Here is a 72,089-nt window from a genome sequence, read left to right as displayed (position 1 = left end):
AATTTGAAGGCAACTATCATAAATGTAAGAAACATGGACATGAGGCATTAGAATGAAAAACAAAGACATTGAATCCTATAAAAAAAATTGTGAAAGCAATATTTGGTTGAGACTATAATACCTAGTGTAGATGTCATCACTATGGAGAATTTGGATACATTGGTATGGATTGTGTTAAACATCATATGAGGAAAAGAGATACCACTAAAAGATGTTTCATTTGTACAAAACTTGGTCATCTTGCTAATAATTGTATGAATACTAGTAAAACTAGAGATGACAAGAAGGTAAAGGCTAATAACATCCAGAAGTAGATGAGATAACAATGGATTCCTAAGTCTACTGAGGATATTGAATGGAGTAATGATGGTTAAGTCACTCTAGAATTGGGTGACTCTACCATTCCTAATTAAGTTCTTAAGGAAGAATTGGAACTAGGCTATCAAAGAAGACATCTAAATCAATTCTAGTTAAAAAGGTAACAAAGATCCAAATCTATATACAAGATACAAAGGGATCACTAAGCAAGAATGATATGAATTATTATTGAGTTACCTTCTCTACTGAGTAAGGTTGGGTCATAGACTCTATCATGCAAGGTTGAGAGTAACTAAGGCACTTATGGTTACCAAATCATGAGGGCATCACTGAGTGATCATTGGCAAAGTGGATGACAAACTATCAAGAATAATGGTAACTTATCTACCTTTGTACCAAGCATTAATGGTGAAGTTTTGACAAAAGGCATGAAATCAAATTCATTTCTCACCATGAATTTTTTGAGTGCTATTGTAAAGAGCTATTTTCTATGTGATCAAACAACTTGGGCAAATTTCTTGCAAAAGTTTTCAAAGCTCTCTCAAGATACCAAGTGAAAATGGCATCCAGTAGCACCAAGGTCAAGAAAGGTTCTGACATGTTGATTTGAGGTGTTGAATGGAAAGTACCAGATTTCAAGCTCATGCCCATAGTTGCTAAAACCCTAGATCCTAGTGAAGCTCAATCTCAAATCCCTTCCAAGGTACTTCTTATTAATGACATTTTTACTCATTTTAAATGTACAATTCAAAAAATTGGTACTCTATATATGGATGACGTCTTAGGATAGTTATGTGTTCATATAACCCTAAAACCCAAACATCAACATTTGGAAACAAAAGGATTAACACATATTCCCCACATGGCCTGAGAGTTTCAAATAAAAAGGATTAGGTATATTCTTAATTAGGTGCATAACAAAGAACTATGGTTAGAGTAGCTAATTCTAATAACCAAGAAAATGATTCATCAAAATACTAGCCTTCCCATGCTCACCAAAGCCAAAACAACTAAAACCCTAGGTCGAGCAGAGTTGGAGAAGAAAACCCTAGCTGAGTGAGATGGTAGAGGCATGAAAGTAAGCAGTGTTATTGATGTAGAGCTGAAATTTGGAATTCATGTTATAGCTCATAAGATATACAATTCAAGCTATCTTAACAGTGTATCATGTGAAGTGATGGATTTGGCATATAAAGTGGTTAAGAACAACTTATCTTATGACCTTGCTGAGTTGTTATTGAGGTAATTCAATAAGATTACAAAAAGTATTAGAAATTCCAAGAATAACCCTTGCAAATTTGGTTCTCTATTAACCTGTTTATTCTTTTATGTTCAAAAGTTCTTCCCTTCCAAAGGCATAGTAGTCTAGAGAAAAGGTGTGCCTGTACTATACCAAATAAATGAATATATTACAGAAATGGGAGAGAACTATATCAATATCATGGACAACTACTTCAATTTGTTCAAAGATAAAATGAACAATAGGTTCAAAATTCCTAAGAAGTTAGTTGAAGATTAAAAGGATGATGTGTGCTTTATGGTTGATTTTGATAAGGTATATATCTAGGTACTTAAACCTAGAGTTGTATGGGTAAAACCTATTGGCTATGAGATGAATATTGATGAGACCAAGGATATCATTGAAGCTCCCTTAGGCAGTTAACAAAGGGAAGAGGAGGATAGCCAAATTGAAATCTAGTGCACCTCTCATGTTAACCAAGGGCAAAGGTGAGGATGAGGAAGAAGTAGAGGATAAGGAGGAATCTGAGAAAGAGGAATACACTTTGAATAAAAAGGGCAAGGTGATCATCACCAAGCCTACAAAGGCATCCACTGTAGTCTTCACAAGAAGGTCACAAAAGAAAGGAAGTGACATTGTATTTAGTAGACCTCTAGCCACCTTTCAAAAAATTGAAGAAAATGGAAGAAGGATCTCTAATAACAAAGTTTAAATCTTTGAAATATGAAACTAGGATAGAGGCAGAGCAGAAGCAAGTTGAAGAATTAGTGTTGAGAAAAATGGGTAAATGGAAGTACTCACCAAACTAGATTTCTTCTCAAATCTTTGATGAATTGCTAGAGAAAATAGAGCCAAGATGGGATTTTGCCATGCAAATAGTAAAAGACATATATGCACAAACCCTAAGGTAGTTACTACAAAGCATGTTAGATGCTGAGGTTAAAGTGTCCTTAAAGAAAAATGAAGAAAAATTGACTTCAAGCTACCTATTTAATTTTGACTAAGAATATAGAGCATGTTGTTAAGAATGCTACAAATATTTGGAAGAACATTTATCATCTTCATAAACCAAGTGAATTTCCAATTGAAGTAAAGGATGTTGATGAAGAAGAAGATAAGGAGAAAGATGAGGAGGAAAATGTTGAATAAGTAACTCATTTTGATAATAAAGAAGATGAAAAGGATCAAGGTGAAGAAGTTACCGAGGAAGAGAAGAAAAATGATGAGGAGACTAACCTAGTTAAGATAGTTGCTGCAATCATTTCCTTACTTCCTCACTCCCCATGTAATGCCCTGCCAAGGGATCCAAAGAATTAACCTAGAATTTCACTAAGTTTGGTAACGTTTTTTTTTTTTTTTAATAACATGAAAGTAAATACCACATATAACTTGTACATAATAACGGAAGCAATAGCAATGTCCATCTAAAAGTAAACATAACATACATAACCAATTTCATTCTTTAAGAATCCCTTAAAGTTGAGTTACATCTAAACTAACTAACATACATGAATCCATCTAGTACAACATCCACATGAATAATAATGATAAGTCCAATGTTCATACATTGCATTTCCAAATGCTCAATCATCCATTGTACATGTCACAGGGTATGAAGGCTTAAAAGAATATACATATGTGAAATAAGGTACATCATCCTATTCCAATCCATGATACATCAAAGTAGAGATAATCACATGATACATCATCATAGAAGACATATACATCCATCATAAAGATCAAACAAAATAAACTAAGTGCATGGTTCCTCCCAACCATTAATAGCATCATTAGACCATCATGGGCCCTAGCCATCCCTCCATGCATAACATCTCAAATCACCAAAGAGATCGTCGGTATTAACATAGTAGGAATGTCACTCTTAACATATACAACATCATATGTAGAAAGTAATCTAACATGCAAATATAAGCATAAGATAACACCATCTAACATATGCTAATCATCAATTAAAGGATACATATCCACCATCACAAAGGATGCATCAGCCACGATGTCTCAATGAATCTCAAATGATAAGAGTGGAAAATACACTACCACCTGACCGCGTGGTACCTAAGTGGTCCACTCCCACCATGCTGAGGAGATAATCTCAAGTCCCAAATAAGCTATCCATAACACATAGCACAAATCTCTATAGTCCAAAAATCTTAAAAGTATACTAACTCAAAGGTTCCAATCACACACAAAATCGACATCTAATTCCTAGAGGCACACAAAGACATGTAAGAAACCTACTATGCAAGTGGGAAAGTGTCATCGCATTTATCACGTACAAGTTACCCTGACAGTTAGCTAAACTCTATAGGTCCATACTGATCTCATGTGGCCACTAGTATCTTCTCATACTGACGAGGCATACTACAGAATGCATGGTCGCAACCATGCGTTCTCACTGCTCCCATCCTAGCCTGTACAAGCACTCAAGGCATGGGCGAGAACATCAAAACAATTATCTTTTTAGGTTCATTTAATCTCCATTTAGTGTGTAAATGTTATCACTTATTAACCAAACTTACAATGAGTTACCCTGGCAGCCACCTAGGGCCCCGGCTCCCATTGCAAGCCACTTTCTGACACTACAAGTAGATTACCTACCCTAAGCTCATGGAATCATAAATTTTAAAATCACAAAAGATAATCCATAATAAAATCATCAAATATGTATAAAAGCATCAAATATCCATAATAAGAATCATCAAATCTCCAAGATACGAATCATCAAATCTCCATGAGCATCTAAAAAAGCATCCATAAAAAATCATGATCACAACAGTTCTCTATTGGCAACTGAAGGCATCATTGATAATCATAAGTATCCATTGGTTCTCAATAACCAAAATATATCTCAAAATAAATCACAATATCCATTGGTTCTCAATAAGCAACCAAGAATATCTCAAAATCATACTGATCGAAGACTCAGAAATGGTTGAGTCAAACATGTCACAACATGACATCATCAAAAAATAAATCCACATTTCAGTCCCATCATGGCGACTAGAAAACAACCAAGGATAACTAATTGATGACTCAAAAATGATTAGCTTAGGTATCTCATACACATACATCTCAGCTTCACAAATGAAGACTGATGAACAAATACAAACATTTCATAGAGCATACGATCACATTACCATGGTTGGGCTTATAAAGATCGAGACCAAATAAAATCAACATGTCAACATATCTCATAACCTCTGAGCCTTTGGTAACAACTTAGGACTGGTCAACACTAGTTAACCCAAAACCCAAAACAAGAAGCATTTAAAATACACGATGCAGACACATGTTTTGGTTTTGCTATCTTACATAGTTGAATCAAGTGTAGAGATTTCTAGTTTTCTATTTGCAAGTATACTTTCAAGTGTCTAAGTTTCATCATTTGACCTACAAGTCAACCCAATTGTTCCCCGATAGCATTATCCGTCCATTATTAAGAATTACATTTTAAGAATAGCTTAAGGGTAAATATTCACTAAACTGATCATCATTGACCTTTAATTGTTCTCTTGTTTTAACTATGATCTATATTCTAATTGATTAACTCTTCTTTAAGGTTACTTCAACTTTTTGAGATAATCAAAGATCATTATTCGTTCATAAAAGAACCAATTATCAATCTTCGAATAAGAATATTATAACTTAATTAAAATGATCAATCTAATCTACTAATTAACTTAGGTGCACAATTCCATGATCCATTAACATTTTAATGGTTAAAACTCAATTAAGTATCTCTAACACTTAAGCCTCTTAATTCTAATCATTATTAAATTGTCACTAATAACCATTAAAATATCTAAGTCATTATTCAAGTTATTAGAATAAGACTTATCAAATTTGATATCAATATTTTTTTTACAATCTTGTTAAAAGAATTATATCAATTAAATCTCTATTACATAACTTAATTATTAATTAAATCTAATTAACTCTCATTAATTGATTTAATTAATAATTGCATAACCATAGCAAAGTTCCAATTAATATCAGTTGACTAACTAACTAACTAGAATTCTATAAGTTAAAAGTCAACTATAATTCAATATTCAAATGATCATATTAATAATTCAATAATAATTATTGAAAATCTTAAATGACCATATTTGTCATCTTTCAAAGAATACCAACATTCTCTCAACAAATTCGTATTATCATTAATCTTTTCGAATAAGACTCTATCGCACAACTTAATTATTAATATCATAGTTATATTATCAACTCAATGAATATCAGTTGATTAAAAATCAATTATAATCCAAATCCAAAAATTAATATCTTTTACCAAACTTTAATCATCAAATAATCTCCTCTAGATTAACTCTAATCGAATTTATTGATAATTATTTAAACCATTATTTTATTAATAGTTTGTTAGACTCAACAAACATTAATAAATAATAAACTCATCAAACTATTATTTTCATAAATCCCATTAGTTAATATTTGACTAACTCTTAACACCATAAGGTATTCAAACGTATTAACATAACAATTCAATCTTAATCCAATATCATTTAGAGTTTCTAAATTTTAAATCAACATAATATAAATTATCATCTTACAATTATTTAGTCAATATTAAAATCAACCATTAAACTCCATTTTCTAATTGTTCTAATAATATTTTGTCTATATAAAGACCCCTATCACAAACCGATAAGACTCATTGTAGATTTTAACATGAATAATCTCCAAATTCTTAACATTATCATCTTCATTAAACAACTCTAAAATTGTTTTATATATATTAAATAGTATTTAATATACATTATAAAAAGTCCACTATATAAACTATATTAGAATTTCTTTTCTTTTAATTTTCTCTCATTTAAAAATTCATTTACTTAGATTGACTAATAATTAATTACACTTCTTCTACTATTAACTAATCTTAATTAAATTTGATTTAATTAGATTAGATAATAAATCATATAAAATTAATGCATATTAATAAGATTCTAATAAGGAAAGATTACAATAATATCTTTAATTCATTTCATGCTTTGATATATATTATTTTTGTGAAGTTTAAGCATAAAGAACTCTTGGTTACGGGAAATGGAGAAATATCTGTCTTTGAATAAAACAATCCTAGTACAATGGCCATATCTGCCTAATGAACCGTTGGATCGGGCTGAAATTAAAATATGTTGGAGAGGGCCAAGTTGTGCCACTTCTGACTGGAGCGATCGAATAAATTCGGTCACAATAAAAAGTTATGAATGACTGAGTTCGGGTCTATCCAAGGGGCAGCGACAGGACAATTTGTGATGAATTAAGAATTTCCTCTTAAAATGTAATTGTTCTCTAAATTTATCCAATAATTTCACAAATGGATTTGGCCATAAATCTTGAATCCATTTTCAAATCTATTTCAATTTGATTCTAATTCGAACCCAATCCCGTTTAGATCTAATTATTTCTCCTTAATTGGATCTAAGATTTTTCTATTGTTTTCTTCTCAACTAAATAGCATATCTAGATTCCTATTTCAATTATAGATTTAATCACAGAGAGTATTCAGATACATATAACAAACATGATGAAGACAGGAAGAGAAATAGTGCAAAGAGAATATGCGAATACCATGAGTGCACCTGGACACTGATGCTAATCCGTCATGCCTCAGAAGTCCATAGAAAATCCCTTCCTTCTCCACCATTCACAATTCCTCCAAGATCCAAGACAACCGAAAACCTCCAAATGACTAGAAGTGCTAGAAGAAGCATAGAAGCATGTAGAAAATATATGAGCATATGAACTTCTCCCATCCATGTAAGCTTTGAAGCTTCTATTTTAGCTTGTAGCTCGTGGCTTCCATTAAGCTTGTAGCTTCCATTCAGCTTTTCATTTAAGCTTCTATGAATGCCTGAATATTAAAAGCTCTCAAGAAACCTTTGGAATGCTTCTTGAAACAGTTGGAAGGTGTCACCAACTAAGCATGAGTCTTTTCCAACCTTTTTGATGAGTCATAGAGTTGTAGACATTTTGTGCTTAATTGATGCACTAACTCCCATGTTGTTGACACATGTTAATTCCCATGTAAGCTTATAACTCCAATTTACTTTTTAAATAATTTCTATTTAAATTTTATAACTTTCATTTTAATTTTTATAAATTTTATTATTATTATTTTATTTATTACTTTATTAAGTCTCATGCACTAACTTTAATATCTCCACTTTTCAATCTTAATATATTTATATTTTAATCATATGAGATTTATAATCTTTTAATAATTTAAAATATATTTTCCACTTTTAAACTTTATTGCTAAAATATTTATTAGCTTTAATAATAATATTATTTAGTCATTTATTTAAAAATGAGCTCCAAATATATTATAAATATTGTCACATTCCAACTTTAATATTATAATTTTATCTTCCAATTTAATTATTTTATTTTCAAATTTAATTATTTTATTTAATTAATTTTCTAATTAATTAAATAAAATAAATATTAAAATATTATATTAATTTTTTATTTAATTAAACTATTAATTAAATATTTTAATTAGGCTTAATTAATAGAAAATACTCCAAAGACTCACAAAGGTAAAAATACGAAAAACCCATCATAGCCAAAATACATACAAATCAAACCAAGGGGTTTATATCACGAATTACATCATCTGACGCATTCAGAGGGTACTCAACTTAGATACTTGTACTAATTTTCAATTAGAACAAATGGCTTAAAGGGTTGGGATTTGGACTTGAGAATTTATCTCCCTTCTCTTATCATTGAGATAATGTGATAGGGTACGCTCATCCTGGCAATTTAGGAAAGCCGATACCTGGTACCTGCAACCTGCATAAAAACTATGCATGTACAAGCACAATATATACTAAACTAAATAGACAATGGCAAGAAGTGGTGCATCGTATAGATCCTGACTAGCAGGGGACTATGACTCCCTTCTTTAACCACATCAGACACACCATACAAAAGCAAACACACAAAGCAAACACACACACTATACACATGCAAGTATGGGGCAAGTATCCATAAGAAAACACATATGATAATAAATCATCTTACTAATCATCATTAATAACTGCAAACACTGAAAATAATTATCATACATACATGAAATGTAGAGTCTAAGTAATCTCATCACATATCAACTGAATCCATAGCACAATATCTGATAATCTCATAATAATGTTACTAACCATCAACATGAAACTAGCTCTAAAAGAGTTCAGCAATGATAACAAAATGCGAACCAGGGGCAAGCACTACACCCCAAGAACACCATTGATTGCATCAAGGATGGAGACAACTTAAACAAGTTTGGTTGTGACTACTACTGACACATCAAATGTCCAATCACTCTTTTCCCCAACTCAACTCAACATATCATTAACAGAAGTGACTTACACTTCATTGACCAAGCTATAGACTCCCTCTTCATCTGTTGAGTTGAGTTATTCAGTCATCACCTCTCCAATTTTGACTTCTTTAGTTTTGAATACATCCATGGTAAGCACTCTAGCTTTGTCTACTTCAGTTTTAGATTCTACAAATGTGACTTCATCAATTTTAGATTTTCAAGCATTTCTATAAGTATTCCATTAGTTAGTACATTATCAGTTTTTACTACAAGCCTGAGTATGTCCACTATCATTTCCATTCTGGGTACAAAGGCAATAAATGCAAGGATAGTTGAGCCTAAGGCTCAACCAAGTACAAAATTTTGAAAGGAAAGGAGATAGAAGAAGATATAGATTTGGATGAGGAAATAGAAATTCCCAATTGGGATATCTATAATCTTTCTACAGACAAACTGCACTTATTTGGTGAACTCCTCCAGAAAAAGGCCAAACAATAAAGATTGAGAGAGGAGAGAGACATAGAGTACAAAATAATAAATGATGCCAAGAATATTTTGGTTGAGGCAATAGTAATTGAGGTTGATTCTTCTCAACCTATTTTGTTTTAGCTTGGAGAGGCAGTCCAAAAGTTCAATGAGGACATCGAAGGCCAATAAAAATTGGTTTAAAAGGCTAAAAAGAAATTCAATAATAAAACGCTAGAGCACATTGATCAGCACATATCCATTCATCTATAAGGCCCACATTAATACCCTATTATAGATATTGATGAAATAAATACGATTAAGGGCTAATTAGGCTATGATTGAGATTTTTTTTACTAAAAATAATCTATGAGATCCTATTAGAGATTAAAGTAGATTCTAGTTATTATAAGTGTAATACCATTCAATAATATTAGGTTGAATAATTCAAATTACATGAAAATAAAACTTTATATGTTCAAGCTAAGGACTCGATCAAGGGATTCACAGAATGATTCTCAGCCAAATTAGGAAAGATGAAGTAACACTTCCTCTTGTAAGAAATAACAATGCATGTAGGTTATAACAACAACAAAACATAAATGATTTCATTCATAAATTATTTTTGAATCATGATGACATAATTTTGGAACAATCTAATGGCTTGAGAGATTAACCCTAGAACACATGCACCCTCGCATTGTAATACAGGGGTATTGCTAAGAATGTTGTGATGTTTAACTTGACTAAAAAGATATTAGTTACTTGTTCCCATATTAGTGTTCTCCATTTAATACATATACTAGGATCCATTTATTTGTTTCAATGATGTAATAGATAAGACCTCAGTGTTTCATGGTTGTGATAGAAAAGTATTGTGATAATGTTAGAATGGTAATTTTGCCATGATAAGAAAGATAAATGTTGATACACATATTTTGATATTGCAATGTTTTGAATATTTTATGGAAATGATTAGATGGAAGTTAACTGAATACGTTAATGTGAATTGAGTGATATTTGATTATTTTACACTTATCTACATGTATTTCTATATTATTTCATTGGGCTACTAATGTTGAGTTGAGTGTGTAGGAAAGTGGAACCATGGAAATTATTCGAGGAAACAAGGTTCAAACCTATGTGAACACAGTAAAGCCAAGGTGAATCTTTGAAAGATTCAAAACCTCATTGTATTGTGTTTGTTTCATAATGTGATTGTGTATGGGTGTTATAAGTTTAAAGATCATGATTATTTAGAGACATGTCATTGTAGTGTGAAAGTGTTTTAATGTGTTGTGTGTCATTTAAAACTTGTGTTGTCTATGTGTAAATGACATGTCATATATGGTTTTTAGGCATGAAGTCACTTAACCCAAATTTAATCCCCATTGTGAATTAAGTTAACCCACCTTGGAGAGAGTTGGATGAGTCACCTTCATGATGGAATTCAAATTAAAAATTTGGTAGGAACTTTAGAGAGCCTAAAAGTGGTTCCCAAGTGTTATTTTGGTGAAAATAAGTCTCCCACATGGTAGTAGTACAGGTTGGGGGTCTAAATATACCCATAAGTTGGTCTAGGGGACTTAGGGGACCCTCTAAACTAGTCATTTTCAAACCAATTCGAAAATTAGAGTGTCACATGACTTCTTTCCTCATTCCACCACTTGGTTAAGTTCCTACTAGTAGAAAAGTACAAGGGTGTAAGAGGGGTAGGTGGGAATGGAAGTGGAGGGTTTTTTAGGGAGCTTGTTCCAAACTTAGTTTTTGTTCACCCACTCTCTAATTATAAAGACACTTAGGGTTTGGAGGAAGAAACTTGGAAGCAAAGAAGGGAAGCTCTTCATCACCATTTTTCATAACCCTAGCTTGGAAGGAGGTTAGTGCTTCATGCCATGTTTTCTCTCATCTCATGAAAGTTGAAAGATGGAAATTGGAAGAATGTTCTTGTAAGATGTATGTGTTTTCATTTGGTGTATGTAGTAGTAGTTGTGTATGTAAATGAGCATGTTGGATTTACTTGCACTTGATTTTTTTTCTTGATTTTGTTGTGGTGGATTGAATATTGTGTTGGGTGTGAAGGCTTCACTCACCCTTGGGAGGGAAGAGAAGCCTTGGGGTGAAGGGGTTAGTTGGGCTTTATATTGGAGTTGAAAAATCCTTCTCTTGGAGAAGGGATAGTTTTCATGGAGTATGGGCTCCAATGAAGCCATATGCCTTGCTATTGTTCTATGGGAGGCATAAGAGAGGATATGTGAAAGGAGCAAGTATGGATAGCCTTGTTGAGGCATGTGATTACTGATAGCCTTGGATGACATGTGTTCTTGGAATACTTATTGGAATATTGCAATTGCAAGATTTTTTGTTTCATAAGGATATGACATTCTCCTCCTTGAAGAGCCCACCTTCACCCAATGATTATGATTCCATTTGTGAATCATTGTATAAACCTTGGTCAAGGTTGTGATTGTGTTGGTTAAGATGTTGAAGTTATGTTAGTTCATGTCTTGTGATGTTGCTTGAATATATCCTGGTTGAGCCTTGTTTCCCCTAGCTTGGTGGGTGGCCTCCTTGAGGCCTAGGTTGGGAGGTGAGCCTCCATGGTTGTTCATTTTTATCTCTCATTTGTAGGTTCTTATTGAAAAATCTTGGAAAATTTGGAATCCTTGTTATCTTCCATGTGCATAGGAGGAGAAGAAAATATTGCATTGGGATAAGATAAAGAGAAAACTTCCATCTTGTTATGCGAGTCTAAATGTATTGTAAGAGGATGATATTGTCTTAGTTCAACAATCAAATGGAGAGGTTATGAGTATTCATGTGTAGTAAAGAATTTTTCCATCATGTATATTTGATACGTTGATTTCACCACCTTTTGTGTATCATGAGAGTATCATGGAAGAAAAATTCATTGTAATAATATTGTTGTTTTATTGTCTTGGTTAGGAACACCAATCAGAGATTCAAAATACTTGATGGTCTTGAGTGGAATGCAAAAGAAATTTGATATCATAGGAGAGTTGTATTGATAGGAAGGTTATCCTTGTTGAATGTTATTTTCATCTTAGTTCTATTGCATATTAGTTGTGTATACATATTTGAGTTGAATTTTGCATGAGAATACGATGTTAATCCTTGAGAAATGTTTTCTAAACTTCATAATTCATAGATAAAAACAATTTAGATAGTCATATGTAACTTTGTCATGAAATGCATATCTAATGCATTAAGTTAATGTCTAAATGCTAAATCAATCATCAATCTAGACTATATCTAGCCTAATGAGTAACTCTAAATCATCATTGTAGTAACCTAAGAAGGATATTGTAGAACTTTGAGGGAGAAATTTAATATATCACATAGAATGTATAAGTTCATAGAAAACAAATTTGTTGTAGGTGCTCACTAACTCTTTGGAATTTGTATGGGGAAAGTTAAAATCATATCCAACTAATACAAACTATTAAATTATTCAAGAGAATATGCCATGGAATCTTTACAATGTGAAATTAATAGAAAAATCTTAGATAATTAAGTGTGTTGTCAATATAATATATACCCTATGATAAAACATCCAAAGTACAATTCATTATGCTTTAAATGGGGAAGTCAGCAAATCTAAAAAAAAATCCCTATGTAGGGGTCAACTAGATAGTTGATAGGGACATATAACAATAAAATAATTAACAAAAAAAATATCATTTAAATCAAAATATACTACCCATCAAAGACTAGGTGACATGATTGTGCAAATATTAAAAAAGCATTGTATGGGAAAGAGGGAGGAAGGGGTCCCACCTATCCAACTCTATAAGTGCATTTAGCATTGACCAAGCCTGACATATGTTAGGAATTAAATCAGCAACTTTACCCTTTAAGCCTCCTACCTTGGGAAAAGGTCCTAGGTTGGCTAGGAAGTCTCATCATTGGTGGGGCACGTACTTAGTAAGTATAGCAAGAGCATTAAAAAAATGTTTTATATGATGACATGTTAAGAGGTAAAACTCGCATAGGGTAGAGTGGTAGGGAAAAACTCAAGTGGGTAGGGAATCACATGGTTCAAGTTGGATTTCTAATTGGAAATAAGGTGTGGTAAGGATAAAGTAGTATGTAGTGTTAGTATAAGGTATAGTGCATAATTAGTAGTAATGAGTGGTTAGAAGTAGAAGTTTAGGGGTTAGGGTTATATTTTATGAAGTGTAAAATTTAATGTACTTTTTTTTAAATTTAGAAATAGTATTAAAATAAGTAAGTATAAAAATTTTAGAAGTCATGGAATGATGTGAATAGATAACTTAAGTTAGTAGTTAGTGTGATTAAAGTGAATTAATTAGGAAATTATGTATTTAGTGTAGGGTAAACATTGAATAATCAATTAAATGTTATACTTTATAATTGACATAAATGTTCAAGTGTAAAGAGTTAAGTAACTCATTCTATCATTGACACACATTTTTATACATGAGATTATGATGGATTTAGAGGTCCTTTGAATAGTCAAGAGTTCAGAGTTAAGGTGGTTAGAATATCATATAGGTTCATGTGTTAAAGAGTGTTAGAATTAAGAGGTTAGCATCATCTAGTTAAATTAAATTAGTAAGGGTAGATTTGTAAATGCTAATAATTTTAGATAGATTGTTGTTTGGTGTTAGAATAATTGAATATTTCTAGATGTAAAGTTAGTTAGTGAAAGTTACATTCTCTTTTAGGGGTAGTTAGTATGATAAGTGAGATTTTAGTTTCTAGTTAGTGGTTGGGTATCAATTTTTTTTATTGTAGAAAGCATTATTAATGAAACATTTATTAATATGGTTTATTTAGAATGATTTTACTAATCTAAGAAGTAAATGTGATAGTATGTAAGTTTAGTTATATATTAGTAATATTATTATATAAAAAAAAAACATTTATTTGTCTAATGATAGGATATTTGTATTAAATAATAGATATATGTATAATCCATGCATCTAGTATATATTCATATGTGAATATGTATGCATAGAAACCCTAATTCTTCCTATAATTTTAGCAAATCTCTTTTCATGCAAGGCGTTTGAAAGTCCATCATTGACATTAATAACGAGTGATCATTGTATGTTTAATATTTACTATCTATTATGTGATGGATGTCACATCATGAATAATTATCAAAATTATCTATAATTTATAGCATGACATCCAATGGAATGGTTTAGAAAAATCATATTGTTTAGTAGTATGATATTTAGCCCACCTGATACATATACTAGGCTCAACATATTATATATATTAAGAATATCAAGTTGTTACATTTGCAATATATATGATATACTAGAATATGAAATTTAATAGGTATATACTATCTCAATCTCAAATGGAATGGGTAGCGGTGAGTGGCTTCTTACATAACCTTCTAGTTTTCAAAATGCACCTTTCATTTGATTTTTTAAAACTAAATATGAATACCTAGGAAATCTTAACTCATTGTATAGACATCTGGACCTAAATTATTTTTATCGATGGCTTCCAAGGCTTAGTTGATTTAGTGGATGTAAGTATGACATCAACTTTACTAAGTGTGTTGAACTCCTTTAATGCGTCTATTCTATGTAATGTCAACTCAATAATTCTTCATAATAATGTTTTGTTTAGCTAAGTAGTTAAAAAAAAAAAATTGGTTGTGTTTTTTCTTTTTTTAAAACTAGGGCATGACATCATCAAGTTGAGCTTTCAACAATTTTCATTAATCTTGAAGCATCTTGTTCAAATGTGTCATCACTTTTTGTCACTAAGTATACCAAGGAAGTTAAGGAAAAATTGTCCAAAATTGATATAGATCTTAAAGCAAGTGCTCAACAGTTGCAACTTGACCCTAGTTCAAGCTCTGCACATTTCAAAAAGATCATATTTTTGTGATAAATGTAAGCATAATTATTAAGAGAAGAAGCAAGGATTGGTTCAACATTGATTGACATCCAAAATATGATCCTTCCAGTTATGGATTCTATGCAAAAAATAATTGTTTATTCAAAGACTCTAATTCATGATAACAACTTCTTTGTTGCTGACCACATGATTGAATTATCAACAAAAGTGCAAATTGCCATTCATATATGCAAGGTATTACAAGAAAACTAGGATAAAACCATGGTAATTACCCTCAAGGTAAAATTTGAACTTTGATCTCATTTTGGTGTCTCCAAGTAAATATGTTGAATAAATCTTTGGCATTACTATAAAAAAGGGGGAGATGAGATATGGGAGAAAGGTTAAAGAGGGAGAAGAGAAGAATTATAGGGGGAGATATGTATATAAGAGAAAAGTTACATGTACATAGTGGATCACATAGTATGGGGGAGAAATATGCTATGGTGCAGAATTACTCGGTATATACCTTAGAAAGATCAAATTTTGAAAAAATCTCAAAAATAGACTGAGCTAGTATCACATGGTGATGAATACAAGGTATTCAGTTTTGGGCTAATAAATATTTTTGTCACTAATGCCAAAGGGGGAGATTGTTGACATATCAGTCAAATTTTTTATTAGTGACACACACTTATTCAAAATCTATACAACTACAAAGCTCATTGAATATTTTATAGTATTTTCCATGAAATTTAGTAGCCACTGAGTTTTATAGTTTCTATCAAGTCTTCTTGAATATTCTAGCAGTTATTGAGAAAATTTAGTCAGTGTGAAGATCAGTAGTTTAAACCATGTATTTCAATATATACCAAGTTTATCAGTGACTACTGAGTTCGTAGTTCATGTGATGCGAAGCCAATGGTTACCAAGTATTGCAATATCTACTGAGTACTCAATTCATGTGATGTGAAGCTAGTGTTAACTAAGCCACTTCATGGTAACCAAGTAATTCAGTGTTTGTAGAGTTGTACAATATCTAATGAGTCACTAGTGTAGACTGAGTTCAAGACTACTTGAAAGTGATTAGTATAGATTGAGATTCTACATCTACCAAGAGCATGATGATGCCAAGTAGTGACAGTGGATGTCGTGCATCAGAACCTCACCAAGTCAGTCTTCAGAACCTGAGTATCCTCATGTGGGCTAACTTTGTAATATTTGTGTTAACTTGTGTCATGGCCAACTTTGTAATTTTTTAATTTGGATTGATATATATATATATATATATATATATATATATATATATATATATATATATATATATATATATATATATATATATATATATATATATATAATATTTCATCATTTCAAATGCATGTAATATGAAAGAAAGAATGAAAATGTGAGCATATGTATTGTGAATGCAAAAAAGTTCAAGTTATAATAGCAACAGATAAAGATTTATGAAAGCCATATCAATATAAGGAGCAACAGTGACAAATCTATCACAGAAAGGTGATTAGTGCACTTAGAATCTCTATTAGCAAACTTAGTTGCAAGTCAAAGATCTACTACTTCATCCTAATAGGTGAACTAGTTAAAATGCTTTAACAAGGTAGACCTAACAGTCTTCTATAAATCTCTTTACTGAGTGCATACTTCATTGTGTGTTTGTAAACCTCTCACAAGGTGGACCTAGCAGTCCTATTTGCTCCAAAAAGGGTAGATCATTAGAAGTGATCAATGTAAGCCTTAACTGACCAACTTTATACTATAGTACTAAAGTTTGTGGGTATCATCCCCACCCTAGTTTTACTTTCTATTTGTAAGGTTTCTGGGTCACTAAATCATTGTGTTCAAGTGCTGTGTTTGCTTTCATGTTTTCAGTTTCTCATGCATGCAATTAGATTAGATGTGATGAATAAAGTGCTAACTAATTTATTGGATTAAGAGTTGATATTGTTAAAGTTTTAGAAGTTATTGATTCACCCCTCCCCTCTCAGTAACTTAGCATAGTCTTGAATATTTTCAACAAGTTTGGTCCAATAGTTGACTCATTGACTGACCTCCATTAACATCTCCATCACTTATTTTCTTAGCATCCCTCAAGAAATCACTCTTCACCTCAACACTTCAATATTAATCTTTCTACTCAAGTTTTCCAATAAAAAAAAATCAATTGCTCCAACCTTGTTAAGGTCTTCACTATGTCTGCTAACCTTGTGTAGTGGGTTGTACAAAGCACACATGGTTTTCTTTCCATGACCTATGCATACATAATTTTTAGCAGAATTTTACATTCCAAAAAACAAAAGACTACTGAGAAAATAAGTTTAGACCAATAAGACAGCTACAAATTTGAGAATAAAACTAATATTTAATAGAAAATAAAAAATGATGCTTATTTGATGGGATTACTTTCCTTTTTGAATGATTCCCAAGGCATGATTAAATGGAAAAGTTAGGTGAAAACATTAGTCCCTGCCTATGGGCAGTAGGGACTAACAAATTGATAATTCAATTGTCAGTAGCATACATTAATCTTCTTAAGAACCAATGATTAATGATTAATATGTGATGATTACAATTGAAAGTTGAATTTTCTAGTAATATAATAATGATAGTATACCTTGTGTCTATCCTCCATTGTCTTCTTTAAGATGTATAGCAGCTCATTAGGCCCACCATGGTATAAAAAGAGCTCTCTTTTACATTGTATGCTTTCTTCTCATGCCTTTCTTCTTTTCCTATGTTTCTCCCACAACCAAAATTAGTGTTTCAAAAAGTACTAACATTGAAACAAATAAATAAATAATGAATAGACAAGAAATAATTAAGATAGAGAATAATAGTACATTTACATGATGTGTAAAATATAGGTAGCATATGGACATCATTTCTCAACAAAATAATAATAATAAAAGGATGGAATTTGGTGTAGTGATTTTTTGTTTCAAGAGTGAGAATCTTTATTTCAGACTTGGTTGCTAAAATTTTCATAGATAGATCTTACATTAGGTTAAAAATGTAGCAACTTCATGGTCCTATATTAATTTTATTTAAACTGAGTAGAGCCATAACTCAGTAGTGATAAAATTAATTTACATTTGGCAAATAAAATAGCAACACTTGTTCTAAAGCATATCCTAATATCTAAATAGAAAGAGGGTCACAACTCAACAAATTGTATCTTAAAACCTTGAGATGTCAATCTCATTTAAATTGTTAACTATTTATTCCAAAAAAAAATTCTTTTCAATGTTTAACTGTAGAAGTCTAAGTTGAAAAGCAATGATAAGCCTTTTGAAATTAATCCAAATACCTGAATAGAAAGAAATCAAAGAGCAACTTATAAAAATCCCAATAAGAGATCAACACAAAAAAAAATTCTACAAGATGAAAACCCCATCTAATACCTTTGACACATTTAGGAATCCTTTTGGTCTGATGGTTCCAAGCTTCACATCCGATCAGGCCTCCACATGATCGCATGGACATGACACCGAGAAGCTGACCAACAAAGTGCCCAAACTTCTGGTTGGCACTTTAAGAACTTGATGTGGCTTAAGTCCTTCCTTCCTGCCAAATCCTCTTTCTTTCATTTCTTACCCTTGTAGGCAACATCCTTTTTTGTTGTCCTTTGAATCTTGCTGATTAGGGCTAGATTCTACTCCTCCTTGTTAAGCTCAACAAAAATGAAAGCACCCACAAACCTTTCAACATCATTTTTATTTTTTTAAATCTCAACACTCAAAACAAGGTCATACAAGAAAATAACATAGGAAGAGAAATTGAAGAACCTAAAGCAATGGAATTCTGGCTTAGCTCCATGCCTAGGACTTAGCATATGTGGGCTGATCTATGCAAAGCCAAAATGGGAAAAGCCCCAATACACAGGCAAATTTGTCCTAGTATTACCTGATGTGGGAATGAAGTCCCAATTTTTCTATTGCTTGTGCTCATTTTTTACTATAACATTGAGTTGGTCAAAATTCAACTTGGGAAAACATAGGTTTGTTGAAATTTCAACCAAATTAGGCATAGAATTTTTATTTTTGACCAATATGGGAATGAAAACAAAAAAAAAGAAATCATATCTTTGGTCAAAAATTTTGGTAGAAAAACAATTGCAAATGTACTAGTGGGACGTGGCAAAAGAGAAAATTTTGAGAAGGGCTAGCAGTCGCGACTTGGAAAAACAAGGGGATTACTTGGTGGGCTTGTGAGCACACGTTGAGATCTTCCTTGGGGGTTTCTACCAAAGCATGGATATGTACTAGCTAGTATTAGGATTGAATCTTGAGGTATCTTGTAGAACTATTTTTGTAATTGCTATTTTATCTGGCCAAAACCTAGAAGGCCTTACAACTGGGCACATTGCATGTAAACAATTATTTTATGAATAAAGAGTTGCATTTGGTATTAGATTGTGTATCTTGTGTTTTTTTTCTATTGTGTGGTTATTTGCAAGGATTTGAATTACCTCTAGTAGTGGTACCCTTGCATTCTCACTGCATCAACTTCTTGTATGCAACATATGCAAATAGAATTGTCACTCCATCAAGTTTGGGCATAGGTGAAAATGTTTCACCGTAATCCAATCCTTTCTCTTTCGCATACCCTTTGTAAATAAGTTCAACATTATTTCTCACCACTTCACTAGATTCATCCATCTAATTTCTAAACATCCATGCAGTACCAATGACATTCTTATCCATCAGTCTAGGAACATGAATCCAAGTCTTGTTCTTTTCAATCTTCTCCAATTCTTCTTCCATTTAATCATCACACTTTAATGGTTCACTTATTATTCTAGGTTTTGAGAAATAAACATGTAATTTCTCTTACCCTTCTTCTTGTTACCACACAAGCATTCTTATCTCCATTAATGTGATCAACAAAATGACTCAACTTCACATACCTTGGTAATGTAGGTTTAGTTCTAGGGGGATCTTATTATGCTTGTACTTGTTCATTTTAATTATTTTGTTTATTTTCATCTTCAATAACTTTCTCTACCAGCTAGACATAGTAATTCCTTTGTAATTTTTTGGTGCCTTCTTTTTCGATTTATCATTCTATTATGAGAATTCATCAACCCTCACACTTTCAATTCCCACTATCTTATTCATTCTTTCATTCAGGTAATAATAGGATTTTCTCTCTATAGAATACCCTAGGAAGATCCCTTCATTACTCATAGGGTCAAAATTCCCTATATTCTCATCTTTTTTTAATGTGTCACCTACTTTCGAACACCTTAAAATTGCTAAAAACAATTGGTTAATTGTGTATTGTCTTTGATGTTACATAAATTGTCACATCTTTACTAGACAGTGTATGTTGAGCTCACTCAAGGGATGAAGAAAGTTTCCTATGTCTACCAAGAAATCCAGTGTTTTCCAAGTTTAGAAGGCAATGACTATCAAGTTCACTCGGGTGTCGAAGAGAAGTTCACAGATTTTGAGTGTTAACTAAGCTCACTCAGGTAACAAAGGAAATATTGGATGGAACCAGTATTAACTGAACTCACTTGATTAGCAAAAGAAATTTTTGAAGATGCATTGAGTTCACTTGGTTAACATAGGAAAATTACTTTTGAGTTAGTGTCTACCAAGTAGGGTTGGTTAATGAAGGATTTCATTATTTTGGCATATTGAGTCCAATGGATTTGTTTGTTGGTTGTAGCCAATAAAGGAGATGAATATTAATTATTCTAAGTTTTATTCAAGTTTACTTGATTATGGATATGATATAAGTATAAGGTGAAGTTAAGGATTGAATATGTTCAAGTGTATTTAAGAATAGAAGATGCTAAGAGGAAGTGAATTAGAAGGATAAGCAAAATATCCTTGAGGAGCTGCAAGGATACATTCAATTAGGAAGGATCAACTATTCAAGCCAAAATTGAGATCTGAAATTAGTAACTCAATTGCATTAGAAATCAAGTCATCTCATTGTTACTCTCTAACCATTGTAGCAGTGATCTAAATCTCTTAACAAAGTTGACTTAACAATTATTCGTAAATCCTCTAACAAGGTGGCATTTTTAGATTGAAGTGTCTAAATACCTCTAACAAGGACACTCCTAATGGGGTGATTAAATCGTCTAATGGGGTCATAGCTAAAAATGTGTTTTGTAACCTTTAATAGTGTTGGCTCCTAATAGGACTCACTTTAGAAGAGTGAAAAATAGTAACTATTTGCAATTGGTGTTTTTTCCCAAATTGGATTTCCACGTTAAATATTGGTGTCACTTGTGTTCATGCTGTTTCTTTCATGTGTATGAAACTAAGTTAATTATGGTTAATCATAGATAATATCTTAAGATTTTCATGTTAAGCATTTGCTAAGTTATAGTTTTTATTTCAGTGGTTACTAAGTTACAACATAATATTAGGATTAACCAAGTACCTATGTGTTATCCAAGCAATAATATTTTTAGAAGTATTTATATTTTTTGTTGAAATCTAAGGAATTTGTGATTTATTTTAGTGGTAACTAATTCACCCCTCCCCTCTTGGTTACTCCTCTTATATTTCTGACAATTTGTATAAGATACTCTTGTGCTTGCAAAGAAGGTTTCAAGGACCTAAGCTAAAGATCAGGATGTCCTCTAGAAGAGAGATTCCCAAAATGAACAAAGATAACTTCAAGGCATGATAGGAAATCATGAGACTACATTTGGCAATTGTTGGAGATTCAGGCCTAAAGTACCTAGAAACCAAATATGTGACACCTACTAGAACTATGACTGTTGAAGAAATTGTAGAAAAGAAGAGTCATAATATTATCATGATTGATATTGCTTCATCTCTCAACTATGATGAATTTGATGAGGTCAAAGATTGTGGAATGGTGGATGAAGCTAAAAGCCATGTATGGAGGAGATGATAATGTAAGAAGATCTAAATATGGAAGTCTTAGAGGACAATTTGATCAAATAAAGATGAGAGAAGATGAGAACATTGCAAAATACATTGACAAAATCAAAGCCAGTGTTTGAGCAATCAAAGCTTCAGGAGGAAAGATTGAGGATGAGATAGTGGTAAGTAAGTTTCTCAAAAAAATTCTTCATATATATGTAATTAGAGTATCAAAAATTCAAGAAATGAGATGCAATCCAAAGAATGATAAAACATTGGATGCAATAGTTGGAAGATTGACAACATTTGAGCTATATAAATATGATAATTATGTTCCTAGTTCTAACAATCTTTAGTCTGCATTTGAAGCCAAGTTTCCACTTAAGGAGAAAGCTAAAAGGTCAAAAGGAAAACAATATGAAAGTGAAGAAGAAGATAGTTCTAATAGTGATCTTGAAACTATTGAAGCATTACTTGCAAGAAGGTATCCCAAAGGTAAAGGAAAGTACAAAGGTGAAATTCCTTTAATTTTCTTTTCTTATGAAGAAGTTGGTCACATTGCTGCAAGGTGTCCAAACAAAGAAGACAAAGATGAAAAGAAGCACAAAAATTTCAAAGAAAAGAAGTATTTTAAGAACTTCAAGAACTACAAGGAAAAAGGTAAGAAATCTTGTTTTATGGCTACAGATTTAGATAGTAGTAATGATGATGAGATAGTTTATATTGCTATAAAAGATGAATCTGATGATGAAGAAGATAAAATGACACTTATCTCTCATGTTTCCAAAAATGATACATGGATTATTGATAGTGGTTGTTCACATCATATGACAAGTGACAAAACAAAGTTTTAACATATGGAACACTATGATGGTGGAAGTGTGAGATTTGGAAATAATGTACCATGTTGCATAAAGGGAAAAAGTTGTATCTCACTAACCAATGAACTTAGATGTGATAATGCTTATTGGGTTGAAACATTAAAGCATAATCTACTAAGTGTGGCACCATTGAATAATATTGGATTCAAGGTATAATTCATGAATGGGAAGACCAAGCTGCTAGATGGAAAAGGAAATCTAGTTGGGTCTAGTAATCAAACAAAAGGTAACTTATTCTACCTAGATCTTAGTGAAAGTTCATGTTTCATTGCTCAAGTAGAAGAAAGCTAGTTATGGCATAAAAAGTTGTGTCTTGTGAGCTTTGATAATCTGATCGAGATAAGCAAAAACAAAAAGGTGAAAGGTATTCCTAGTTTGAGGAAACCTAATATGGGCCTATGCAAAAATTGTCAAATTGGTAAGATGGGTAAGACAATTTTTAAAAGTAAAAACTATCACTCTGAAGAAGTCTTAGAGCTAGTTCATATTGACTTATGTGGACCTATTAGAATTGAGAGCTATAGTGGAGATATTTTATTCTTTTTGTTGATGATTATTCTAGAATGATGACTATGATGTATCTAAAAGATAAGTCTATAAAGCATTCCAAAAGTTTAAGTGGTATCAGGCAAGAATAGAGAAGGGAACTGGAAAGAGGCTGAAGTGTTTGAGATTAGAGAGAGGTGGTGAATTAATTTTCAATGAATTCAATGACTTCTAAAATGAAAGAAGAATTAAAAGACAAGTATCAACCCTTGGTACACCACAACAGAATAGTATAGCTAAAAGAAGGAATAGATCCATCATGGATTGTGTAAGAACTTTAATGATAGAAAAGAATGTTGCATTCAAATACTAGAAGGAAGCAATTAGTACTGAAATACATACCTTGAACATAGTATAGTTTAAGAAAGATTCAAGTCAACCTCCTTATGAACTATGGTATTAATACAAACCTAATGTAAGTTACTTGAAAGTATTTGGTAGCAAATGTTATATCTTGAAGGAATCTAGGAAAGGTAAATTTGATGTCAAAGGTGATGAAGGTATATTCCTAAGATATTCTTGTAGAAGTAAAGCATATAAATGTTTGAATATATCCACTCATAAGCCCAAAAGAAGTGCACATGTGAGAATTGATGAGTTTGCAAAAAAGAGTGAAGAAGAGAGCAATAAAGAACCTGAAGATTATAGAAAGTTTATCTATTATGAAATTGATACATTGCCAAATCCAATTGGAAGTAGGTAGAATTTACTTCCCGAGTCCCCAAAATCTCTAGAATCTACCAAGTTGCATCCAGTGCAACTCAAGTAATAGTCTGAAGGACCCAAGTCATAGTTAGAGGCTATTGAGCTATTGTGAGAGCAAACCAAGTCTGAAGGACCTGACTCATAGACACTGAGACTCAAGCTTTATATAGAAGATCATGGCGAGGCAAGTGGAACATGTTCTAAATCCAAAGTACATGTGTTGGCAAGATAATGTTGGAAATACAATAAGAAAATAAATTTTAAAAGTTGGGGGCGGGGGGGTTGAATCAGTCCTTCAAAACTTTAACCATAAATTCATTCACCACACATCCATCCCACAATTTGCATGTACACTGAAATAGATAACTAAACATATTCATCCATAGTATGAAATCAAGTAACATTCAACATATGTATGACACAAGATATTTGGTTACCCAAAATCCCTCCAATGAGAAGGTAAAACTAGGGTGAGGATGACACCGAAAAATCTCCACTACTATAGTAATAAAGTGTATCCAATGAAGGTTACAATGTTTGATTATAAATTATAATCTACCCTATGAAATCTCTGCCCTATAAAAGGCTTACAAGATTTTTAGATCTTACCCTATGAAAGGATTTCAACACCCTATTAGAAGCATGCCTGATAAAAGGATTTTAACTTACAATGCAGTAAGCACCTTGTTAAAGGATTTACAATAGCTTGTTAAGACTACTCTGTTAAGAGATTCAAATAATTCACCTGTTAGAATGACTTAGCAATGATCCTATGCTTTTTACTATGTTGCTAGCTAACAGATCACCTATTTGCATATATTCTTTATCCTCCTCTGATCAAATGTATCTTTTCTATCCTCTAATCTCTTTTCTCTATTCTCTTCTAACAAATTCTATAATGTATCTCAATTCACAACTCCTTAGTCACCATGAATGCTCTATTTGTGTATGCAAACTTCTCTCTTCACTCTTCTACTTTTCTTAAAATTTTAGGGTTTGTCCTCCTTAAGAAGACCTAGGTGACTTAGGGTTAGGTATGAATCAACAATTGTGATTCAATCATATTGTCACTTAATCCTTCCCTTTTTTTGATTGGATACATGTGCTGCATAGGGATTCTCAATTAAGATTTGTTCTTACCATCTAGGATTACAAAACAATCCTCAAGTTGGCTCCAAAATGGTTCACATAGTAGTTTGTTCCATTACAAACAACTATGCCAAAACTGTATTACTCGACACTTGAAGTCCCTGATGCTTAGCATCAACTACAACCTCAATACTGTAACTTAGCATCTGAACAACTTGACATCCATTAGTTACTCGACATTTGTATCACTCAACATTATTTTTATACTCAACACTTGAGTAACTCAACACATATTAAGTATTTTGCTCAACATGAATTATTTGTCATGTTATGCTCGACATGTATTACTTGTTTGGCATGAACTGAGTTCTAACTTGTAAATTACTTAAGTGTGTAGATACTCATATGTCAAAACCAATTTGAGATTAGAAATCTCCCCCTTTGACATTAGTTGTAAAAACACTTGGTCATGCATGAATGATCTTAACTTATGAGCATAACTCAGATACTCATTATCTCTATTCGAAATATGTACAAAATTTTGCAAAACTTAACAATCACACCTCAAAATCTTATAACTTCCCCTAAGTTGATTGTGTAGTTTGGAATATGAACCTATACTCCTCTTGAGTAAATATGCATATGCTAAATTGTATTTTACTCTGTTTCTATCTTTGACTTCCCCCCTTTTTTTGGTCTCCCCCAAAGCTGTATTCATTCTTTTCTTGGAGTCATTGACTCTCTCAAAAACTTATTACTCCCCTTTTTTGATACTCATGTCAAAGGGTTATACACGTATAGTGTGTTTGTCCAAGAAAGGTTTATGAACCTTAATTATGATCTTCAAAGTTGCATCCCAGTTATCACAAGCTACTTCCAATGATTTGATTTGAATGGCTAACTTAATAGCAAGGTGAAGTAAGACTTCATATGTAGAAAGATGGGGATCTTTCTTCATTAATGTTTATACAAAGGCTACTTCCTTATGTAATATGTACATGGGTGGGGTTAACATGGATTGGATTCTTATTAATGTAGCCTAAATATTTGGCATCTTGAGCATGCAGGGCTGCCAACAAACCTTGGAAATTCATCAAATTCTTGAAGTTCTCTTGGCTTTGGGCTAGAGAATTGGGTAGAATAGTTCCTGTCATCTTCATATCTCCCTCCAAATTTGTAATATGGTGCTGCACTTCTTGTGTCAACATAGTTGTAATCACAAAACTTGGTGTAAAGTGAGAAAATGTTCTCTAAAACTTTCTTTACACTATCAATCTTGGTTGCTAACTCAACCTAATGAAGTGCAATGGAACTTGATATCTTTTCATTGAATTTAGTTTGAAATTTCCTCTCAGACCATTCAAGTAGTTTAACATTTGAATCCAGGTCTATATCATTTAACTACTCTACTATATTTTCCAACTACTGCATGATAGGCTTGTCTTCTGTATGTGTAGCTAGGCTAAATGGATCAAGAAATATTTCCTTGATATCTTGCAATGCTTTTTTCTACCTATACTCCCTTTCGAGAAGTTGTTGGTGCTTTTTCCTCACAAGAGCATAATGAAGTATGCTCATCTATTCAATAGTGATTTTTGCAAGATTAAATTTTGGCAACACTATCACCTCATCCAAGTTGACATCACCATATGATGTAACTATTGGTCTTAGATTGGTTTTGACAATTGAGTGTCAACACACTTAACCAATTTCTAAGTTGATGCTGAGTATGATATAGATGCCAAGTTATAGTATGTGCCAAGCTAGAGGTCCAACAGGTGTCAAGTAAACTTTAGGTGCTGAGTAGGTTTCAAGTGCCGAGTCACTATAGGTGCCAAGCAAAGTATAAAAGCCAAGTGAGACAGAGTTACTATAGGAGCCAAGCATCAACAATCAGTTAGTGCTGAGTAACATAGAATCGACATGTGAGTTTGTGCCTTCAAAAACTCAAATGTAAACTATTTTTGAGCCAACTCAAGATGAATCTCGAAGGATCTAAAACATAAAATTGAATCTTTTACATTCCCTATGTAATCAACATGTAGCCAATCAGAAAAATAGAGAAAGCATGCAACTAATAGGAAAACTATAAAGATTTGAGCAGGAAAAGAAGGATGAATATTGATCATAGATTCATACCTAACCCTAAGTCTTTGAAGCCTTTATAAGGAGGTCGATACCCCATAATTAATATATGTGAGAATGGTAGCAAAATTCAAAGGTGTGTAAAGACTTAGATGAAGAGCAACATTGTAGACTCTAGTTGGTTAGAATAGAGCATCAACACTACGAATAAAGAGTTATTAGATCAGGAAGGATTAGATCATATTGATCAAAACAAGGATTTAGAATCAATAATTAAAGATTTTAAGTCACCAGGTCAACACATTCTAATACTTTCTAGCCATTTTATTAGGAATGAAAATCCTATGAACATAGGTTGGTTTAACATCCATGTCTTAAACCTTTAACAAGGTAACATTCAAAGTGAGTGTTTGTAAATTCTTTAACTAGGTCACTTTTAACAGGGTGTAAAGCCTTTAAAAGGGCAGGTCTTTCATAGGGAAGACCATTGGAAGTGGTCAAACTTTGTAACCTTAATCAGTTACATATTGCTGCAATGATAATTTGTGGGTGTCATCTCCACCTTAGTTTTACCTTGTCATTTTGGAGGGTTTCTAGGTGACCAAAATCTTGTGTTATCTATTTTCATGCATGTCTTTACTTTCATATTTATTAGATATGTTAGATACATGTGAATGATCTTAGTCAACATTTTTAGAGGTTAAAGTTAGTCACTTCTAATTCACCCCCTCCCCCCCTCAAGAGGAAATCTTTCCACTTGTAATTTTGACAATTGGTATCAGAGCCTAGCTCTCACAAGGAGAAGCCTTACAGCTTGGATAAAAGATCTAGAAATTGAAGTCTACAAACTTGGGAATATCATAGAAAACCAAGAGATTGATGTACAACTCACTCTACATACTTTGGAAGAAGCCAAGGAAGAACTAAGAAAATCCTTAGAGAGAAGAAGAGAGATTGCCATAGCTGAGAACAATACATAGTATAAGGAGATTGATGCCTCAAAAGTATTTGCGAATGGAGATTCAAAAGAGTTTGATGCAAAAATAACAAACCTAGTGGAGAAGAATAGATCTCAAGTAGAATAGATTAGAACTCTCAAGATTGAAGAAGAATCACAAGCCATGATGCTTTGCGAAGTGACTGAATAGAAGAAGAGAGCCATTGAAGATAAGGCTATGCTAGAAGTGTTGGATACAATTTTTAATTGTGTATTGTCTTTGATGTTACACAAATGTCATATCAGTCATCAGACAGAGTCTACCGAGCTTAGATGATCTGCAAAGCAATTTATAGTGTCTACTGAACGTTCCTAAAATTAACAAAGAAAAGTTAATGTTTACCAAGCTCACTCGGGCATCAAAAGATTTTGTAGAAAAAGTTAGTATTAACCGAGCTCCCAAGATTAACAAAGAAAAGTTAATGTTTACCGAGCTCACTCGAGCATCAAAGGATTTTGTAGCAAAAGTTAGTATTAACCGAGCTCCCAAGGTTAACAAAGGAAAGTTAATGTCTACGGAGCTCCCAAGGTTAACAAAGGAAAGTTAATGTCTACTGAGCTCCCATGGTTAACAAAGGAAAGTCAATATCTACTGAGCTTACAAGGTTAACAAAGGAAAGTTAATGTCTACCGAGCTCCCAAGGTTAACAAAGGAAAGTTAATGTCTACCAAGCTCCCAAGGTTAACAAAGGAAAGTTAATGTCTACCGAGCTCACATGGTCAACAAAGGAAGGTCAGTGCTAACCGAGCTCACTTGGTCTCCAAAGGATTTTTGTAGGGTTTGCTGTGTTTTTCGAGCTTCACTTGGTTAACACTAGAAAACCATTCTAGAGCAGTGGTTACCGAGCTTGGTCGGCCAGCAAACGATTTTACTGTTTTGATATTAAGTTTAATTTCTTCATGCGACTGACTGATGTAATGACTTTTTTTGTTATTGGAACCTATATTTAAGCCAATTTGATAATCTGAAAGGTATATATATAGATGTTCAATTTGTAAATTAGTATGAATGTGAATATGAGTATATGGATAAGGATGGAATAAGCGAATTGAGTGAATTCTGATGAAGGATTAGATATCCTGGAGGAGATGCAAAGTTGTATTCGATCAGCTAGGATCCAGTAAAAGTAGAATATATATCTATAATCAGCAAAAGATAAGTTGCATATCATTCAAGTCACCTCATTGTTGCTTTCTAATCATTGTAGTAGTGAATCTAGAATCTCTTAACAGAGTTAGTTTAACAACCATTTTATAAATCCTCTAACAAGGTGACAGCTCAGTTTAATTGTTCCCAATACCTCTAACTAGGCCACTCTTAACAGGGTGATTAAATCCTCTAACAAGGTCACACCTAACAATGTGTTTTGTAACCTTTAACAGGGTTGGCTCCTAATAGGGCTCACTTCAAAAAAGTGAAAAATTGGTGACTAGTTACTTGGTGGTTTTTCCCATATTGGGTTTCCACGTTAAATTTTGTGTCTCTTGTGTTCATTTATTTTAATCTTTGCAAGCATATTAGTGACTATGAATGCTAGATAAACAATAATTAATTAATCTACCAAATTACAATATTCCTGCACTGTTTACTGAGTATCAACAATATGTAAAGACATCTAAGGGATTTATTTTGGAATTGATTTTTGTGGTAATTGATTCACCCCTCCCCTCTCAGTTCCTTCATCTATATTTCCAAAAATTGGCATCAGAGCTTTTGGTGCTTGCAGGACAATATTTCAAGGATCTAAGCCAGAAATTCCAAGACTTAACAGGGACAACTTCTAAGCATGGCAAGGGTTGATGTGACTTCATCTAGCTTCTATTGGAGATACAAGACTAAAATACCTTGATGAAAAATATGCAGAACCATCTGGTACATTATCTGTTAGTGATATTGCTGAAAAGAAGACTCACAACATTATGATAATAGATATAGCATCTGCTCTGAGTTATGAAGGATTTGATGACATTAAATATAGTAAATTTGCCTTTGAAATGTGAGAAAAGCTAAAATAAATCGATGGAGGAGATGATAATGTAAGAAGAGCCAAAGTAGAAAGTCTGAGAGGACAATTTGATCAAATGAGGATGAGAGAGGATGAAAACATTGCAAAATATGTTGAAAGAGTCAAAGCATGTGTTAGTGCAATCAAAGCATCTAGAGGAGATATCAAGGAGGAGACAGTAATAAGTAAAGTTTTTAGAACTCTACTTCCCAATTATGCAATCTAAGTTTTTGCAATTCAAGAAAAAAGATGTGAAGCATATCAAAACATAAATCTAGAGGCCATAGTTGGAAGATTGACTACATTTGAACTAGACAACTTTGACTACTATGTTCTAGCTTCCAAGAACATTGAATTAGCATTTGAAGCCAAGTTTTCACTTAAGGAGAAAAGAAAAAAGAAAAAGGAGTCTCAGTTAGGAAGTGAAGATGAATTAGACCAAAGTTCAGATAGTGATCTTGAAGTGATTGAAGCTCTACTAGCAAGGAAATATTCTAGAGGCAGAGGTAAATTTACAGGTAAAGTTCCTCTAATCTACTTTTCATGTGAAGAAGTTGGTCATATTGCTGCTAGGTGCCCAAACAAGTATAACAAAGATGACAAGAAAGGTTACAAGTACAATGGCAAGAAAGACTTCAAATCATTCAAAGATGAAGGTAAGAAAACATGTTTTATGGCTAAAGATTCTAATGATTCTAATGATGAAGAAGAAGATGAAATTGTCTACATTGCTATGAAAGATGAATCTGATAATGATGAAGAAATGGCACTCATTTCTCATATGAGAAAAAATGATACAGGGATCATAGATAGTGGTTGTTCTCATCACATGACTGGTGATAAAACTAAGTTTGAATACTTTGAAAACTATGAAGGTGGCAGTGTAAGATTTGGTAACAATGAACCTTGTTGTATAAAAGGAAGAGGAAGAATCTCTCTAACCAAAGAACTTATATCTGATAATGCCTATTGGGTAGGAGTAAAGCATAATTTTTTGAGTGTGGCATAGCTACTTAATAATGGATTCAAAGTAGAGTTCATTCATGGAAAAGCAAGACTGCTAGATGGCAAAGGAAAACTGATTGGATTAGGCACTCAAACAAAAGGTAACTTATTTTATCTTGAACTTGGTGAATGTTCATGTTTTATTTCTTAATTTAAAGAAAGTTGGTTATGGCATAAAAGGTTGTGTCATGTCAATTTTGATAACTTGGTAAAGATAAGAAAATTCAAGAAAGTAAGAGGCATTCCTAACATAAAGAAACCTGAGGTCAGTCTATGCAAGAATTGTCAGATTGGTAAAATGGAAAAGACTAGTTTTAAAAGTAAAAACTATCAGTCTGAAGATATATTAGAAATTATGCATACTGATTTATGTGAACCCATTGAAATTAAAAGCTATGCTGGAGAAAAGTTCTTCATTATTTTTGTTGACGATTACTCAAGAATGATGAATGTCATGTATCTAAGGAACAAATTAGAAGCATTTGAGAAATTCAAATGGTACTTGGCCAGAGTAGATAATGAAATAGGAAAAATATTGAAATTTTTGAGGTCAGACAAAGGAGGAGAATTCATTTCACATGAGTTCAATAAATTTTGCATTGAAAGAGGAATTGAAATATAGGTATCAGCCCCTGGAACCCCTGAACAAAATGGAATAGCTGAAAGGAGGAATAGATCTATCATAGATTATGCAAGAACCCTAATGATTGAAAAGAACATTGCTATCAAATAGTGGAAGGAAGCTATCAACACTGTAGTTTATACCTTGAATGGGAACAGCTTAAGAAGGACTCATTCAAAACTCGCTATGAGCTATGGTATGACTACAAACCTAATGTAAGTTATCTAAAAGTATTTGGAAGTAAATGTTACATTTTGAAAGAATCTAGAAAAAGAAAATTTGATGTAAAAGGTGATGAAGAAATATTTTTGGGATACTCTTGCAAAAGTAAAGCATATAGATGTTTGAACCTGTCTACATACAAAGTCATAGAAAGTGCACATGTGAAAGTTAATGAGTTTGCAAAAAGGACTAAAGAAGAAAGCAAAAGGGAACCAAAAGATTATAGAAGGTTTTTTTTCACTAAACCTGATATAGTACCAGTCAATCAAGAATCTTCTACTCCTAAGTCATCAGTAATCGAGTTATAGGTAGTTCAAACTAAGCTACAACAACCTGAGTTACATTTAGATGCTATCAAGCAAGTGTCTACTGAGTCTAAAGGACTCGAGCCAATATCTACTGAGTTAGAACCTGAAGTTGAAATGCAAGAAGATAACAATGAAATTCTTTCGAAAGGCAAGGAACCTGTATTAGAAAAATATGTCAGGAGACATCATTCAGAATATCAAATCATTGGAAACAAATCTGAAGGAACCATGACAAGAAGTAAGTTGAAAGGTACTTGTTTACTTGCTGATTTTGAACCTAGAAATATCAATGATGCATTGAAAAATGATAGTTGGATTGAGGCTATGAATGAATAAATAGAATAGATAGAGAAAAAGAAGACATGGACTCTTGTACCTAGGCCTAAAGACAAAAATGTGATTGGAACCAAGTGGGTATTCAGAAACAAGTTGGATGAAGATGGTAAGGTATCAAGAAACAAAGCTAGACTAGTATGCACAAGATATGCTCAAGAAGAAGGAATAGATTATGGAGAAACTTTTTCTCTTGTTGCAAGATTGGAAGGAGTCAGAACCTTACTTGCATATGCTACTCACAAAGGATTCAAAGTTTATCAAATGGATATCAAGTTAGCATTCCTCAATGGTATACTAGATGAAGAGGTCTACATTGAACAACCTGAAGGTTTTGTTGATCCAGATAAAAGGAACATGGTTTGCAAATTACACAAGGCATTGTATTGTCTAAAACAAGCCCCTAGAGCATGGTATGAAAGATTGCATAACTATCTTATTCAGATTGGTTTTCAAAGAGCTAATGATAATAGTAGTTTGTATATAAAGGAAGTACCAGATAATAAGATTGTTTTGGTAGAAATATTTGTAGATGATACTATTTTCACAGGAAATGATGATCTTTGCAAAGAATTTTTAGAGCAAATGAACAAGGAATTTGAAATGTCTATGTTTGGTGAAATCAAATTCTTTGTTGGTCTTCAAATTTAGTAGAATAAAAATGGTATCTACATCACTCAATCAAAATACATCATGGAGATATTGAAAAAGTTTAGTATGGAAGATTGTAAACCAATTGGGACTCCTATGTGTACTGGATTAAAACTTACCAAGGAAGATGAATCAAAAGAAGTAGATCAAACACTGTATAGATCTATGATTGGAAAGTTGTAGTATGTAGTTCATATTAGGCCAGATATTGCCCTTGTAGTTGGTATTGTAGCAAGATTTTCAGCAAAACCAAGAGAAAATCACATGATGGAAATCAAAAGAATAATGAGATATTTGAAAGGAACTGAAGATTATGGTTTATGGTACAAATTTGGAGGTAATCTGGATTAGAAATTGTTTACTGATGCTGATTGGGCAAGAAACCTTGATGACAGAAAAAGTACAAGTGGAGAAGCATTCTTTCTTGGAAAAAGTTTGGTTTCTTGGACAAGCAAAAAAGAAAAATTGCACATCCCAATCTACAGTAGAGGAAAAGTATGTTGCTGCTACAGTAAACTGTTCTAATATTGTTTGGTTTAAATAGTTGTTGGAAGGTATGAAGGTGGAAATCAAAGAACTAGTTGTTATGTTCTGTGATAATACAAGAGCAATAAACATATCTAAGAATTCGGTGATGCATTCCAAAATCAAGCACATTGCAATAAAATATCACTTTGTCAAAGAATTAGTGCAAGACAAGGAGATTAGATTGGAATATGTTCATACAAAGGAACAAATTGTTGACATATTCACAAAGCCATTACCTAAGGATGCATTCTTGTATCTAAGAAGTAAGTTAGGGGTCACTCCCCTATTTGAAGTTCACTAAAATAAAATTTTAGTGATGCATCAATGCATACCAAGTTGAAAATCTATCAGTTGATGTAGCATAATCAATAAATATTACATATGAACTAGTACTAAAGGTAATTAAAATCATTTGAGTTGTGTTGCCTTTGGCATGTGTTGTTAAAGAAGGAGAGTTTTACTGTCATATCTTTCTGAAATTTGTTTGAAAGGAAGAAGTTTGCTATGATATTCGCTCATAGAAGGAGATTACTAAAAGAGGGAGAGTTTTCTATCTAATAGAGCAAGTTGTTTGAACAGAAAAAGGTTTGTTAGACTTGTTTTCAAATTTTATTCTGCTATGCCATGTTGTGTTGCCATCAATGCCAAAGAGGGAGATTGTTGGATACAATTATTAATTGTGTATTGTCTTTGATATTACAAAAATGTCATATTAATCATCACACAGAGTCCACCGAGCTCAAATGATCTACAAAGAAATTTATAGTGTCTACCAAACGTTCCTGAACTTAACAAAGAAAAGTTAATGTTTACCGAGCTCACTCGGGCATCAAAGGATTTTGTAGCAAAAGTTAGTATTAACTGAGCTCCCAAGGTTAACAAAGAAAAGTTAATGTTTATCGAGCTCACTCGGGCATCAAAGGATTTTGTAGCAATAGCTAGGATTAACCGAGCTCCCAAGGTTAACAAAGGAAAGTTAATGTCTACCGAGCTCCCAAGGTTAACAAAGGAAAGTTAATATCTATCGAGCTCACAAGGTTAACAAAGGAAAGTCAATGTCTACCGAGCTCCCAACGGTAACTAAGGAAAGTTAATGTCTACCGAGCTCCCAAGGTTAACAAAGGAAAGTTAATGTCTACCAAGCTCACATGGTTAGCAAAGGAAGGTCAGTGCTAACCGAGCTCACTTAGTCTCCAAAGGATTTTTCCAGGGTTTGCAGTGTTTACCGAGCTTCACTTGGTTAACACTAGAAAACCATTCTGGAGCAATGGTTACCAAGCTTGGTCAGCCAACAAATGATTTTACTCTTTTAATATTAAGTTTAATTGCTTCATGCGGCCGACTGATGAAATGATTTTTTTTGTTATTGGAACCTGTATTTAAGCCGACTGGATAATCTGAAAGGTATATATGTAGATGTTCAAGTTGTAAATTAGTGTGAATGTGAATATGAGTATATGGATAAGGATGGAATAAGCGAATTGAGTGAATTCTGATGAAGGATTAGATATCCTGGAGGAGATGCAAAGTTGTATTCGATCATCTAGGATCTAGTAAAAGTAGAACAGAGATCTATAATCAGCAAAAGATAAGTTGCATATCATTCAGGTCACCTCATTGTTGCTTTCTAATCATTGTAACAATAAATCTAGAATCTCTTAACAGAGTTGGTTTAACAGCCATTTTATAAATCCTCTAACAAGGTGACAATTCAGTTGAATTGTTCTCAAGACCTCTAACCAGGCCACTCTTAATAGGGTGATTAAATCCTCTAACAAGGTCACACCTAACGATGTGTTTTGTAACCTTTAACAGGGTTGGCTCCTAACAGGGCTCACTTCAGAAGAGTGAAAAATTGGTGACTAGTTACTTGGTGGTTTTTCCCATATTGGGTTTCTGCGTTAAATTTGGTGTCTCTTGTGTTCATTTATTTTAATCTTTGCAAGCATATTAATGACTATGAATGCTAGATAAATAGTAATTAGTTAATCTATCGAGTTAAAGTATTCCTGTACTATTTATTGAGTATCAACAGTATCTAAAGACATCTAAGGGATTTATTTTGGAATTGATTTTTGTGGTAACTGATTCACCCCTCCCCTCTCACTTACTTCATCTATATTTCCAACAAGAAGATGAAAAGAGAAACCTTGCAAATAGGTTGGAAGAAAAGTCAATTGAGCTTGCAAGAATTTGGAACATGTAGCTAGACACCCTAAGTCAGATGATGAATGCACATTATGAACTAAATGTTAAGGACATTGAGATCTCCACACTAAAGATGCAAAATGAACAACTGCAAAATGACCTAAAAAGAGAGAAGGAGATTGCAGAGAGCTTAAAAAAATATAATAAAGCTATCAAGTACTTTGAACAATTATTGAAATCACCAAGAGCCAACAATGATACTTCAAGAATAGGATACGCCAACACTAAAAAAGGAGAATCATCCAAGACTGTAGAAGAAATAAGTGACAAAGGTAAGAACACTAAACCTGCTTGTCATATTTGTGGTAAAAAAGGACATACCTCTAATGTGTGTAGGAGTAACAACACCCATCAACATGACAAACCTAAAAATATGGGTTACTTTCATAAGTGAAACAACAAAGGACATCAAGAACATGACTGTAGGACTAGGACTATTAGGACACCAAGATTTGATGGTCACTGCTACAATTGCAAGAAGTATGGACATAGAGCTTTTGATTGTAGATCAAAACCTATGTGGACACCTAATCAACTAGCAAGGGGAAATAATCATGGACATCACTACAATTGGGACTACAACACTAGGCATATCTGTCACTACTATCAAGAATATGGACACATCCCTAAAAATTGCATAAGAACACATTTCTGTGGAAATTAAAATAGATGGTTGAGTCAAACTACATGCTTCAGTTGTTTGAAGACTAGACATATTAGTAGAAACTACCCAACAAGGTCAAAAGCACCCAAATTAGAGTTCAACAAAGGAAAAGGGAAGGTAGATGTTGAAAACATCATAGGAGAAATGAATAAGACATGGAAGAAGAAAGATGGAAGTAACACATCAAATGAAGGGATCACTTCACCCAAAAGATCAAGTGGTTACAATTCATCCAACTAAGCGAAAAGAAGGCATGTGGGACTGATAGACAAAGCTTTATCATACATCACTTCCAAGACAAGAAAGTACTAAAAAGGAGAGATCAACATGAATAGAGGTGCAAAGTTAACATTTCAAGATCTCACAAGTGTTGCCAAGTTGCCTTTAGATATCAAGTAAAGATCTAATACATGCTAAGTTATCTACCTAAATTAGTAGAAGTTGAGTACTTAGTTGTAGCTGAGTTGATAGTGAATGCCGAGCAAAGGGAAATTTCAGTTGAAGCCAAGTAAGGGAAACTCCAGTATATGCCAAGTGGTGGAAAGACAATGGATGCTGAGTAAAATAGAAATGCTTAAGAAGCCAAATGGATTGTTGTAAATGCACTAAGCATTAAATGCTATGAAAATAAGGGTATATGATTGCATTTTGAATAATTTTTTCTTCATCATGAACAAAGAGCAAAGATGAAGAAGAGAGCTATACGATTTCCAAGTAGTATTTTGAGTATTTGAGCAGATTTCCCCATAAATTCAACACAGTTTCATCAAATTCAAGGTAATACACTAGTGCCAAGATATGTAGTTTCAAATTTTCTTCATGTTTAAACCCTAGATAGAAGAAATGGCCTCTAGTTCTAGGAAAAATTAGGAGAAAGAGCCGTTTGAAGTCCAATTATTGTCAAATGAAGTTAAACAACTAGATTTTAGACCTATCCCTAAAGTTGCATATAAAAATGACTTAGCCAAAGCCCTATCTGTAATTCCTCCTAAGGTAGTAATGGTGCAAGATTTTAGGAGATTTTATAACTGCAAGATAGGTGCTATAGGAGACATGGAGATCAGAGAAGCTTATGATATATTGTGTGAAAATGGAGTCTTAAAGGAAGAGTTTCAAATTGTTGAAAGGAAGGGTTTAACTCATGCCCTAGAATTTCCTACTATCTTTAAAATTGAATGGATCCAAATTGTGTTGAGTAGGATACATGATGGTAGTTTGTGGTTAGAAGATGGCCCAATTAAAATATCAAAAAGGATTGTTCATAGGGTAACAGGGTATCCAACCCTAGATCAGCCCAAAACCCTAAGAAGTGACTCCAAATAAGCCATTGAGAAAAACACAAGAGCCAAATGGAACAAGAGAGGGATGACCATAGATACAATTCAGGATCCTCTTGTTGATTTTTCTATTAGAGTCATTTCCCACAAGTTTTATCAATCTAGTAGACTCAATAGTGTTCCATGCATTATAGTAGATGTTGGCTATAAACTAGTTAAAAAGGATCATAACTATGACCTAGAAGAATTGCAATTGCAAAAAATCAATGAGAACTTAGGAGCTATAAGGAGAACTAAGGGAGCATAGTGTAAATTTGGTGCAATTTTAATTTGTATATTTTTCTATGTATAGAATGAATTTCCATCCTTTGGAAAAGTTAGCTAAAAAAAAATAGGACCATTGTAGCCTAGGTAAATGAATACATTGAACAAATGGAAGCTAATTTTGAAACACTTATGACCAGCTATTTTGAAGATTTCAAAAAATCTATGAAATAGAGATTGAGGATACCTATTTCATTAATTGAGCAGCATGTAAATGATGTTTGTCTTCTTGTGGATATTGATTATAATTACATTCAAGTAGCCATATCAAGGGTTAGATGGCTTAGACCTCTAGGTTATGAAATTAACATTGATGAAGCATCTACAACAATTATAGCATTGTTACCAGAGGAAGTAGATAAGAGTGCACCACATTTTGGCACATATGATGTGGTGAGATCAAAGGTAGATATGGAGTTAAAGATAACTTCTACACCTAAGAAAAAGGATAAATTAGTAAAGAAGCTCAAGGCAAAATTTGGAGAAGAGGATGTAGAGGAAGATGAAGATGAAGATGCAGATGTTGATGAAGATGAACAAGGGTAAGGGACACTAGCATTAACCCAAGGCATGGGTAAGGATGCTAAGGAAGAATAAGGTTCTGAGTAGGAAGCACCAAAGGTAGAGCCTGAAAAGAGGAATGCACAAAAATAGCCAATTACATAGCCTAAAGGCAAGAAGAAAATGGCCAAGCCTAGCCCAACAAAGCTTACCACAAGGGTAGATACAAGGGAAACAACTAAGGTGGCAAAGGAATAGGAAAAGAAGAAAGCTATTGAGTAGGGAGGGCCAGTAGAGAAAAAGAGAAGAAAATATGTGGCACCCCAGAGTCAGAAGAGGACGAGACATAATTCGATAATGAACAATTCAGAATGGTAAGTCAAACCACTAAATTTGACCTAGAAAATGTTTGTGATAATATTAAGGATAATGCAGATTTGATAGGGCTAAAAGGAATTGATTTTAATAAGCTAACAAGAGAGGAGCAGAACATAGTGGAAGAATCAATCTACACTATGATGGCCAAGTTCAAGAGTACTCCACTTGAACTGGAGTATACTATGCCTAAGGAGCTATACTCTATTGTAGAAAATAAATGGCATTATTGCCTACACATGGAAAAAGAAATATGAGAGTCAACATTGGCTCATGTAATTCCTGAACTCACTAAAGGTCAAATAAGAAAGGCAAGCAAGAAGCATGGGAGAAAATTTGCACCCAAATATAGAGCCTTTAGCATTTTGCAAAACAAGATTGAGGATGTTGTGAAAAAGTACACACAAATATGGAAATTGATTTATGGGCTAACTACAGTGAAGGAAGGACAAGAAGATCCTTTCAAGGGAAGAAATAATGATGAAGAGGAAGAGGAAAGTGAAAAGGAGGAAGAAGGTGAGAAAGAGAAGGAAGAAGTAATAGTAGAGAAGGAAACACAAAAAGCTGATGAGGCAATAGCTGAGAAGTAGCAATAGGAATAGAGTGTCCAAGACACATAATTGCCACCACCTAGTCCTCCACATGCTACACCTACATCTGTAGAAATAGTAATTATGAAGGATTTTCTTGACACCTCTGGTTAGAACATCAACCCACTAACTATAAAGGATCTCAAAAAGATTCTTCATCAGACTACTCTGCAAACACAATTGTGCACTAATATAGTTCTGGTGAGTATAGAGGAACTTCAAAAGGTAGTAGTTGAGATTACCAAGAAGAAAGTGAATACATAGGAACCACCTTCAAAAAATCCTACAGCTACAATTGGAAAACCACAAGAGAAACAAGCACAAGATGCATCTGCTAAGGTTGATCCCACATTTACAAAGACTTCAACTACCAAGGAGCAAGAAAAGGAGAAAATAAGACAGAAGGATACCTTTGCACCTACAACATAGAGTCAAGGTGTACCTCCTCTGATCACTATAACTGATCAAAGTAGAACTAAAGAAGACAAGGAAGAGGAGAAGACCCCTAAGGAAAGAGAACAAGAGACAATATAAACATTAATCAATTTGCCTACTATTGGGACTCCTACTAAGCAGCTGAGCACTAATGTAGTACCATTGCAAATCTCAGTACCAAGATTGAGCTCTACCAAGGTAGCAAGGGTACTTCACTATGGAGACCCTGTACTTGATGAAGATATAGTCATACCAAGCTACAACTACAAAACAATAAATTTAGCACAAATCAATGAAGTGCAAGAGGCATTGGAGAAGAAGAAGAAGCAAGAAATACCCAAGAATTAGTATAGGCAAAGGAAAGCACTAATTTAAATCAAATATATCTTTCTTGATGCTTTCAGCTTGTTAGTACTTGATGAAACATAGCCCATCATGGAGCAACTATCCAACATAGTGGACCAGGCACAAAATGAAGACCTAGATACTAATTTGTTAAATTACATGAATGGTCTGAGAAGAAATTTCAAATGAAGGTAAACGAGAAAATATTTGGTGAGATAGCACTGTCTCAATTTGAGCTGGCTAAAAAGGTAGAGAAGGTGAAAGTAGTACTTGAGAATATATTCTCATTGTACTCCAAATTGTGTGATTCTTCATATTTCACACAAGAGACTAGCTAGAGGATATTGAGCTTGAAGAGGAACCTCAAGGTATCAAGCACACAACTACCAAAGGATCTAGCTCAAAGTGAGAAGCATTTTTCCACACATGCTTCACACCCAAAAAGAATTAGCTATACTCACAACAGATGAGGCTAACATCAAGGCCAAGTTGATATAGATACAATCTTCCATAAACCCACACATGGAAGTATTGCATAAAGAGATGACCTATGTAGAGAATGTTTTGAAGAAAGATCCAGATCTTTCTACATTAGAAGTCCAGGTACACCTTGCAGTAGAGATAGCCATCCAGCTCAAAGCACTAGAAATTGCCTTAGAAAATTGGGATGCTTCTTTGAAAATTATTATGGAGGTAAATATTTTTTTTGGCTAAATATTAAATTCATTCATAGGACCCTCTAACATAAGTGTCAAACAGGGGGAGAAATAGATTTTTTGAGATGGAGATAATAAGATATGGGGAGATATAATAAAATATAATAAATTGAGAGAGATAATAAAAGAAACCCAAAGGAGGAGATATATATACCCAAAGGGGGAGATAATCAAATTTTGAGTTTTGAGGAGTGATAAGGAGATATAGCCAAAAGGATGTAAAAATTGCAAGGGAGATGTGTGAAAGGGGGAGTAAAAATAGAGCAGACAAGGGCAGAATGAAAGGGCAAAGATAAAGAGTATCAAAAACATCAGCATGAGACAAATCCAACATAAGAGATTTTGGATATAGAAATGGCACATCAGCTCAGGGGGAGTTACAAGTTTTGGAGGTATATAGTCTTCTACAAAATTTTGAACAAGTTATTGAAGTTTTGTATGTATGCTAAATAAGATGTATGATATACTCATTTGAGATTAGATTCATAATGCTTAGTTAAGTATTTTTGATACTCATGTCAAAGGGGGAGATTGTTGGTCTCAATTTGGTTTTTTCAATTGAGTGTCAACACACTTAACCAATTTCTAAGTTGATGCCAAGTATGATATAGATGCTAAGCTACAATATGTTCTGAGCTAGAGATTCAACAAGTGCTGACTAAAATTTAGGTGCCGAGCAGGTTTCAAGTGCCAAGCCACTATAGGGGCTAAGAAAAGTATAGATTCTGAGTGAGATAGAGTTACTATATGATCTGAGAAAGATAGAAATCCTATATGTGTTGAGCATCAGCAATTTGTAATTGTTGAGTAACACATAATTAGCATATGAGTTTGTGTCTTCAAAAAATTAGATGTTAACTATTTTTGAGTTGACTCAAGATGAATCTCAAAGGATCTAAAAGATAAAATAAAATCTTTTACATTCCCTATGTAATCAGCATGTAGCCAATTAGAAAAATGGAGAAAGCATGCAATCAATAGGAAAAGTGTAAAGATTTGAGTGGGAAAAGAAGGAAAAAATTTGAACATAGATTCATACCTAACCCTAAGTCTTTGAAGTCTTTATAAGGAGGTTGATACCCCATAATTCATATATGTGAGAGAGTTTATGAGAGAATGCTAGTGAAATTTAGAGGGGTGTAAAGACTTAGAGGAAGAGCAACATTGCAGAATCCAGTTGGTTAGAATATAGCATCATCACTACGAACAAAGAGTTATTAGATCAGGAAGGATTATATTAGATTGAGCAGAACAAGGATCTAGAATTAGCAATTAAAGATTGTAAGTCATTAGGTCAACAAATTCTAATACTTTCTAGCCAATGCATAAGGAATGAAAATCCTATGGAGATAGGTTGGTTTAACAACCATGTTGTAAACCTTTAACAAGGTGATAAATCCTTTAACAAGGTAACATTCCAAGTGAGTGTTTGTAAATCTTTTAACTAGGTCACTTTTAATAAGGTGTAAAGCCTTTAATAAGGCAAGCCTTTCACAAGGTAGACCATTGGAAGTGGTCAAACTTTGTAACCTTAATTAGTTACATATTGCTATAGTGATAATTTGTGGTGTCATCCCCACCCCAATTTTACCTTTTGGAGGGTTTCTGGGTGACCATAATCTTGTGTTATCAATTTTCATGCACATCTTTACTTTCATGTTTATTAGATATGTTAGATGCATGTGAATGATCTTAGTCAAAAATTTTAGAGGTTAAAGTTAGTCACTTTTGATTCACCCCCACCTAAGAAGTAAATCTTCCCACTTATAATTTCAATAGTAACTTCATCTACCTTGGATGTTCTAGGACTAGGCCTGATGACTGTAGTGGTGTAGCTTCTACACTTGGCCTATAAAGAGCTTGACTTGGAGGAGGAGTAGTTTCTAGCAAGGTAACCAATGTTTGTATTTCTAATTTCTCCTTAGGCTTGGTAGTTAAGACTAAGTCTTCAACCCTTTTGGTTTCTTGTTTTTCAATCTCAATTACACCTTTATTTTGTGTTGTAAGTACATAAGTATGTTCTTGACCTATTTTAGCTTGTGTCCCTTCTTTTACTTCTATAGAAACTTCTTGTATTGACACATTTTGTACCAGTGTATTGATATTTTCCATTGTTGTTTCTTTGCTTTGGTAGACTACAATGGGCATTGTAGGTTGTACCATAGTAAATTGAGGATTTTGAGTTATGTCCTATTTTCCTTCCTCTACAGATGTCTTTTCTACCTTCTCAAGTTCATCTATACTCTCCAATATAGGATGACTACATAATTGTGCCTTGGTGGTAGTTTCTAACAATATCTTCTACATTTCCTCCTTTATTAGGAGATTGATGTTCTGAGCTATAGTATCACAAATATCCTTGATCTTTACTATATATATCACATGTTGTGGATTGGCACTTGACACTTGTCTCTCTGGTATATTATGTTCTATTTGATACTCATTTTTAGTTTTTGCCTATGTATCTACATTTTTCTCAGTGCCTTCTACATTTGCATCATTCTTAGTTTCATGTTTAGTAACCTCAGTTACTTCTTGTTCACCTTTTTCTTCACCAACCTCAACATGTGTCTGCTCAATTTCCTTAGGCATTGTTAGTCAATATATTGACTTCCATATCTCGGTGGACTTCTGAACAACTCTCTCAATATCCTTTTGCAAAATACTGAATGTTCTATATTTAGTCAAAAATCTCGGTTTATATTTGTTAATGGCCTTTGTGTTAGCTTAAAGAATAAATTTGATAATTGAGTGTCAATACACTTAACCATTTTTTCACTAAACAATGCCGAACAAAGAGTAGGTACCAAGTAATATGAAGTGCCGAGCTATATCAAGTGCCAAGTAACAATAGGTGCCGAGTGTTAACAAGTGCCGAGTAACAGTAGGTGCTGAGTGTAACAAGTGTCGAGTGTTAATAGGTGCTGAGTGTTAACAAGTGTCAAGTAACAGTAGGTGCCAAGTGATATAGTTTTTTTTAGGTGCTGAGCTATCTAGGAAACAACATGTGCCAAGCATCAGCAATGCTTTAGGAGCCGAGTAACTCAGAATATCAGCATAAGAGTTTGTAATTGCACAAACTATGATGCAAACAATTTTTGCAGCTGACATAAGGAAAATCTCAAAGGATTTAATGATGAGATCAAATTTTTTATCTTTCCTATGTAATCTACATGCAGCCAATAAGAAAAATGATAAAGGCATGCAACAAATTAGTAAAAAACAAGTATTGAGCGAGAAATTGAGATTCAATGTGGATCATAGATCCATATCTAACCCTAAGTCTTTGAAGTCTTTATAAGGAAGATGGAATTTCATTGTAAATATATGAGTGGACATACAAGGGTGCACAAGAAAATTTATTTTCAGAAGCAAGGGTTATCAGATCACAAAAGGATCAAGATCAGAGAAAGTGGAAAAGATGCCCGCATTGAGCAATCAAGGATTGTAATCTATCAGGTTCATTATACCTAATACTCTCTAGCAATAGTATTAGAATGAAAAATCCTATGGTGATAGGTTAGCTTAACAACTATTTCGTAGATTCTTTAATTAGGTGATTAAAATTCTTTAACAGGGTGACACTTCATGTTAAGTGTTTGTAAAGCCTTTAACTAGGTCACTATTGATACAGTGTAAAGCTTTTAACAGGGCAGACCATCAGAAGTGGTTGAACAATATTGCTGCAGTAATTTTTGTGGGTATCATCCCCACCCCAATTTTACCTTCTTATTCCTGGAGGGTTTTTGGGTTACCAAATTCTAGTGTTAGGAGTTGTTGATGCATGTGTTTAGTTTCATATCTATTTGATGTATTTACATGCATGCAATTTACTTGCAGTTAAAATTTTTATTGGCTAAAGTGTGATACTTATGATTCACCCCCCCTCTCATAAGTACTCTTTCCATATTTGAATATTCCAACAATTGGTATCAAAGCTAATCCAGGTTCTCACAAGGAAAAGCCTAACAGCTTGGAGGAAAAGATCTAAAGATGGAAGCTTTCAAACTTGGAAAGATCATTGAAAATTAGGTGATAGATGTGCAACTTGCTCGGCATAGCTTGGAGGAATTTAGAAACAAGTTGAGAAATTCATTAAAAAAAAGGAAGGATCTAGCCATAGCTGAAAATGATATACACTACAAGGAGATTGATACCACCAACATATTTTCCAACAGAGATACTAAAGAGTTTGATGCAGCAATAATAGAACTGATGGAGAAAAACAAAGCTCAAATAGAGGAGATAAAATCTCTCAAGATGGAATATGAATCACAAGCCATAATGATATGTGAAATTACTAAACAAAAGAAAAGAGTAGTTGATGATAAGGTCATGATGGAAAATGACAAAAGAAATCTTGCAAACAGACTTGAAGAAAAATGTACTGAATTGACAAGGATCTCAAACATGCAGATGGATACACTTGTCCAAATGATGAACCTTCATCATGAACTCAATGTGAAAGATATTGAGATCTCTACTTTGAAGATGCAAAATGAACAAATGCAGAATGAATTGAACAGAGAAAGAGAGGTGGAAGAGAATCTCAACAAGTCAAGTGAAGCCATCAAATATTTTGAGCAATTACTGAAATCCCCAAGATCAACCCATGATACATCAGGACTTGGATACAACAGCACTGAAGTTGGAGAATCATCAAAGAGTGCAGAACAAAGAAGTGATAAAGGTAAAGATGTTAAACCTACGTGTCATTTCTGTGGAAAGAAAGGACATACATCTAATGTATGTAGAAGCAAGAATTCCCATAAGCATGATAAACCTAAAAGTATAAACCATTTTCATAGATGCAGGAACCAAGGTCATCAAGCATATGAATGCAGAACTAAAACTACTAAGAGATCAAGATTTGATGGACATTGTTATAATTGAAAAAATTATGGACATAGAGCTTTTGAATGTAGATCAAAGCCTATGTGGACATTAAATCAACCAGCAAAGACATCAAACCATGAATTTTGGGATTACAACACCAGGTACAGTTGTCACTATTGTCAAGAATATGGACATATACCATAGAACTACATAAGAACACATTTTAGAGGGAACTACAAAAGATGGTTGAGTCAAACTACATGTTTCAATTGCTTAAAAATTGGTCATGTTAGCAGGAATTGCCCAACAAGGTCAAAGGCATCAAGTTCTGAGTTCAGTAATGGAAAGGCAAAGATAGATGTTGGACATATCAGAAGTGAAATGAATAAGATATGGAAGAAGAAAGATGAGTATAGCACATCAAGTGCAGAGATCACTTCACCTAATAGGTCAAGTGATCACACTTCATCAAATTAAGTAAGAATAAGTGTGTGGGATTGATAAACCAAGTTACATCATAAATCAGTCCCAAGACATAAAAGAACTGCAAAGAAAAAATCAGCATAAGCAAAGATGCTAAGTCAAAATTGAGAACTTTGCAAGATCTGTCAAAGTTGTCTTCAGGTGCCGAGTTGCTAACAAAGACCGAGTTGATAGATGATGCCGAGCTATGAAATATCAATAGGAGCCAAGAAAAGTGAAACACAATGGGTACCAAGTCATGTTGAAACCCTTCAGGTGCCAAGTAGATAGTTGGCAGTGCACTAAGCATTAATTAATCTATTTTGAAGGGTACATAAATTCAATTTTCGATCATTTTCCTACCATTCAAACAAGAAGCCAAGTCAAAAAGAGCAAAGAAGATCAAGATCAGCTCAGAAGCAATTTGTGAAGATTTCAACAACGATTTAAGACAAGTTTCATCGATTTGAGGTATTTCACTTAAGTGCCAAGCTATGTAGAATTTATAAACTTGTTTAAATTGTAAACCCTAGTTTGGAAAACAATGGCATCTAGGTCAAGAACCACTAAGGGTATAGAGAGTCATGAGATACAACTGGTCAGCAATGAAGTTAAACAACCTGAATTTAAGCCCATTCTAGAAGTAGCATACAAGAATGATCCTGCAGGTGCTTTATCAGTTATTCCAGATAAAGTTGTTATGGTCCAAGATTTCGCAGATGTTATAATTGCAAAATTGGAGCCATAGAAGATTTAGAAATCTATAATGCATATGAAAAACTATGTGAGAACAAAAGACTGAAAGATGAGTTCTCAATAATAGAAAGAAAAGGATTAACCAAAACCCTAGAATTTTTGATTATTTTCAAAACTGAATGGGTACGGATAGTTTTGAGCAGAATACATGATGGAGCTTTTTGGTTAGAGTCAGGGCTAGTAAAATTCACCAAGAAAACTATTCATAGGGTTATTGGTATTCCAACCCTAGATCGGCCAAAGACCCTACAAAGTGACAAAAGGGAAGTAATAAAGAAAAACAAAGGTGATAAATGGAACAATAGAGGAATGACCATCGACACAGTCACAGATCAACTACTAGATTTTTCTGTGAGAATCATTTCACACAAATTCTATCAATCAAGTAGGTTAAATAGTGTACATTGTATAGCAGTTGATGTTGCATACAAGATAATAAAAAAGGATCACACTTATGATCTAGCGGAGCTCATGTTTCAACAGATTAATGAAAATCTGGGAGCTATAAGGAAGAACAAGGGAGCTCAGTGCAAATTTGGATCAGTTTTGATGTGCATATTTTTTTATCTGATGAAAGAATTCCCTTCTATGGGTAAGGTAAGATGGAGTCCAGACAAAACAATTGTTGAACAAATCAATGGATACATTGAACAAAAGGGTGAAAATTTTGATGCCCAAATGACTAGTTACTTTGAGGACTTCAAAAAGTCCATGAAACAAAGAAAGAGGATTCCAGTCTCATTGACTGAGAAATATGAAAAGGACATTTGTTTTCTTGTAGATATAGATTATACCTATATACAAGCAGTTATACCTAGAGTAAGATGGCTTAGGCCACTAGGTTATGAACTTGATATTGATCAAGCTTCTGCAACGATAAAAACCCTACTTGCAAAAGAAGCTGATAAAAATGAAAAAACTTTTGGAACCTATGATGTTGTTAAATCAAGGGTGATAACAGATTTGAAGACTGCTTCTGCAGTAAAGAAGAAAGAAAAAATTGTGAGACAAATTAAGAGAAAATTTGGCGTTGAAGAAGAAGGAACAACAGAAGAGGAAGGAAAAGACATTGAAGAAGAGGGAGATAAACCTTAAGGTCTGACTCAAGGGTTAGGAGAAGATAAAGAGGAAAGTGCTGAGGAAGAAGAAGTTGAGGAAGCACCAGTTAAAAGAAAAGCCACAACTCCTCCTACTCCTCAATCCAAGGGGAAGAAAGTAGCTGCTCCTGCACCAAAGAGACCTACCATAAGGGCTGCAACACAAAAAGCCCAAGAGGAGGCAAAAGGAAAGAAGAAAGACTCAAAGAAGACTGCTGCTAAGTCTAAGAAAAGAAAATTTATTCCCCATCCTAAAACAAATGAGGAGAAGACAGAGTTAGAGGACAACAATCAATTTCAAGTGGTAAGACACAAACCTCAGACTGCTCTTGATAAATTATGTTCAAAAATTAGGAATGATGATTTGAAAAGTTTAAAGAACCTGAATTTTTCTAAGCTCACCAAAGAAGAGCAAAATAAATTAGAGGAATCTGTGTATGCTATGATGGCTGAATATAAGCACACACCTCTAGAATTAGATGAATTTATGTCGAAAGAATTGTATAAAATTGTAGAGGATAAATGGCATTTTGGTTTACAAATGGAAAAGGAGATAAGGGAGTCAACATTAGCTAGATTGTTACCTAATTTGACTAAAGATGAAGTAAAAAATGCAGTAAAAAGGCATAATAATAGATTCACTCCCAAGCATAGAGCATTCAGCATATTACAGAATAAGATTGAAGAGGTAGTTACAAAATCCACAAGATTGTGGAAAATAGTTTACAAGAAAATAGAAGATGTGTATAATGAAGAATATAAGGCAGAGGCAAGTGCCAAGAAAAGGGAAAAGAAGGTGTCAGGAACCAAAGAAAAAGAGAAGGAAAAAGTGGAGAAGAGTAAAGAAGTAAAGGAAGAAAAGGCACATACAGAGGAGAAAGAGGAAGAAAAAGATACTACTGAGCCACAAGATCAAAGTATGCAAGACACACAGGTATCTCCTCCTAGTTCTCCTCATGCCACCATCACACCTGCATATATTATAAAAATAAAAGATGTTATAGAAACTTCAAATCCAAACATCAATCCATTAACTGTAGAGGATTTAGAAATTCTTGAGCAATCATCACTAGTAGCAAAATTAAGTTCAAATCCTGTTTTGGTCAGTGTTGATGAATTACAAAATCCAGAAGCTGAAACAAAGATAGCCAAGGTAAAAGCACAAGTGCCACCTTCAACCATACAAACTAATGGTATTCTATTTCTTCCACCACCACCTCCACCAAGTATAGTCACTTATACACTTCAAATGCTGAGTACAATAGCAGGGGAAATAAAAGAAACATCTAAACAACCAACAAGTTCAACCCCACCTAGAGATTATAAAAGGGATACTCAAGCTGAAGAAAAAGATGAGACAAAGAAGAAGGAGGAGACTACAATACAAACACTAGTTGCATTACCAAAATTTGGTACTCCAACAAAAACTCTTTAGCAGCCGAGCACAGATGGGTTATAGCTACAAATCAGGACACTAGGCTTGAGCTCATGAAAGGTAGTTAGGAAACTTCACTATGGAGTTCCTAAACTTGATGAAGAAATAAAGATCCCATATTATGAATCTAGCACTCTTACTAAAGAAAAGATCAATGAAATTCAGAGTGCATTGGACAAAAGAAGGAGACAAGAAGCACTAAGAAAAGAACACAAGCATAAGCTTACCTTGAATGAAATTAAAGAAATATTCATAGAAGCTTTCTTCTTACAGTCTCCAGATGAGTCAAGACCAATTATAGAGCAACAATCTGATATAGTTGACCAGGTGACTAGTGAAGACCAGGAAATAAATGCCAGATTACTCGAATGGTCAGAAAGGAAGTTCCAAGGCAAGGTATATAATAAAATATCCAGTGATATAGCACTGTCACGAGAACTGGCAAAGAAAATTAAAATAGTTAAAACTATACTAGGAAACATCTTTTCCTTGTACAACAAGTTGTGTGATTTTTCCACATTCACATAGGACACTAGCTAGAAAATACTAAGCTTGGAAAACAATCTAGAGATTTCTAGCATGCAACACCCCACAAATCCAGCTCAGAGTGAGAAGCATTTTGCCTAATCACTTCACACACAAAGAGAGTTAGTTGTCTTAGTAGCAGAGGAGGCAACCACAAAAGCTAAATTGATGCAAATTCAATCATCAATAACTCCTCATTTGGAACTACTTCACAAGGAGCAGATAAATGCAGAGACAATCCTCAAGAAAGACCCCAATCTTTCTTCATCTGATGGACTTGTACACCTAGTAGCAGAGATTGCCATCCAGCATAAGACATTGGATGTCGCACTAAAAAATTGGGATGTAGCTTTGAAGGTACTCCTTGAAGTAAATAGTACATTTTTGGCCAAGTATGGCATTTCATTGTAAGACCCTTGACATAAGTGTCAAAAAGGTGGAGAATACGTATGGGGGAGTGATAAGAAGAGATTAAGTATGGGGGAGTTAAGTACAGGAATGAAATGATAAGTATGATAAAAGGGGGAGATAGCAAATTTTGGGAGCAAATTTTGAGATCGCAAATTTTTATCAGTCAGAATGCAGAAACATGACAGAACTCACTGAGTGTACATACATGATCAAATAATAAGGAGTCATAAGGATCTTAGTTAAGTGTTTTTGCCACTCATGTCAAAGGGGGAGATTGTTAGCTTAAAGAATAAATTTGACAACTGAGTGTCAATACACTTAACCATTTTTTCACTAAATAATGCCAAACAAAGAGTAGGTGCCGAGTAATATGAAGTGTCGAGCTATATCAAGTGCCGAGTAACAGTAGGTGCCGAGTGTTAACAAGTGACGAGTAACAGTAGGTGCCGAGTGTAATAAGTTCCGAGTATCAACAAGTGTCGAGTGTTAATAGGTGCCGAGTGTTAACAAGTGTCGAGTAACAGTAGGTGTTGAGTGATATAGTTTTGTTTAGGTGCTGAGCTATCCAGGAAACAACATGTGCCGAGCATCAGCAATTCTTTAGGAGCCGAGTAACTCAGAATATTAGCATAAGAGTTTGTAATTGCACAAACTATGATGCAAACAATTTTTGCAGCTGACATAAGGAAAATCTCAAAGGATTTAATGATGGGATCGAATCTTTTATCTTTCCTATGCAATCTACATGCAACCAATAAGAAAAATGATAAAGGCATGCAACAAATCAGTAAAAGACAAGTATTGAGTGGGAAATTGAGATTCAATGTGGATCATAGATCCATATCTAACGTTAAGTCTTTGAAGTCTTTATAAGGAAGATGGAATTTCATTGTAAATATATGAGTGGACATACAAGGGTGTACAAGAAAATTTATTTTCAAAAGCAAGGGTTATCAGATTACAAAAGGATCAAGATTAGAGAAAGCAGAAAAGATGCCTGCATTCAGCAATCAAGGATTGTAATCTATCAGGTTCATTATACCTAATACTCTCTAGCAATTGTATTATAATGAAAAATCCTATGGTGATAGGTTAGCTTAATAGCTATTTCGTAGATCCTTTAATTAGGTGATTAAAATCCTTTAATAGGGTGACACTTCATGTTAAGTGTTTGTAAAGCCTTTAACCAGGTCACTATTGATATAGTGTAAAGCCTTTAACAGGGCAGACCATCAGAAGTGGTTGAACAATATTGCTGCAATAATTTTTATGGGTATCATCCCCACCCTAGTTTTACCTTCTTATTCCTGGAGGGTTTCTAGGTTACCAAATTCCAGTGTTATGAGTTGTTGATGCATGTGTTTAGTTTCATATCTGTTTGATGTATTTACATGCATGCAATTTACTTGCAGTTAAAATTTTTATTGGCTAAAGTGTGATACTTATGATTCACCCCCCCTCTCATAAGTACTCTTTCCATATTTGAATATTCCAACACTTTGATATTGTGGCCTTATCCAATTCTAGCATCACTTGAGAAAGTGCAGTCTCTCCAATTTGCCTTTCTATAGTGAGACTATAGTGCCATTTTTGCTCAACTTTTTCATATAAACTTTTAGCTATAGAGTTGGCAACACAATTAGAGTCATCTTGAAAGTTTCCATCATGGCATATATTGACTCTTCCACTTGGTTCATCTCAATCATTCCAAGTTTGTTAAACTCAACATGTGTGAATCTAGATAAGTCAACATTATTCTTTATATTTTCACACAAGTTGTCCAAATCAGAAGAAGGATGGTGACTTACCATTTTAAATTGGCTGTTATCATCTAATTCTATCCTCTCTTCATCTGACTCAGTTGGAGCAATGCACTTTCTCCTTTGTCTCTTCTCAAACTCATCTTCATGTGTAGCTGTCTGAGTTCTCTTTCCTTTTGACTTTTGCACTTCTTGAACCTTTTTATTAGTAGCCCTTGTGCTAGCCCTAGTGGTAGGAACTACAGGCTTAAGTTGTGTAGGTCTTACAACCATTTTTGGTTTGCTAATTGCTAGAGCTTTAGCTTTTCTTTCCTTCTTTTCTTTGGCTATAGTTGCTTCATTGGCTTCTTCTCCCTTTACACCTTCATCAAGCTTAGCTTCCTATTCACCTTGGTCTTCTCCTTAACCTTGAGTAATGTCTAGTTGTGCTTGGTAGGTGCATCATCACCATCACCATCATCATCATTATTTTATTCTTCTTTTGTCCCTTTACCAAATTTTTCTTTGAGCTTCTTAACAATTTTGTTCTTTTTCCTTATTACAGAGGTTGTCTTCAAATCCATGGTTATCTTTTACTTTGCTACATAATAATTACCAAAAGTTGTAGCTTCCTTATCTACTTCTTCAGTTAGTAAAGCTATAATTGGTGCAGATGTCTCATCTACATTTATCTCATAACCTAGAGGCTTTAACCATCTCACCCTTGGTTCTACAACCTATACCTATGTGAAATCAGTATCAACTAAAAAGAAAACATCATTGAAGTACTTCTCAACTAGTGACATTGGAATCCTACGTCTTTGTTTCATTGACTTCTTAAAGTATTAAAAGTGGCTAGTCATAATAGACTCAAAGTTTTCTCAAAGTTGCTCAATGTATTCTCTTATTTGTACCAAAATAAGGGATTGTGTTCTGCACATAGAAAAATATACATACAAGAATTGAACCAAACTTGCACTATACACTCTTGGTTTTCCTTATGGCTCCCAAGTTTCCTAATAATTATTGTAACTGCAACTTGACAAGGTCATAAGAATGGTCCTTCTTGACTATCTTGTCACTATGTCAACAATAATGCAAGGTGCACTATTCAATCTACTGGTTTGAAAGAATTTATGTGCAATTATCCTTACTAAAAAAACAATTAGGGGATATGTGATGGTGTTAATTATCATTCCTCTCTCATTCAACATTGCCCTATGCTTTTCTCAATAACCTCTTTTGCTTCACTTATAATGGTCTAAGGGTTGTCTATGGTTGGATACCCTATTACCCTCTACATGATCCTCTTGGTGTTTTTTTATAGGGCCATCCTCCAACCATACATAATTGTCATGAAATCTACTACGAATAATCTTAATCCATTCTATTTTGAAAATGTTTGGAAAATCTAGGACACAAGTTAATCCTTTCTCTCTACAACCTTGAATTATTCTTTCAATACACTATTCTCACACAATTTTTCATAAGCTTCTCTTATCTCCATGTCACCTATGCTACCCACCTTACATGTGTAACAACATCTTACATCTTGAATCATTAAAATTTTTGGTGGTATCATGGATAATGCACTAGATGGGTCTTGTTTTTATGCAATGTCAAGAATTGCTTTAAAACTTGATTGTCTAATCCCATTTATGATCAATTGAACATTCAAAACTTCCTTTCCCTCTTTAACCTTAGAAGCAAAAGAATTAGACACCATATTTGATACCTAGGATTTCGGAAAATTCAAACAGCGTAGCTCAACACATGATAAATACCTTCTCAAATATGATGAAAGTTGTTGAATAGTGGTTGAATTCAATCTACAAACTCTTGATAAAATCTCTCCAATTTTCCTTAAGTTATTCATGCTCTCATCAATCTCAAATAATTGAAAATTAATCAAGAGAAAAAAATAGACCATATAGCCCTCAAAACTTTGCAATTAATGCTTAGTGCTTACACAATTATAAACTCGACTATAGTAGCAATTCTAACTTACTTGGCTTCCATGTAGTTTTCTTCATGCTTGAAATCCACTAAAAGATCAACCAACACTATCACTTATGATAGCTTAGCATCAACTAGATTTCACTCAACAACTTAGGTGAAACTTGTCATGCTCAAAAGCAACATGAAAACTGACAAAACTCAAAGATTTCTATCAGGTTCTAAATAGTACTTTGCATCTTTCTTCATGCATATATAATCTTTCCATAACTAAATCCTTGGAACTAATGCATGATATATTATTTAAATATTAGTCCCACATATACCTCTTGATTTCCTAGTTAGTGATGGTGTGATCACTTGATCCATTGGATGAAGTGATCCCATCTGAACTTGATGTATTGCAATCTTCCTTGTTCTTCCATGTTTTGTTCATCTATATTTTGACTTCTTCAACATCTGCCTTTCCATTGCCTTTGTTGAACTCAATCCCTCGTGCCTTTGAATTTTTTGGACAATTTCTAATTATGTAACCAATCTTTAAACAACTAAAACATGTATTCTGACTTAACCATCTACTATAATCACTTTTGAAATGTATTCTAATGCAATTTTAAACAACATGTCCATACTCTTGACAATAGTGACAACATAACCTAGTATTATATTCCCAATTATAAGAGTTTCCATTGTGCTTTATCTTTGTCTTCTTGTTTGATGACCACTTGGGCTTGGATCTACACTTATATGCTCTATGCCCATACTTTTGATAGTTATAGCAGTATCCTTCAAATCTTTGTGTGATTATGATCTTGGTTCTACATTCATGTGCCTGATCTCCTTGCTTATTGCACTTGTGGTAGTGACCCATGAACTTCTTCGTAGGATTCTGGTTTGCAGTCTTATTTCTACAAACATTAGTAGTATATTCTAATCTTCCACAATTATGACAAGTAGGTTTGGAGTTCTTACCATTGGCATTCCTTTGTTCACCACTTTTAGATGATTCTCCTTCTTCAGTATTTGTAACCTAATCTAGTAGTATCACTATTAGATCTAATCAATTGCCCAAAATACTTGATGGCTTCACTAGGTCTATTGAAACTTTTGACAAATTCTTTTTCTCTTTTTAGATCATTTCTCAGGTGTTCATTCTGCAACTTCAATGTTGTGATTTCAATATCTTTGCCATTCAATTCATGATTTGCAATTGTCATTTGATTCAATGTTTCCAATTGCATGTGACCAATCCTATTCACCTTTGATGTCTTCTCTTCTAGTCTATTGGTTAGTATCCTTTTGTCATCTTCAATCATGGTTTTTTCTTCTTCAGCTTTCTTTCTCTTCTCAGTCACCCCACATAGCAATACTAATAGGACTTCTTGTTCTGTCTTCAGATTTCTAACCTCTTCAATTGGGGCTCCATTCTTTTTCATTAGTTATGTAACTGTTGCATCAAATTCACTTGTGTTTTCATCTGCAAATAATCTAGTAGTGTTAATCTCTTAGTAATGTGTGTCATTCTCTTCAATAGCTATCTCTTTCCGTTTCTTCAATGATTGCTTCCACTCATCTCTTGCTTCATTTAGCTGATGTAGGGAAAGTTGTATTTCAATCTTCTAGTTCTCAATAGTCTTTCTCAACTTGTAAAATTCCATCTTCAAGATCTTTTCTCAAAGATACAAAGCTTTCCTTTCTAGATAACTAAGGTCTGATACCACATATTGGAAATATAATAACAAAGTAAATTAATAAGGAGGGGAGGAGGGGGGGGGGGGGGGTGGGGGGTGAATTAGTCTTCAAAACTTTAACCATAAATTCATTCACCACACATCCATCTCACAATTTGCATGTAAACTAAAATAGCTAACTAAACATATTCATCCATAGTATGAAAGCAAGTAACATTCAACACATATATAGCACAAGATATTTGGTTACCTAGAAACCCTCCAACGAGAAGGTAAATCTAGGGTGGGGATGACACCCACAAATCTCCACTACTATAGTAATAAACTATATCCAATGAAGGTTACAATATTTGATCATAAATTATGGTCAACCCTAGGAAAGGTTTTCTCTATAAAAGGCTCACACGATTGTTAAATCTTACCCTATTAAAGGATTTCAACACCCTATTAGAAGTGTGCCTGACAAAAGGAATTTTAACTTACAATGAAGTAAGCACCCTATTAAAGGATACACAACAACTTGTTAATACTACTTTGTTAAGAGATTCAATTGATTCACATGTTAGAATGCCTCAATAGTGATCCTGTGGTTAGCACTTTGCTGCTAGATAAAGATCACTTGTTTGCATATATTCACGATCCTCCTTTGATCAAATGTATCTGTTCTATCCTCTAACCTCTTTTCTCTATTCTCTTCTAACCGATTCTACAATGTCTCTCAATTCACAAATCCTTCGTCACCATGAATGTTCTATTTGTTCATGCAAACTTGTTTCTTCACTCTTCCACTTTTCTTAAATTTTTAGGGTTTTTCCTCCTTAAGAAGACCTAGGTGACTTAGGATTAGGTATGTATCAATGATTATGATTCACCCATATTGCCACTTAATCCTTTTGTTTCTCTAATTGGCTACATGTTTTGCATAGGGATTCTCAATTAAGATTTATTCTTATCATCTAGAATTGCAAAACAATTCTCATTTTTGCTCCAAAAAGGTTTACATATTAGTTTGTGCCATTACAAACAAATATGTCAAATCTAGATTACTCAACACTTGAAGTCTCTAATTCTTGGCATCAACTACAACTTCAATTCTATAACTCAACATCTAAACAACTTAGTATCCATTGGTTACTCAACATATGAATCACTCGATATCATCTATCTGCTTGGAACTTGAGTAAGTTGAAAAATACTAAGTATCTCACTCAACATGTATTTCTTGTTTGACATAAAGTAAGTTCTAACTTGTAAATAACTTAAGTATATAGACATTCATATGTGAAAACTAATTTGAGATGAAAAGATATGTCAGAAGGCACAATGCACCTAATTAGATCATTAGAAACAAGTTAGATGGTATAATGAGAAGAAACAAATTGAAAGGTACATGTTTGCTTACTGAATTTGAACTTAGATCAGTTAAAGATGCTTTGGATAACGAAAGTTGGATTGAAGTAATGAATGAAGAAATATAATAGATAGAAAGGAATAAGACTTGGACTCTTGTTCTTAGACCTAGGATAAGAATGTAATTGACACAAAGTGGGTTTTTCAAAAATAAGCTAAATGAAGATGGAAAAGTTTCCAAAAATAAGCAAGGTTAGTATGCAAAAGTTATTCTTAGGAAGAAGGTATTGATTATGGTGAAACTTTTTCTCCTGTTGCAAGATTAGAAGGTGCTAGGACTTTACTTTCTTATGCTATACATAAAGGAATTAAATTTTATCAAATGAATGTGAAATTTGCATTCTTGAATGGAATTATTGAAGAGGAAGTTTACATAGAATAAGTAGAAGGTTTTGAAAATTCTAGAAAAAAGGATATGGCTTGTAAATTGCACGAAACATTGTATGGACTCAAGAAAGCTCCTAGAGCTTGGTATGAAAGACTTCATAACTATTTTATAAAGATTAGTTTTCAAAGAAAAAATAATAACAACCTATACATCAAAGAAGGACTAGACAAGAAAATTGTTTTGGCAAAAATCTTTGTGGATGACACATTGCTCACTAAAAATAATGAATTGTGCAAAGCTTTTTAAGAGCAAATGAGTAAAGAATTTGAGATTCCCATGTTTGGAGAGATAGTATTCTTTGCTAGATTATAGATTTAGTAGAAGAAAGATGGTATCTACATTACTCAATCCAAGTATATCAAGGAGATACTAAAGAAGTTTAGAATCAAAGACTCAAGACTAGTTGGAACACCTATATCTACTAGACATAAGATTTCTAAGAATGATGATTCCAAAGAGGTAAATCAAACCACATATAGACCAATGATTAGAAAACTACAATATGTAGTGCATAAAAGGCCTGATATTGCATTAGCAATTGGTATGGTGGCAAGATTCTCAGAAAATCCTAAAGAAAATCACATGATGGAAATCAAAAGAATCATGAGGTATCTGAAGGGTACTGAAGACTATGGATTATGGTGCAAGAAATGAGGCACTTTAGATTTGAAAGCCTTTATAAATACTGATTGGGTAGGAAGTGTTGGTGATAGGAAGATCACCAATAGTGGAGTGTTATTTCTTGGTAAAAGACTAGTGTCTTGGACAAGTAAGAAGCAAAATTGTATTTCTTAGTCTATAGAAAAAGTAGAGTATGTTGCAACAACAATTAATTGTTTCAATGTTGTTTGGTTCAAGTAACTATTGGCAAGTATGTAGGTAGAAATCAAGGATCTAGTAGTTATCTTCTGTGATAATGTTGGTTCCTCATTTAACAGTTTTGAAAACAACCAAGAAACTAGACCAATGCATCTAAGGTTAGCAAATTCCTATGAGGGACACACTCGATTGTAGTCTTGGGCCAACTATAAGGCATGAATCCTTCACTTAAGGCTCTGCAAGACCTAGGTGGGTTAACCTTGAGGTTCTGACATATGGTTCTAGTGTAATTTAAACATAAATTTGAACCTAATAACTACAGATGCAACCCTTTATTTTTCCTATTAACTCATGCAATAACATAGATCCATAGTAGCTAAATGCAAATCTATGAAATTCATAAGCTGAGTGAGGTTTAGACTTTTTAGCTCTTCAACATGAAAGGGGAAAAAGCATTTGATTAATAATGTTGAATTAAACAACCCCTAATATGCAGTAGCATGAACAAGTGATCTTGTAACTGATCCATGCCTTATCCATTGGGTAATTCCATGAATCAATTACATATATATGGATATCTGAGATATATTTTATCTTCAAATATTTGATCTATCCATTCACCTTGTAAATAGACATCTATGTTCAATCTAAATCCCATTCTTACTTGATATCCTCCTTAATAAACTTGCAACCCTATTGATTTCCCTTAAGCATTTACATAACCCCTCGAGTTATAAGCAACAATGAAACAACATAAAACCTTAAGGGATGGCAACTATGACCTAGGCTCTTTGTTCAAATATCATAAAACATTGAAAATTCACAAAGAAAGGAGACACGATCTAAAACTCAAACTCAAACACTTGTTGTTCTTTATATTGATTTCCTTGAAATAACACATTCATATGCCTAAATTTAAAACAAAGAAACACCTAATAGGTCTGAACTATCTATATTTCTCTTCACTACTACTATTCATACAAGAGAAAGTTGCTAAAGGAAGTGTGGTGTCAAAGTATGGGAACACATCAAAACTGGAACCAAAAACATGGTATCATAGTAGTGAGTGGTTTTTTTCCGAAAATTGGAACCAACCCTTACAAAGAGAAAAAGAAAGAAAGATATTGGAGGAGAGAATTCTCAGATCTGATTTGCAATTGATATGTGTCCACTTGAAATTCCATCTCCTAGCAGTGAAAAACATCTCTCTACCTTCTCTATATAACTGCATATCAAATCTTCAATCATTTTGGCCTCCAAAAGCCATAAATATTTGAGATATTTGATTGAACAAATAATTGATTTGAAGCCAGATCTAAACCCAAGGCAACAACAAAAATCAATTGAAATGACTTCTTAAAGGAATGAAACCTTTTTAGAATTCATTTTATGCTTCAACAAACATCAATGTTTGCCTCCTACCCGATTTTGATGCTCCATGATGAATTTTTCTCATTTCATTGAGAATGCCCTAGAAAACACATATCTACTTGCAAAGTGAACTGGTGAAGACTTGCTCAAAAATTGACCCCATATCTAGAAAATTCACTTCTTCTTGGTTCCAATGGTATATTATACTACCTATTTTGGACAAAAATTTGCCCCCTGGTAGCAATTTGAAAAATTTAGGCCTGGACTATGAACAAAGCATTAAAATGGAAAATTAAAAAAATTATATAGTTTGAACTATATAAAAACTTTTAATAATTCAAAACTTAAACATTTCAAAATTTCATGTGTTTGAAAATATTTTTGAATTTTCATTTTTATATTCACACTCTCCCTCCATTCTGTGGATGCCACATGTTGAAATTTGATTGCCTCAAAACTAGGTAGGTCCCACATCTTATTTTCCATTTGAGAAATTTCAATTTTTACCCTGTAATATCTCAATCTTTACACTAGGCCTCTCCCAATCATATGCTAAGAATGTTAATATGTTATTAATACTTTAAACCTTTAAACTCCCCGCTTATCTCATAGCATCATGAGCCTTTGAAATTTTCCTTTACGTACATATGGGGTACTCACATTTCATCTTATCTTTACACCTTTATGAGTATGTACCACCAGAGATGTTTAAAATTTGCTTCCTGGGTCTACAGGGTCTTCAATTCATATCACTGTAATGCTTTTTGCTTTACCTTTACGCTCTTATGACCACAGTGTAAGATCATCGACCTCTTAATTTCTATCTTCCGACCTTACAGTGGGCCTCATTGAATTGATTGTCAAAATCCATGTTCTATCTTCTACCAACTGTCTAGGTTGGACCACCATGCATAGGCTACACTTGTTTCCAAGCAGTTGTCTTTAGACACATTAAGTTTAGTGTGTCTGCACATAAATAAATAAAAAATAATCCACCACATCATCAATGTGGGATATATATTCTACACCTCCTCTGCCATTTCCAACATGAACTCACCTTTTTCAATGGTGTGAATGTTACCCTTCATTTCTTACATGCTGTAGCTTCATTCTTTTATGTGGATCTCTATCTTCTTGTAGCTCTCTAGTGGCTTCACTTCATTTGTGTGGAGGGTTTTGCTCTATCTTTTATGGGATTCATTTCTTAGATGCCTCTACCCCTACTCATCCACAACTTCTATGTTTGATTCCTCCATCAATGTTGATGCAAATTTTTACAAAATGTGACTACCTGCCGCCTTGGTTTCCTTGAACACAGGCTACCTCTTCATCATTAAAATGACTCCTTTTCAAATCTATAGGTTTGTTTCTTGCAATTCCCACCACTTCTAACATTGATGCGGCTTCCTTCCGACAAGGCATGGGCATTCCAATTTGGCGTCAATTTTTCTTTCAATGTGTGGGTGCTTTTATTTAACATGCCATTTCCTAGCTGTTTACATGGGCTGCTATATTTCATGCCCTTCTTCCTTTCTAGCTATAGGATCCTCATTATTTACGAACATTTCTTTTTCACCTAATGTGCCTGCCTTCTTTTCAATGCATGGGTGTCCTTTAGCATGGGTTTCCTAACTAGGGGTTTGCTCATTTCTAGTAGCTTCTCTTTTGTTTTGGCTGTTGTTTTTCATGCGTAGGTTCTTCTTTATGGTGTAAAGCTCCTATGTTTTTCTCCTCGCCACGACTTACTCTTGCAAGGCTGCTCTCCCTATTCTCCTGAGTGTGGGTAGTGGCATCGGCATAGGCACTTCCTTTCTCAGTGTGCTTTTCCTCCTTGCTTGCACTTGCTACCATAGACACCTCTAAGAGCATGTTTTCATCAAACCAAAGATTCAAGATCAAAGCATGAAGTTGGCCATTTTATTTGTATTTGTAAATTCCTCAAGCTTTTTCTCTTTACTAACTGCTCATTAACACTTTACACATCATGAACTAGAATGAACATGGTATGATGGTCCATAAGGAGTTCTTTATTCACTTCCACACATCTCTACTTGTCATATTGAAGGTACTAGCCATTGAAGATCAAAAACCCTCATTTACCATTCACAAAATCTTGGCAATACTTTTGAATGCCATTGATTTTTGTAGACTCACTAGAAGAGGCCCAAAAGTGACAAAAACCCTAGTTTTAGTTTTGACTTAAAAACTCCTTACAAAATAATTTCCCTATTTACATGCAACATGAAGTTGAGACAACCAAAGTATCTTGAAATTTAAGTAAGGTTCTTTCATTTCACATGCTTGTGTATTTGGTCAAACAATAGGGCCTTGTAAGAAACTTTCATAAAGTTGAGGTATTTGGAATCTTAATTGAAGCTCCATGCAAAAGTGAAGCTATAACTTATACCTTGGGCGTGGAACCAAACAAAACACACACACACACACATAGAAAAACACAAGTTCACCCAAACACATAGTGATGACAAGAATTATAATATTCTCATGGAAAAATTTAAAACCTCAACATCTTATCATTCCGAAGCAATCAATCAGAATTAGTTGGGCCCCAAAGTGGGTCAACCTAAAAATAATTTTATTTTTAGACAACTGGACTATCAAGTAGATCCGTTAGTCATTTGATACAAATCCAAATCAAATTTGACCCTTGAAACAACATTTGAAATTCTAATTCACCCCTTTCTGCAACTTGTCAATTTTGTGCTAGGAGGTCCTTTGATTGGCTTAAAAAACTAACAAAACAACTAACTGAGTTCTAAAATTGAACATATGGAATCTATGTTCCACATACTTGCACCTTGTCGAATCTCATCTCATGAAAAATTCTCAGTCAAAAGATATTCACTGATGAAGTTACCCTTTTAGAATTGCTTGCAAGAAAACATGTTAGAAAACAACAAATCACATTCAGAATTGTCTTTAGAAACTAGGAAAACTAACATTTGGTGGTACAAAAACTAGGGTACTAGTTCACTGCCAAGAGGAGAGCATGGATCTATGATTTGGGCTCATTATGAATAACTGGGCATGTTTGGTGAGTAGTCAAAGTGGGCTACTCAAATTTTGTAGACTGGAGACATTGATAGAAAACATTTTTTGCAAATGGAATGGACCTAGGAAAGTCTATAGGAAAATTTGTCAAGGTTTAAAAATTGGCACGCTTGAACTATTTTTAGAGTACAACATAGTCGTATAATCCATTCGATCTCACCTATCACGGATCTCAAGATATGACATCATGAACAGGGGTTTTGACAAATCTGTGTTTCTTGACACCATTAAAAATTTAAGAAATTGTGTTTGGAACCACATTTGAAAACTGACCAAATGGATTCGTCATAAGCTCAAACTTGAAACATAGAAAGTCTCTAACCTCTACAATGCAAAACAAAAGGAATTTCATCATTTTGGTTAATTGGGTCAAAATTATAACAAGTCAAATAGGGCTTCCCAGAATTTAGAACAATTCACATTAGCATGACATCATAAAATGACCAACTTTGAGCTATTCAAAACCTAGTCAAACGAACTCAAAATGATGTGAAATCTAAAATATAGGATCTTAAGTATGGAAATTAAACACACCCAATGTGGTGAGTCATGAAACATTATTTGGTGCAAGATATTCAGTTGCAAACATAGCCTCCTATCATTGTTTGACACTTAGGTGAAAATGCAGAATTGACAATTGCTCAAAATGAGACTTCACAAAATGACTCAAAATGACAATTTATTATCATGGGACACATGGACACACTAAATAAAAGGTGTTAGAAACATTAAACACCTCATGGGCCTCAAATGAACAACCAGGTACATATGCATTTAAAAGCACTTAAAGGGCTTAATTTCTTCAATGATAGTCAAAATTGGGCCTACAATTTTGAGTGCTAATAGTGGTTTTGTTTGGGCATGCATGTCCCTAGTGAGCATGGAAAGGATTCAGATCTCTGAAAGAAGTAGACCACTCACCTGACTTCAAAAACTCCTCTTGTACAACTTTATTGAAAGCAAGAAAACTACTCCTATTATGTACAAACGATGGCTATAGGCCACCAAAAAGTTTTAAAAACTTCTTATCTCTATCATACACCTGATTTTCATTGAGATCTACTTGAGGTAAACTAAAATTCTCATTCTCCTTTGTGTCACCCAACACATCAGCGCTTTCAATCTCTTCGTTAGGCAAAACAAAACTATTATCGTTATCTTCATAGTGCATGTACAAATCAATATTAATTTCTTCATCTTGCTCACTAAGAAAATATGAATAAGTGTGATCATCAGTAACTGACTCATGGATACCTTCAACCAAAAATAAAAAATATTGATACTCTACTCCATTCAACAAGTTACATGAATCAAATTGTAACTCACCTTGTGCCTCCAAATGTGAAGGGAAGGAAAAATTGATTTCTCCTTTTTTCTAATATCAGTACTCCATAAATTAGACTAAACATTCACTACAACCTCTTCACACTCAAACAACTAATTAGATACTAAATCACAAGAATAATCATGAAATTGCATGTTCATAATATGCTGATCCATATCAATGTTTTCTTCAAATAACTCATTTGAGTAAACCAAATCATTACTATTGCTTTCCTCATCACATGAGTAATCTAAATGTATCTCAGCTTCATGAAAACAAGAAGAAAATGAACCAGCAATGGACCTTATCTCTACATCCCTCTTCTCAACATAGAAGTCATCATGTGTATTGATGTACGAACTACCATCACATACACCTCCAAAACATGACATAACATATTATGAAACTATATCTTCTTCAGCATCAAATTTAGGGGAAATGACTTCATCATATGAAAATGCAAAACTTGTCAAAGAAAAACATCCTTGGATAAATTTTCATACCTTTCAAAATTATGAGCCAATAGATTTGAATTCTCATCAACACTTAATAAGACTTTTTTACTAGTTTCTTTTCCTTGGCTGTGATTTTTATCTAGATGGCTTGACACATCTACAATAGAAGACCCATTAGTAATATATTCTGAAAAGTTAGAACTTTGATTATCACATACATCTTCTTCTTTAGGCAATACCTCAACAACTAGTATCTTGACATATTCACATTTATCACTAGAAGCACTACTATTACTACTATTACAATTTCCCTCTTCTTTATACTCATCATCATAAAAACATGAATCCACATTATGCATGTCATCAAACTGCTGATTACTATCCTTTGATTCATAAAACTGAGACTCTTCCTCCTTAACATCATTTTTAATGGATTCATTTAATTCATTATCATTAGATTCATTAGCATTTAAAGAACTTTCAATCTCCATGATAAAATCTTGGATTTCACAAATCTTTTCTAACCTTGACTTGGCTAGCCAATCAGCGAAATGTGGTATAAAAACTTCTAAGAGTACCATTGGCCATGAAGACTCCTCAGGTATAAAAAACTCATCAAGATTCATAGCTACTAATTTAAAATTCATGTAAATTTGAAATCAACTAAGACCCTTAATATCACCAATTGTATTTCTTATCATTATGATGGTCTTATTATGAATCTTTCTTTCCAACCTAGCAATGTTTGCACGAACACTTTCAGGAGTTGGCACATCATTTTCAGACCTTGATTCTCAAACCATCTTATAAACTATTAAACTCCTACCTCTATTTTCTTAGTGCTAAAACCACTAGATGGAGGCAACCATTTTGTGCATTCAACTTTCATGAAAGACAAGTATATGAAAATTGAAAATACCTTTATGTGTTGCTGTTTGAAACCTCTGATCTATTGATTGGCATAGGTGTGAAAATGAAATCCTTCACACCATAGATAAAATCCTTGTAGAGTACCACTCCTTGAAGAGGAAAATGAAATCACAATGGTGATTCACCCTTTGAAATCAATTACTTTAGTAGATACAAACAATCACATAAACCATTAATCAAGAACTTTGTACTTCCTCTTCCCCAACAAACTAGATCTGCCCACAAATATTGAAAGCCTCTGATATTAAAATAAATCCTTGTAGAGTGCCACTCCCACTTAATCAGACAAGATTTGAAACAATTTACCTCTAATAAATCTTAGATTCACAACTTGCAGCAGATCAATACAACCTTCTACCAAATAAATCTTTTCAAATACACTTCACAAACTTTATGCAACAAGTTGAAACTTAATCCAATGAAGTTTATGAAACTTGTCAAACTATTCTCCTCCTCTTAGTACTAAAACTCACTTGATGGAGAACACTTCCTTTTAACAATCAATTTTTATGAAAAGGTAATAAATGAAAATAAAAATACCTCAAGATCTAGATGGCTGGAAGTTCTTTGTCCACTATTTACAATAGTAGACCAAAAATCTCATCAATTCTTTATTGAACTATTTGAACCAACAAGTCACAAATCTCACCAAGCTTTTGAATGCTTCAACCTCTTCGAATCTATTCTTCTCGTATAGCAACTAATCACAATTCATGTATAGAACTGCACTAGTACAGAGATTAACTTCGAGTGGCCACTCACATTTTTAAAGTGAGACATGAATTGCATTAGTCTTGAAGATACCGCAAAATAATTTGAAACAATAGTAGATAGAAGAAACCTCTTCAATTTTATCTTGAATTTGAAACCTCTACACAAAGCTAAAACATAACTTTCTCGACTCTGAAACTACAATAGAACTTTGAAAACAACAACTAGTTGAATTGACTAAAGATGAACACCTTTTAGCAATATAGTTTACGTTCAATCTCAAAGTCACTATTGCAGATGGATAAAACTTGACTGGGGAACATGAATCTCTTGCAAGGAAATGGAAAACACTTCATGAAAATGCTATTTATACTAGAGATTCTAGTGCTTCTAACAATGAATTTCTTCATAGACTCCCCAATAGAGTCACCATTTTGTTGGTTCCTTACTTAACAGTTTTGAAAACAACCATGAAACTAGACCAATGCATCTAAGGTTAGCAAATTCCTATGAGGGACACACTCAACTGCAGTCGTGGGCCAACTATAAGGCATAACTCCTTCACTTTAGGCTCTGCAAGACCTAGGTGGGTTAACCTTGAGGTTCTAACATATCGTACCAGTGCAATTTAAACATAATTTTGGAACTAATAATTGCAAATGCAACCCTTTATTTCTCCTATTAACTCATTGAATAACATAGATCCATAATAGCTAAATGCAAATCTATGAAATTCATAAGCTGAGTGAGGGTGAGACTTTTCAACTCTTCAACATGAAAGGGGAAAAAGCATTTGATTAATAATGTTGAATTCAACAAAACCCCTAATATGCAGCATCATGAACAAGTGATCTTGTAACTGATCAATGCCTTATCTATTGGAAAATTCCATGAATCAATCACATACATATGGATATCTGAGACATATTTGTATCTTTAGATATTTGATCTATCCATTCACCTTGTAAACAGAAATCTATGCTCAATCTAAATCCCATTCTTCACTAATATCCTCCTTAATAAACATGCAACCCTATTGATTTCCCTAAAGCATTTACATAACCCCTTGAGTTATAAGCAACAATGAAACAACATAAACCTTAAGGGACTACAACTATGACCTAGGCTCTTTGTTCAAAGATCGTAAAATATTGAAAATTCATTGAGAAAGGAGACAAGATCTAAAATGAAAACTCAAACACTTTCTATTCTTTGTATTGATTTCCTTGAAATAATACATTCATATGCCTAAATTTAAAACAAAGAAACACCTAATGGGTCTAAACTATATCTATTTCTCTTCACTATTGTTGTCCATACAAGAGAAAGTTGCTGAAGGAAGTGTGGTGTCATAGTATGAGAACACATCAAAATTGGAACACAAAACATGGTATCACAAAAATGAGTGGTTTTTTTCCAAAAACTAGAATCAATGCTTACAAAGAGAAAAAGTAAGAAAGATATAGGAGGAGAGAATTCTCGGATTTGATCTGTAACTAACATGTGTCCACTTGAAATTTCATCTCCTAGAAATGAAAAACATCTCTCTACTTTCTTTCTATAACTACATATCAAATCTTCAATCATTTTGGCCTCCAAAAGCCATAAATATTTGAGATATTTCATTGAACAGATAACTGATTTGATGCTAGATCTGAACCCAAGGCTACAAAAAAAATTAGTTGAAATGACTTCTTAAAGGAATGAAACCTTTTCAAAATTCATTTTATGCTTCAAAAAACATCAATGTTTGCCTCCTAACTGATTTTGATGCTCCATGATGAATTCTACCCATTTCACTGAGAGTGCCCCATAAAACACAAATATGCTTACAAAGTGAACCGATGAAGACCTGCTAAAAAACTGACCCCATATCTAGAAAACTCACTTCTTCCTTGTTCCAATGGTATATTATACTGCCTATTTTGGACAAAAATTTCCCCTTGGTAGAAATTTGAAAAATTTAGACTTGGGCTATGAATAGAGCATTAAAATTAAAAATTAAAAAAATTATATAGTTTGAACTATATAAAAACTTTTAATAATTCAAAACTTAACCATTTTGAAATTTCATGCATTTTGAAATTTTTTTGAATTTTTCAGTTTTATATTCACACTCTCCCTCTAATCTGTGGATGCCACATGTTGAAATTTGATTGACTCACAACCTAGGCAGGTCCCACATCTTATTTTCCATTTGAGAAATTTCAATTTTACCCTGTAAAATCTCAATCTTCACACTAGGCCTCTCCTGATCATATGCTAAGAATATTAAGATATTATTAATACTTTAAACCTTTAAACTCCCTACTTATAGCATACAGGGTACTCACATTTCATCTTATCTTTATGCCTTCACAAGAACATACCACTGAAGATATTTAAAATTTGCTTCCCAAGCCAATAGGGTCTTCAATTTTCATACCATCATAATGCTTTTTGCTTTACCTTTATGCTATTATGAACACAACGTAAGATCACAGGCCTCTTAATTTCTATCTTCTAACCTTACATTGGGCCTCATTGCATTGACCATCAGAATCCATGTTCTATCTTCCATCAGCTGTCCGGGTCAGACCCACCATGCATAGGCTACACTTGTTTCCAAGAGGTTGTCTTTAGACACATTAACTTTAGTGTGCCTAGACATAAATATATCAAAATAATCCACCACATCATCGATGTGGTATTTATATTCTGCACCTCCTCTACCACTTCCAACATGAACTCACCTTTTTTCATGGAATGAATGCTCCCCTTCATTTCTTACATGCTGTGGCTTCATCCTTTTCTGTGGATCTCTTTCTACTTGCCGCTTCCTAGTGGCTTCTCTTCATTCACATGGAGTGCTTTGCTCTATCTTTTATGGGATTCATTTCTTAGATGCCTCTACCCTTGCTCCTCCATGAACTCTATGTCTGATTCCTCAATCAATGCTGACACTGGTTTTTACAAAATGTGACTACCTATCACCTTGGTTTCCTTGAACGTAGGCTACCTATTCATCATTAAAATGACTCCTCTTCAAATCTATGGGTTTGTTTCCTACAATTCCTACCATTTGTAACATTAATATAGCTTCCTTCTAACAAGGTGTGGGCGTTCCAATTTGGCATCATTTTTTCTTTCAATGCGTGGGTGCTTCTATTTAACATGCCATTTCCCAGTTTTTGATGTGGGCTACTATATTTCATTTCCTTCTTCCTTTCTAGCTATAGGATCCTCATTATTTATAGGAATTTCTTTTTTATCAAATGTGCCCGCCTTCTTTCAATGCATGGGTGTCCTATCTCGGGGTCTGCTTATTTCCTGCAGCTTCTCTTTTGTTTTGGTTGCTATTTTTCATGCATAGGGTCTTCTTTATGGCATAAAGATTTTGCATTTTTCTCCTAACCATGGCTTCCTCTTGCAAGGTGGCTCTCCCTATTCTCCAGTGTGTGGGCAGTGGCATTGACATAGGCACTTCCTTTCTCAGTGTGCTTTTCCTCCCTCCTTACACTTGTTGCCATGGACACCTCTGAGAGCATGTTTTCATCAAACCAAAGATTCAAGAGAAAAGCATGAAGTTGGCCATTTGATATGTATTTGGAAAGTCCTCAAGCTTGTTCTCTTTACTAACTGCTCATTAACTCTTTACACATCATGCACCGGAATGAACATGGTATGATGGCCCATAAGGAGTTCTTTATTCACTTCTACACATCTCTACTTGTCATATTGAAGGTATTGGCCATTGAAGATCAGAAACCCTCATTTACCATTCACAAAATCTTTGTAATACTTTTGGATGCTATTGATTGCTGCATACTCACTAGAAGAGGCCCAAAAGTGATAGAAACCCTAGTTTCAGTTTTGACTTAAAAACTCCTTGCAAAATAATTTCCCTCTTTACATGAAACATGAAGTTGAGATAGTCAAATTATATTGAAAGTTAAGTAAGGTTCACTTATTTCATATGATTGTGGATTTGGTCAAACAATAGGGCCTTGTAAAAAACTTTGATAAAGTTGAGGTATTTGGAATGTTAACGGAAGCTCCATGCAAAAGTGAAACCATAACTTATACCTTGGGTGTGGAACCAAATAGAATGCAGACACACTCAGAAAACCACAAGTTCACCCAAAACACATATTGATGACAAGCATTATAATCTTCTCATGGAAAAATTTAAAACCTCAATGTCTTATCATTCTGCAACAATCAGTCAGAATTAGCTGGGCCCCAAAGTGGGTCTAGCTAAAAAAAAAAAATTCATTTTTAGACAACTAGACTGTCAAGTAAATCCATTAGTCATTCGATACAAATCCAAATCAAATTCGACCCTTGAATCAAGATTTGAGATTCTAATTCACCCCTTTCTACAACTTGTCAATTTTGTGCTAGGAGGTCCTTTGACTGGCTTTAAAAACTAACAAAACAACTGATTGGATTCTGAAATTGAACATATGGAATCTATGTTCCACATACTTGCACCCTGTTGAATCTCATCTCATGATGAATTCTTAGTCAAAAGATATTCACTGATGAAGTTACCCTTTTAGAATTGCCTGCAAGAAAACATGTTAGAAAATAAAAAATTGCGTTCAGAATTGGCTTTGGAAATTGGGCAAACTAACATTCAATGGCATAAAAAATAGGGTACTAGTTCACTGCCAAGAGGAGAGTATGGATCTATGATTTGGGCTCATGATGAATAACTGGGTGCGTTTGGTGAGCGGTCAAAGTGGGCTACTCAAATTTTGTAGACTGGAAACACTGATAGAAAATATTTTTTGCGAATGGAATGGACTTGGGAAAGTGTACAAATAGATTTGTCAAGGTTTGAAAATTGGCACACTTGAAGTATTTTCTTGGTACAACATAGTCATACAATCCATTTGATCTCACCTATCGTAGATCTCAAGATATGACATCACGAATAGGGGTTCTGACAAATCTGTGTTTCTTGACATCAGTAAAAAATTTAGAAATTTTGTTTGGAATCACATTTTAAAACCGACCAAACGGATTTGTCATAAGCTCAAACTTGAAACATTGAAAGCCTCTAACCTCTACAATGCAATGCAAAAGGAATTTCATTATTTTAGTTATTTGGGTCAAAATTATAACAAGTCACACAAGGCTTCCCATAATTTAGAACAATTTACATTAGCATGACATTGGTTTATGACCAACTTTGAGAGATT

The sequence above is a fragment of the Cupressus sempervirens genome, chromosome 3 (assembly GCF_028749045.1).
Source record: "Cupressus sempervirens isolate cs-2001-9-10 chromosome 3, ASM2874904v1, whole genome shotgun sequence".
Taxonomy (NCBI): Eukaryota; Viridiplantae; Streptophyta; class Pinopsida; order Cupressales; family Cupressaceae; genus Cupressus; species Cupressus sempervirens.
Note: the sequence above shows the minus strand (reverse complement) of the source record.